Below are 66,700 nucleotides of genomic sequence, written 5' to 3'. Positions count from 1 at the left end.
CCAATTTCATTAGAAAGAGGAATCTCATATATTTCCATTGATATATAGTATCTTACCCAGATCATCATGTATGAGGAGTTATGATCGTTTGAAGTTGACCCAAAAAAATTATTTTTGATAGGCTGAAGTAGATCGACCATAACTTTTTGCTCCGATAGACAAATTGAATGAAACCAATTTCATTGGAAAGAGGACTTGCAGATCTTTTCGTTGATATACAGTAGATCACCTAGATCATTATGTACAAGGATTTAAGATCGTTTAAAGTTGGAGGAAAAATACGCCAGGCCTCAGTACTTTTTCCTGGACGTTTTACTGTTCACTACTATTCACGGTTCGATCGGAATGTTAATAACTCGTCGCTCGAGTGTCCGTTTTGGATGATCCACATATCGTTGGAAATATTATTCCATACTCTACGCAATGGTGGGTCATAATCTAAGACATTCCGCACGAAAAATTTATAATTCATTCTAGAATATAGAACCCAACATGTTTACGCACAAAATTTCAACGAAAAATTTCTCGGGGTATTACAAATAACGCCAACAATGTAGTATCTTCTTGCTCAATTTTGTTTGGCTTCAAAAGCCTTGACTTTCATCGACAAATCCCAGATTACACAATTTTCTTGTGGAGGGTGTCGTTCTTCATACCAATAAAAGTAATCACATCCACCCAACTTCTATAAAAACAAGACCACAATTACAAAACAGTTACAAATCAAAAATTAATCAACTAATTAAATAAAAAAATATTATCTTTGAAATTTTACAATTAAAAAACCTACGACCTGGATTTTTTTGAGTCCAAGAAGACTTCAATCGAGCTTCTTGACAACACTTACAATATTGAAAATCTTTATCATAAAAAACAGTAGAAGATGAGCTCGACATTTTCAAGCTCAATTAAAACAAATGAAAAAAATATGCAGAAAAACCAAATACAAATAATTTGAAGAATTGGGATAGAGAAAAAAAGATGATGAAGAAGAAGATTTGAGAATTTAAGGTTAAATTTTAGGAAGAAGATCAATATATAAGACAGTGGGGGGAAATAACCGTTGGGGGCCAAATCAGAAGCCAAGTCAACAAAAATGGGGGTTCAACGAACCTTGGCTGCATGAATTACACGGAGCTACCAACAAGGCAAAAAGTGACAAACTGACACATTTGATGCCTATTTTAGGTGTTTAAAATGAACATTGTCTACTTGAGGTGCCAAAGTAAAAGATCGCTGCAACTTTAGGTGCCTGTCGATTGGTTTTGCCTTCTTTATTTCAAGTTACTTAACTATACATGTAGTGACAATTTTTTATGTCTAATGAAAGTTGATTTTTTTATAATGCAATAGATTGTCCATTTGTTGTAACAGATATTCTACCTATTCTGACAAATAGTTAATCTATTGCAATAGGTTGGTCATATGTTGTATTATGTCGATGTTTCTATCTAAGTCTATCTGTTACAATAGTGGAAAGACCTGTTTGATAATTTATAATAGATTATCTACATGTTGCAACATATGTCTAAATCTGTTTGATATTTTTCAACAGATATATTGTTTGTTGCAATAGATACCTTATATGTTGTAATATTTGAATCTAGTATTCCATTTCAATTAATAAGTTCAAATCTAAGGATAAAATAAAATTCATAGACAAAATAAAATAAATCGAAGCCTTCGAAAATTATATGAAATAAATCAACAAATAAATAAAATGTAAAAAAAATTGTTATGGGTACAGATCTCAACAAATAAATCAACAATTTAAGTTTTGATGCCAACAATTCCTAAGAAGGGGTGAGGTTATTGCTTTGACACACTCAAGCTATAAAGATATACTCAATATGGATAAGTTGTTCTTCACCTAGTGCTATGAAATTTGGCTTTGATCATCGTGGATCTTTAATGTTACTTGCGTACGATTTCTGCGCTTTTGCTTCTTCGTAATTCCATAAAAAGAGTAGCATATTGTCAATGTTGTTCAGTAGTAGCTTCTACAGTGACATCCACTTGGAAAGACAGAATTGGTCAATGCTAATCACAAGATACGAAAAAATAAAAAAGAATAACTCATCTGTTTTAGAAAATCAAATAGGTCTTTCTCCTGTTTTAAATTATCCCAAACAGATTATATTTCTATTGTAACAGATGGATCAACTATTGGGATAAATTATAACATGAGGAAGACCTGTATGATAATTTTCAACGGATGAACTATCTTTTGCAAAATATGAATCATCTATTCGGAAAAACTAAAACGGTAGGAAGTCTTTATTTAATTTGTCCCAACAGATGACCCATTTGTTGCAGCAGATAGGTCATCTGTTGATACAAATAAAAATGATGCGTAGAGCTGTTTGATTTGCTAAAACAAATGAGACATATGTTGCAACAGATACAGTATCTGATGCAATAGGTTAGTCAACTGTTGCAACAGATGTATAAATTTATTTGATAATTTTTAGCAAATGTGTCATCTGTACACATCTGTTGAAACAGATATGTGTCTGTTTGTTAGTTGGAACAGATGATATATATTCACCTTCTTCATCTCGTGATGCTCTCTTGTGGCCCTTGTACATTGCTCAATAATGCAACACACGGACAGAGGAGTTACAATTTTGCTTTTTTTGAATGCTTGATAATGCCTTAGAAATTACTTTTCTTCTCCTCTTAGCCTTAATCTTTAATGGAGTGTAAAATCCTCTTTGATGGAATGACACCCCTCTTAGATGCCAGTTCCTTTATAGAAGTAGTTAATGCATTAATAGCATTAATCACTATATCATGTTTTGCCTTGCAGTCTTGACATTTGCATGCAGAACATTCACTAGGAGAGGCAAAATCTATATAACCAGTATGATCATACTCATAATGGTTAAAACTATAAGAGGAGCATCATTAGGACCAACAGCAGCACCACTACCACCACCAACCGCTCCATCACCACTAAGACCATCAACAACAACAAGCCCACCCTCCAAAATTATTTTTCTTGTGATGGTTGTTGCTCCAAACAATTTCATTTTATTCTGTCAATGACCGTAGGGTCCGATAAAGTTTACACAGACTGTAAAGTAAGAAAAAATGACATCTTCAACTCTCGATTGGTCAGAACAAGCGACAGATGTACAATCTAACATAAATCATTACATATATTAGAATGATGATTAGATCATTAAAAGAATCATTAATTAAAATAAAAAACTAATTATAATTATACTTACTGCATCCTCCAGAGGGTTGAAGAGATCAAGAAATTTTGCATTTTTATCAGTTTTGGACGACAACCATCTCAATATTCTTGGATACGAAACTTCTTCGTGGTAGTTCACTTGTCAAATAAGGAATGACTTCAAACGCCCAAGCCTATAAAATAATGCCAATAAATCAAAACCATTATTGAAAAAAAAAAATAAATCGTATCATAATAAAAAAATATTAACCATGAAAGCCCATAGAAAGTCATATAAGTTGACTGTCTTTGGCATCAACAGAGTCAACAAATATTTGACAGTCATTTTGAAGCTTTCATAACCCCAAGGATAGTTGTTAAATGCCTCAAGATCCTCGGAGAGCTTTATTAAACCAACGCGTATGTTGTTGTTAACGTCTCTCGTTCAAAGAATATTATGTACAAACCAAATCAAGCACAATGATTGTTTGTGCTTCTTTGAAATTCTTTTACCATTCAACGCTTTTATCAAATTTTTATTTTTGAAGCTTGGACCAACAATGGACACCAGGTCATCACGATCACTCGACTTGCCTTTGCCTTTTTTGGGTGTGCGGGGTATTTTTTTGGGTTAGAATAGGTATAACTTGAGAAAGAGAAGGAGGATAACATTTTAGTCCAATAACTATGGCAAACTCCTTCCAACCAAAACAAACAGGCATGCCACAGTAATTTATCCATACCTCATCCATCTTATCTTTGTTTTCATACATAAACCTACGCTTGAGAAGATCATATACCATTTGAATTTGGAAACGAGCACTGTTCTCCTCCGATAAATCAAGATATTGCCCAAAGTAGCTTTCCATGAAATAAGCATTCAATTTTTATTCTCAAAGTATTTTTCTAAAGGCGTCAAAATATTTTCCCATTGCTGACTTAACCAAGAAATCACCCGTTAAATCTATGGCACCATCGTACTGCATTCTCACAGGATAATGATCAATGTTAAAGGTTTTGACCAACTCTTCGGTGGAAGGGCTATTAGCATTTGGATCATCTCTTTTGAAACATTTCTCCTCCCCGGTTCATCACATTTTTCTCCAGATTGAGATAACCCTTGTAAAGCAAACTCATAGAGTAGAGGATGTAGCCTAGCTACTTCACTTGTTTCTTTACTTGGACTTTTGGGAGCCATAAAATCTAAAAATAACAGAACCATAAAATAGATTATAATTGAATGATGCATCATTAAAAAGGGATAACGGTATATCTAACATGTGAAAGAGTAAAATAATAGTTCCATTAGATCACATATTGTAACGTCCTGAGAGTACACCCTAGGCGCCACACGGTGCTTACGGTCACAAGTGACCATAAGCTAACCCATGTTGGTACCTTCTGTGAGCACTGAATATAATAATAGAGAACATGTGCGGAACTTAACTGATAATGCCATAAGGTTTTAAATATGAAAATCAATACTAAATCGAAATACTGAAAATGTTTTTCTAAAAATAATACTGTAAGACTGTCAATAACAATTGATAACTGACTAAAAATTATCTGAAAGCCTCTACTAACGGACTGTGGAGTTGATGGGACAAGTCCCCAACCAACTCCGACTGACAATTGAACTGAACATACTAAAATAAACATAATGGTCCTCGAAACATGAGGACTCACCACTGCTGCTATCACAGGTACACTAGGATATCTAGGTGCGACCAAGAGTCTGAACCTATGATATGAAACATCATAGAGAAAGAAATGTGTATGCGGTCAGTACTTTCAATGTACTGGTATGCTAAATGAGGTTAGGCTGTTATGCATGGGTTCATGTGCATGAACAATAATTAACTATATGACAACATGTGATGCTGAATAAAGATGCATGGATGTTGTAAGGACTGGGAATGCGTGATCAAACATAATACATAATGCTGATAAAGCTGTAAACTGAGATACTAAGATTCTGATAACTGGATACTGTAATCAAGCAAACCTAAAAATTGAAATCTGAACTGACCACTGAAAACTGAACTTTGAACTAAAGACTGGACTGAGACTATGGGAGCTATCATCTAACCAATATGCCCCAATATAAGAGATTGGGGTCCAACCTATAACCCTAGTTAAAAGGGTGTCAGTACCGAGCCACTTACTAACAATGGTTGTGTGAATCCACTAAAGTGTTGTCCCGAAGGACTAAGCATCACCCTCAACTGGCAGGGCCCTAATCAGATACGTGTCAACCCTCAACTGGCAGGTTAACATTCTAACCTACGTTGGCTACGTAGTTCCGGAATGAAGGACTACTGCTAAAGGTCACACCCTCAACTGGCGGGTGAGCCCCCATCCCTGGGTTCGCTCGGTGCTAAGTCCTACTCCCAACTAAACTGAACTGAACTCTCTGACATAATATACTGACTGAACTGAACGTACTCTAATGTGTGTGTGTATATATATATACACATATATAACCATTCTGACAACATTGAAACCAAGTAATCAGCTAAGTTTTTCGGGTATTCATAACCCCCAGGACTCGATAGTAAAACTAACAGAATCATATCAATACTTTGGGAACATAACATGTTAGCAATATTCAAAACTCATTCTTTGAGGCATTTTATCAAACACTTGCAATGCATGGCTTAAACATGAGAATAGTCGTTAAAGCATGTATTAGCAATATGATTTTGATATTAACTCATCAAACTAAGGCTTAAATCAGTGAACAACACCATTCAAACGTATAAGGTTTAATAACAACAAAAATTTCGTGTAATCGTGATATAGAATTCAAGATTCATAAAAGTTCATGGGCATAATTCACAAAATCTATAAAGATCATGCTTTTCAACTTGAAAACTGGATTCTTGAACTCCATGTAAGGGTGTCAAACGGGCCGGGTCCTACCCAGCCCGACCCAACCTACTTACAAAAACCATCCCGATTTGACTCGGCCCGATCATCCCACGGGCTGTAGGGTACCAGGTCCCGGGCTAAATTAATTTTTTTGGGCCCGGTTAACCCAGTCCGGACCAAAACCGATCCAGGATCGTCTGTTAACCGTCCCGGCCCAGTTTTAATTTTTTTTTTAATTTTAGAGATTGGGCCAAACTAGCCGTTGGCCTGTCACGACCCAAATGGCCATAAATGGCACCCACACTAACCTTTTTATGGGAGAACCATTTAAACCGAGCCATTACCCAAACACTTAGCCAATATTAAGATAATATTTTCATAAACTATCTTAATAATAATAATCTGGAGTTAATCTTGAGTAACTCAGAAACCAAACAATCTACTTACTGAAACTTCCAAGACCCGAAAGTCATCGTACAAGAACTACTAACAATGATCATGTCTAAAGAGATATCCAAAAATAAACTAATTAAAGATTGTTTCATTGCCCGAAAGATGGACAAGAACAAATAAGATGATCCACGGTAGCCTGGAGATAGAATGCTCACCCTTGGATCACGATCTGCTATCAAGCTCTAAAGGTGAGATCATGTATGAGCCTATAGAACAATATTTGCACTCAACAAAAGAAGAGTACAGGGTAGTATCAGTACAAACCGCTACGTACTGGTAGGCATCATAGGCCAACTCAACTTAATAACATGTACACAACATAAATCAAACAACAAGTAGACAGGCACATCACATAACAAATTCTCAATGAATCAACAATACAACAATAACAAGTCAAATAGTGCTCACAGACAAGCCACATAACCATCAAGAGTATCAACCATACTGTAAAACATCCACAAAATCAACACAAATATGTATACACATGCTATGGGACTTATTTTTGCCCAACTAGTCATGACCTACAGGGAACAATCTATGTTCATGTACTGTACCGGCGTGGTACCCGATCCAACATAAATATAAACGTACCGGCGTGGTACCCGATCCAACATACATATAAACGTACCGGCATGGTACCCGATCCAACATAAATATAAACGTACCGGCGTGGTACCCGATCCAACATACATATAAGCATACCGGCGTGGTACCCGATCCAACATAAATATAAACGTACCGACGTGGTACTCGATCCAACATAAATATAAATGTACCAGCGTGGTACCCGATCCAACATAAATATAAACAGTTATTATCAATATCAATTTACACAACCTCACAACATACAACACAATGTACCAAGTTTACAAGTACACTTAAAGTCATAAGACAGTTCCATCAAGTCAATTTTTAATAAACATTTATGCACGAATCAACAATCCAAACATCAACAATTTCAAACATATTCGAATACCAATCCACAAGCATCCAATTTAGGAACATACGCACAATTAAGTCGAGTCTAAACTCCAATTAAACCGTAACCTAACTCAGTTGAAGAACTCGAGTGCAAGCTACTTTGTACGGGCCTTACCCTTCCGTAAAGCTTCTGAATGTTTCAAATCTGTTCAAATATATAGTTCCTATAAGAGTACGAATTTATTGACACCCATTTTGTAATTCTTACTCTACAGATCCTAGACCTAAACGTCAATTCTATAAATTGCAAAATCTAAAATAATACACAAACAAAAGTAAACTGTAAAATCTTCAATAACATGAAAATTAATAGCCATAATATAATCCCATCGTTAATTCTCAATTTGCGTCACTGTGTAAGTGAAATAATTAGAATGATAGCATCACTTAATTTGTCCATGATTATTACCTCCAGTGGTATGATTCACTAACTTCTAGTAGCCAAACTACTAACAATTATATTCTTATTGTAATATAACATTACATAAACAACTTAATTCACAATTTATCCTTAAGATCACAGCATTATCATTCTCATCCTAGGAAATATTAAATCAAAGCCACTGCCTAACTACACAACCTCACGTCAATGTCGTAATATCATAAATAAAGTATTAATAATTCTTTCACTTGAAGTGGCTTACCTTAAAGCAGGCGAGATCTCCTTAGGAGGCTGCGTTATGAAAGAAGAGGAATACAACTGCTCTTTCGTGCCCCTCTCTTCTTTAGCCCCTCTCTTCTTTAAAACTTGTAATCTTATTCTTAATAAATATTGTAAGCCCCAGCCACTTAAATTCTTTCTTATATTTAACCACATAAGTACATAAATTATAACTTTGACCCAGTACCAAATCACTAATTAAATTAATTATTTAAAATACTCAACTTTTAATATATTCTCAAAATTTATTCGGGGCCTCATAGAATTAAATTAAATATGAACACGGACTAAAAATTACATTCCAAAACTATTGAAAATATTACGAACTAACCCGAGGTCGTCTACATCAAAGGATGACCATGGTCGGGCTTAACTTGGTAAAAACTCAATAATCTCACTAATGACTTAAATTACTTCCGAACACCTCAAGAATTTGTACTATCCATCTCGTGAGTCATAATTCATGTACACTAACTATGCGGAGAGATGAAAATGCAAAAGACCCGTAAAATTCAAGAAATGACTAGGAGGGTCGTTACATGGCCTAACGGCTATATAGTCATTTTTGGATTCAAATGGCTAGTTTGGCCCTTTTAATTAAAAAAAAAAATACATTTAAAATTATTTTTTAACCCCAAAAAAACTCCTATAAATACCCTACACTTTCAAATCATTTTTCACACAATTTTCATTCTCTCAAATATCAATTCTCAAATATTCTATATATTTCCTAAAGTGCTCACTTTAATTTTTTAATTTTGTAATTACAAAGTACGAGTGAAAGTTTCTAAAGTCGCAACCTTCGGATACTTCCAAAATTTGATATTGTCATTCCATCTCTTACGTTTAATTTTTATTTAGTGTATTAATTGTTGAATATTTAATTTTATTATATTTGTTTATTTTAAATTTTTTTAGTTTAATTTATACTATGGATAAATTAAGAAATCTCGCTACTAAAGGTGTTAAAAAATTTTGTCCCGGAAGTGGTAGTGGTAGTAAAAAAATAAATTACTAGCGGTAGAGGTAGTTCAAGTAGTAGATATACCTGTCTACCTCCGGCACCACTTAGTTAACCTTTTGAGGAAGAAGTAGGTGTACCTTTAGATGTAGGTGCCCATGATATGGATTATGTAGAAGCTCAAAAAAATTATGGTATAGAAGAAGAAAATGAATTAGATGCGGTTAATTTAGACAAAGATGATGAAAATATTAGTGAGACACCCGCAGTAGAAAATGCTAACATTAGATCTGAATCGGTTAATCTCCCTCCCCGTCCTCTCCATGCTCCAAGAGCTCGTAAACCAATTAGTATTGCATGATAATTTTTGAGCATATATCAGATATTGAGGTGCAATACAATATTTGTCAACCAATACATAAGCACAAAAGAAGAGGAAAGTAAGGGGGTACGGGTACGTTAATGAGACATATAAGTTATAATCACAAAAGAGAGTTAAAGATTACACGAGGTGGTGCGGATGTTGGTGAGCCAACGCAAACTAGAATGGACTCAGCAACCGATCAGGTAATGAAGAAGTAGAATAAATTGAGGGACCAGGAAGAAATAGGTAAAATAGTAGTTGTGGGTTGTTTTTCTTTTAGTTTTCCTTCTTCTGATGTCTTTATTCATTATATTCAAGCAATTTATAATCCTATGTTTAATGATATTCCTAGAACTACTTGTAGGGCCGATATTTTTAGACTTTATTCACAATATTATTTTTATTTATCAACATTGTTAAAAAATATTCAATGTAGAATGTCCCTAACTTCTGATCTTAGTCGTGCTGTAAATAAAAATGATTATTTAACCATTACTTGTCACTGGATAGATAGTAATTTTGTTAAGAAAAAATGTATTCTTGCTTTTTTATATGATGAAAATCGTAAACATACTAGAGATTTTATTGCTGATTCGATTGCTAAAGTTGCAGAATTTTACGGTATTGAAAATAAAATTTTATGTATTGCTTTTGATAATGCTTCTAATAACAAGACTGCTATAACAAAGTTAAAATCTAAGCTATCTCTGCCGTTACCTGAAATTTTTATGTTAAATGTGCTTGTCATATATATAATTTAATTGTAAGAGATGGTCTGAATTTTTTGAACTTTATATTAAAAAAATTCGGCTTGCCGTTGGTTTTATTCAAGGAAATAATCGTAGAAGAAGAATTAAAGACTTTAAACTTAAATGTGAACAAAATTAACTTGCACCGATATTGATGCCTGAAGAATGTGATACTAGATGGAATGCTACATGTGATTTTTTTAAAACTTGTTATAAATATAGAGTTCCTATTACACTATCTTTTAACCAACATTGTGGTTCGTTTGCTGATTATGTCCATTGCATGCTACATGATTCTGACTGGACTGTAATTACTGATCTTGTTAAGTTTTTGGAAAAAATTTATATAGCTACGGTTGAATTTTTCAGTGCTTATTATCCTACTGTTTGTAATATTTTGGCATATATAGCTGATATTTCTATTTTGCCCAAAGAATATAAAATAAAGAAGGTTACAAAGAAGCTATTGGTGTCATGTTTGCTAAATTTAAGAAATATTTTTTTTTTATTCCCCCTATTTGCTTGGTTGGTGCTATACTAAATCCGTGCATGAAATATAATACTATGTGTCACTTTAGTACTCTTATTTATGCTAACTTAGAGATATATACTAACAATGATTCTGGTGATGAAGAACAAAAACAACCTGATTTGTGGATGGCTCTGAGTGATGCGAACGCTTACATAGATAAATTATATAACCACTATGCTGATTTAGTTGATTTAGCTGTGCTGACAAATATCACTCCAATAGTCGTTCCTCGTCCTCTCGGGGAGCCATCATCTTCTAAAAGGCCGGCACATAGTGGTTTTCCTGATCACTTTTATGATTTACCTTGTTGGAACAGTGTTGATGAGGGAGCTTACACATCAACTTATCGGGAAGAGCTGAAGTATTATCTCCGATCACCGCTAGAGGATCGCAGACGACGGATCAACACGTTGGATTGGTGGAGGAATAATGAAGCACAATATCCTGTGCTTTCAAGATTAGCTAGAGATGTCCTGAATGTTTCAATGTCAATCGTTACATCAGAAAGCTCTTTTAGTTAGGGACGACAGCATCTTGGAGACAACCGACATTCATTGGGAATCAATGCAATAAATGTTCTAGTTTACCTTAGAGATTGGATTAGAGAAGAACGAATAAATCAAGGAATGGAAGTGGAGCCGAACGACGAGCAGAGACTTGAAGAAATTATGACTTCACGGGAGAACTCAGCAAAATCAAGTCCAATACATGGTTTTGCCCCGGTTTACTTTGACTATCCTATGCAAGTTTCCGTTAATATAACATGAATGAGTTCGAAAAAATGACGCAAAATTTGTAGATTTTTCATCTATGTAAATTATAAGTTTTGGATCATTTTGCAATCAATAAAATTCAACATTCATTCACTCCTTAGTCCTTACTTTGTAATTTTTTCCATTTAATGATTTAAATTGAATTTTTAGTTTAAATTAAATACTTAGTTTAATATATTACTAATTTACTATAAAGTATTATTAATTTATTATATTAAGTAGCATATGTTTTATTTAAAGAAGTAAATATATTTTATATGTGTACGTATTTATTAAATGGTACGTATGCATGTGTATATGTTTTATAAATTAGTGTATAACTATATATAGTGTGTGTGTGTGTATATTTTAGTATATACACACACACACACATATATTTAACAGTACTATATATGTGTATATATATTTTATAGACGTATATATTTAACGTATACATGTGTATATGTTTTATAAATTAGTGTATAACTATATATATAGTGTGTGTATATATTGTAGTATATTTTATTTAAAGTAGTACGTATATATTGAATGGTACGTATATATGTGTATATATCTTCTATAGACGTATATATTTAACTTATACATGTGTATATGTTTTATAAATTAGTATATAACTATATATATAGTGTGTGTATATATTGTAGTATATATATTGTAGTATATTTTATTTAAAGTAGTACGTATATATTGAATGGTACGTATATATGTGTATATATCTTCTACACACGTATATATTTAACGTATACATGTGTATATATTTTATAAATTAGTGTATAACTATATATAGTGTGTGTGTATATATTGTAGTATATATATATTGTAGTATATTTTATTGAAAGTAGTATGTATATATTGAATGGTACGTATATGTATATATATCTTCTATAGACATATATATTTAACGTATACATGTGTATATGTTTTATAAATTAGTGTATAACTATATATATATATAGTGTGTGTGTGTGTGTATTGTAGTATATTTTATTTAAAGTAGTATGTATATATTGAATTGTACGTATATATTTGTATATATCTTCTATAGACGTGTATATTTGTATATATCTTCTCTAGACGTATATATTTAACGTATACATGTGTATGTGTTTTATAAATTAGTGTATAACATATATATAGTGTGTGTATATATATATTGTAGTATATTTTATTTAAAGTGGTACATATATATTGAATAGTACGTATATATGTGTATATATCTTCTATAGACGTATATATTTAACTTATACATGTGTATATGTTTTATAAATTAGTATATAACTATATATATATAGTGTGTGTATATATTGTAGTATATTTTATTTAAAGTAGTACGTATATATTGAATGGTACGTATATATGTGTATATATCTTCTACACACGTATATATTTAACATATACATGTGTATATGTTTTATAAATTATTATACATATCATTATATTATAGTATATATCTTGTAGAATATGTTTTATTTAGAGTAATATATATATTTAACAAACGTATATTCGTATACACAATTACATATGTAATTGTGTATATATTTTTTTAAATTCTAATGTAGTATATACTATATATATAGTGTCTATATATTATTTATTGTATTTAAAATGTATATAGTGGGTATATATAGTGTATATTAGAGAAAAAAAGATTGTTTTTTGATCGATTTTGACCAGGCTTAGGTGGGTTGAACCGGGTTAGATTTAGTGGGTCGGTTTAGGGTTGTTTTGAAATTTTTTACTATTGGGCCCGAAACCTGATCGGCCTATTTGACCAGGCCAGGATCCACACCGGCCCACAACCCGACTAACTTTCACGGGCCAGTTTCGGGTTGACCCGGCCTGGCCCACTTGACAGGTATAACTCCATGGGTGGAAAAGACCCACGGATGAACATTTAACATACCTCAATTGACGAATTATTGGGAGTTCTTGGTGAATTTCTTGAGAATTGAACTTGAATGTTGAAGGGCTAGGGTTTGTTTTTGAGATAGAATGATTTTAATTTTGAGAGGATCATGAAAAATAAGGAAATAATGTTGTTTTGTGACCTAAATCTCATGTTAAAATGAGGGAAAAAGACTGAAATCCCCTCTTGACTCGGGATTTAATAAGCTGAAAAACAGCCCAGTGACGCGATTGGCGACGCGCCGCGTCACTTAACCCAACGTGATAGGCGACGCGTCGTAATGACGGCCAATGTGTTACTCGACGCGATGCGACCTTATCGTGTTGACTTGTTGTTTTGAACATCTAAACGAGCCTCAAACCTCATTCAAAAAATCTGAAACTCACCCTAGACATGCTACTTACTCCCCTAATCATGAATCAACTCAAAAACTTACATCTCGAGGTCGAAAAGGTCACCTTTAAAACTATCTAAGTTTAGAGGCCAAAAATGAGACTAAGTCTCTGACACTTAACTAAAATTTCAGGTCTTGGGCCTCTCATGCATACATTATGTGCTGAATTGGACTAAGAAGCATACGGGGTATTACACATATTTGTTGCACCAGGTAGGTAATCTGTTGGAATATATAACTAACCTGTTAAATCGGATGAGTAATCTGTTGCAACAATAACAATAGATTACTCATCTATTGAAACAGATGACCGTTCTGTGCAACAGATCACACATCTGTTGCAACATATGAGAGATATGTTGGAAATGTTATCAACGGTCAATATTGTTTAGATTTTTTCCAACAGAAGGATCGTCTATCGTAACAGATGAATGATTAGTTGGAAAAATCAAGTCTTGGACATGTCCTATTGGAATAGTTGATAGGATTTTAACCATCAGAAAGTTCATCTGTTGCATCAGATGATTGATCTGTTGCATTAGATTTTTAATCCGATGGTCCCTCCGTTGTATCGGATGGTTGATCTGTTGCATCAGAAGGTTAAGCTGTTGCATCAGATTGTAAATTGGTTGGTTCCTCTGTTGCATCCGATGGTAAATCTGTTACAATAAATGTTTAATCTGTTGCATCAGATTGTAAAACTGTTGCATCAGATGTTTAATCTGTTGCGTCAGATGATTGATCTGTTGCATCAGATAGTTAATCTGTTGCATTAGAAGGTTAATCTACTGCATCAGATGGTTAATTTATTACATCAGATGGTTAATCTATTGCGTCAGATGGTTAATCTGTTGCACCAAGAGGTTAATCTGTTGCATTAAATGGTTAATTTATTGTATCAGATGGTTAATTTATTGCAGAAAAAAATAGTAGCATGATTTTGTTCAATAGAACAATAGCAATATCACCATTTTTACCAAAAACAAGAACAAATCAACCCAACACCGGGCACAACACCAAAAACACCACCATCATTATTTTGTTTGTACAAACACAAACAACGAAAATCAAACTTCAGAAAATGCAAATAACAACAAAAAATCATATTTCACTCCGAAAAGAGAAGAGAAGAAATATTAGAAATAAGGATTTTATTCAGACCGCATTTCAAATTAAAGCAACAATATTAAAATTATTGACCAACACTAGAAGAGAAGTTGACTCAAGTTACTCTTTTTCTTCAAAACTAAAAAGGCCATATTTTTTTATCTGTGAAAGAAGAAAAGGGACGATGAAGAACTCGAAGTTGTTGTGGCTGGAGAGTAAGGCTGTCACGTCGACTGATGATTGAAAGTTGAAAAGAAACTCGAAGCCCAACTATTTGTCACTGGAGGTTGAAGTCACAGGGGATTGAAAGGAGAAATTTGCAGAACTGTTAGTTGGGAGAAACTGTCGAGAGAGAGGAGAGAGACAGTTGATGATTTGGAGAGGAAAGGGGTGTGAGTTGATTTGTATTTTTGAAAAATTTTTAAAAAATTAAAAATATTAATCAAGTCCACAATTAACTTAATTAAGTTTCTTTATTATGTTTGACCCTTTAAATTGGTCAATGTCTTCAGTCCTTCATTCAAGACTTAAAAGACACATTTCCTTAAAAAAGTCAATCCTCTCGATGGAAGCTTCTACCAAGTTGAATTTTAACTTAATACAGAACTAATTGATCTTGTTAAATTATTATTATTATTATTTATTATTATTATTATTTTAGTAATCTCCTCTGCTCACTTTTCATTTTTTCCTTATGTAGCAGCATCAATTAGTATTCGCATATGATCTTATTCTTCGATTTTTGCTATTATTTTGTTTTTGTTTTTACTTTGTTCATCTTGCTATTTTATTATTATTATAATTCTCTTTTTAATCTTACTTTGATTTCACTTTTTTTAAGCTTTTGATTTATTTATCGAAAACAATATCTCTATTTATTTGTGTATGAACAAAATCTACGTACATATTCTTCGTATTGATATTAGGGAGCAAAGTGTAATTTGGCGTGTCCATAATATAATGGTCAATGGAAATTATTAAAAGCTTACATATATTGTATATTTCATGTTGGGTAGTAGGGGGAATTTTGTAGCGTAGACTAGAGAATCCTATACTTTCTTCTTTTCATAGGAGAACTAAAAAATTTTATTACGTTTAATATGATTAAAATATTGTTATGCATGGAGTACTGTGTAAGAACTTTTGAGTCTACTGTACTTTTGCCATACTATCTTTTCGGTTTTGTCTACTTTGCGAATCTTTCATGAAATAACTTCTCTTTTCTCGTCCGTCCACAATGTCTTTTTAAGAAAATAAAGAAAAAAAGACGGTTATATAGCTAGCGAGAATCATTTCAAATTTTCAATTATATGTTACGATATTATATTATAGAAAGGGACATGTGAATCATCGTTTTTGTATGGAATGCAATGGTCAACTCAAAAGTTAATACAACTAAAAGTTGCATGCACTAATTGTTCTTTAAGGTGCTTGGTTGTGTCAAAATTTTACACTATTTAGTTATATTCATTTTTCATTACATATAACTTATCTAATTTTTAATATATTATATGTTCTACATATTAAGGAGGTTTGCCCGTAGTATTCTTTGGAACATTTAATAGTGCAAAAAAAACCTACATTTTTGTACATAACATAAATCAAGGATGGATTTAGATTACTGACTAATTACGAATTCACGCGAATAAAGGTCCCACTATGTGCATGGTCCTGAGAAGGGCCCACCTCAAGGGTGCGTACGCAGTCTTACCTTTCATTTTTGTCAGAGGTTGTTTCCAAGGCTTAAATTCGTGACCTCTTGATCACATGGCAGCAACTTTACCAGTTACTCCAGGTCGTTAAAAATAGAAAGACCTACTGTATCGGGTAAAAATACAGCTAGTCCAACTCGTATAAAATTTAATCTAAAGATAGATGATGTATGTATTTGTCTCGCAAAAAAATGTGTTTTCGTATACTTTTACTTATTTTTATCCTAAGAAGAGTTTTTCATTAAGAAAAAAGAAAAATTAAAAAAAAAAAAAAAAAAAACATAGAAAAAATAGTAGTTGACTCAATAAAAAAAGTTGTTAACAGAACACTGGTCTAAGGAAATATCAATTTAATACCTTTATTTCCCATTAAACTTACTTACATCATCTATCTTTAGATTAAATTTTATACTACTATTAGTGGCAAGTTTTCCTATAAATCCTACACATATTAGTAAATTATTACCATTATTCATTTAGTAATAGGCTCAATAAAAAAGTTGTTAGCAAAACAACTGCCTAAGGAAATAGCAATGAATCCAGAACCACCAGAGCAAAAGCCTAGAATTTCTTTAATTCCAACAGAAGAGACAAGATCACCTAGAACGTCCGGAACAAGACTGGGACATATTACAAAATCAACTTAATATCTACAATTATTTAAACGTGAACCAATTTATTGTTATAACATTAACTTAAAATCGTTGTCATAATTTATAAACTCCAAATCTTGAATCCAGAGCTCAGGCTTAAACCCTTAAAGAATACTTATAAATAGAAGCTACTCCGCATTTGAGCTAAACCAGAAATCAGAATAGTGAATGACCTCTATCTCATCTCTCCATTCTCCTTCTTCATAAGAAACAATAATATCTCACTCCTTACAATAATCTTCCACAAATCATATCATACCTTATATGTAGGACTATATACTACATCTATCAAAACTTTATTCTATTTAAATTTTCTTATTTTTTAAAGAAAAATGGTGAAGTTTGTGGAATGTACCAATTGCCACACTACCTTACAACTCCCGCATGGTGCTCAGTCGATACGCTGCGCGGTCTGCTGCGCAGTGACTAGTGGCACCACAGGTCCTCGGAGGACCCGGTTATTATCGTACATGAACAACTACTTCCCTATGTCTGTCGGACGCACCCCTCTCGCAGCCGGTCAGACAATTCAAGCTCCTTCAGCCTTTGGCCGAAAGAGGGCTTTGATAATTGGTATTACATATAAGAAAACTAAAAATGAGCTCAAGGGATGCATCAATGATGCTAATTGTATGAAGTACTTGCTTGTCAATCGGTTCAAGTTTCCTCAGGACTCTGTTCTCATGCTCACTGGTAACTATTCTCTCTTTTATTACCACTTTTTTGCCAAATATTCACTTGGATAAGTGTTGAACTCCATGATATATACGGGCAGCAGCGGAGATTCAATAAAATTAAAATGTTAATAACTTACAAACTTAATAGTTGTAAAATACTGAATGAATTGAACAAAAGTTGGTTCATAGAACATAAAACTCTAGTTCTTGACGAATATTACTACTTGTGCCACTAGTAATGACCAAATCTTGGTTGTCGCCGTCAGCAGGAATCAGCATAATTGTCGATGTATATAACTTAAATTCTAACTGTGAAATATATAGTATTTTTTTTTTTTTTGGCGTTTCAAGTTTTTATCGAACTAGCTTAATGGATTCTTTGGTGCACCTTTCCTCTATTTGGTCAGAACTAGGCATCTGATGCATATAGTACATGATCGATAAGTTTAAAATTCGTTTTAGAATTTAATTTAGTTGTTCAATGCACACATTTTTAAAATATACTTTCCCCTTAAAAAAAAACAATTTAAGATGCCTATAGCTTTCTTCAATCACACAAGCTTTAAAGAAAGTGAACTACTTTAAAATGTATAAGCTAACTTGAGTTTAGAATGTCACAATACTTTATTCTTCTCCAATGCTTTATATGACAGTAGTTAATTTCTCGTAAAGTTAGATCTTTCTATACTAGTCATTATATATAATAACATTTCACTATATCAATCGATAATTATTTGGAATTGATTTTTTATAAAAAAAAAGGACAGTCCGGTGCACTAAGGGCCCCACCACAAGGATATATTGTGTATTGTACGCAGTCTTACCTTGCAAATCTACCAGAGACTGTTTTCAAGGTTTGAATTCCATAACCTCCTGGTCATATGACAGCAACTTCTTCAGCTACTCAAAGGCTCCCCTCCTGGTCATATGACAACAACTTTACCAGTTACTCAAAGGCTCTCCAACTGTATTTTGCTATAACAACCAAACAATATCCAAACAAACGATGTTATATAGAGACTTGATTGAATAACCTATGGAAATGAGATAAGTAGGTAACTATGTTGGACAAGCAACATCTGATATTTCGTGAGCTTTTACTGATGTATACCTTTTAACACCAATAGCTATATATGTTAGAAAGATTTAAGTTATATACACCGACCGATAGCATAAAGAACTTTTTTTACCATTAGTATAATGAGCTTAAATGGAGTGACGTTATGGCCTATCGGTAAGATTCACATAGCTGACCTCAACCTATTTGTGAGCACCAGGTGATTTGTTTCTATCTATCCAAATCTTGATGGACAGAGTCACTCGTACTTGTGTTGGTGAGATATAGCAGGTACCCGACACTACTATCATCACAAAAGAGGGGGGAGGGAGGGGGGCGGAGGAGAACCTAGTTGTGGTTATTGCTACTGGCAAAACCAATTTCTTTTTCATCTTCTTGTTGGTATTATGTATAGTGCTCTATCTAGTCCATTAAACTCATATTAAACAAACTTAACTTGAAATCTTCCATTTTCTCGCTTACAGAAGAAGAAAGAGATCCATACAGGATTCCAACTAAACATAACATAAGAATGGCAATGCACTGGCTTATGCAAGGTGTTCAATCAGGAGATTCTTTGGTGTTTCATTATTCTGGCCATGGGTTACAACAAAGAAACTACACTTTCGATGAAATTGATGGTTATGATGAAACACTTTGCCCCTTAGACTTCAAAACACAAGGAATGATTGTTGATGATGAACTAAATGCAACAATTGTTAGGCCTCTTCCTCGCGGTGCGAAGCTTCACGCCATCATAGATGCTTGTCACAGTGGTACTATGCTGGATTTACCATTTTTTTGTAGGATGGACAGGTCTGTATCACAACTTTTTATTCTACTTAATACTCAAATTTCTAGTAGGATAAACCCCTGCTATCTAAATATGAGTAGTTCTTATTTGACTTCATAAAAACAAGGAGCCCTTGGGTGTATTTGGTATGGAGAAAAATGTTTTTCAGGAAAATAAGTGGGTATCTTAACTATTTTGTGGTGTTTAGGTTAGCAAGGATAACTATTGTCCCAAGAGCATTTAGGTATAATTTGGCTAAAATCAATGATACTAAAGCCAACACTCTACCCTTTAACACTGACCCAAGACCTGATCCTAGCATTGACCCCGACTCAGAACTTGATCCTTGATCCTTGATCCAACCCTAGCCTAAGCCTAACCTTAACCCAAGATCCAACTCCCAAACTTAAGTCAAAAGCTGACCTTGACGTCAAGTTGGGGTGGGGACGAGGTGGAGGTCGAGAGTTAGGTCTCGAATCAGGGTGGGAGTTGGTTCTCAAGTCAAGGTCAAGAGTCATTTCCCGGGACGGGTCAAGTGGTAAGGTTGAAAGCTAGAGAGGTTTGAAAAATATTCTTAATTTCTTACTTTTGTAGTAAAGTCATTTTCCTTAAATTGGAAAGAAAATAAGTTATTTAGAAAATATTTTTCATAGCATTTACGCCAATCAAACATGAGAAAATTGAAAATATTTTCTTTCATCCCAAACACACCCTATTGCTTCTATTTTTGTCAAATTCGCCTTACTGCTCCACTTAGTGGAATAGCTATCAAACGCCTTTGTTAAAGAGTGTGCAAAAGACTTATGCAGAACTGGACGATATGCATGGGAAGACCATCATCCTCTAACGGGAGCATGGAAAGGAACAAGTGGAGGAGAAGTCATATCCTTTAGTGGTTGTGATGATCATCAAAAATCTGCAGATACAGATGTAAAATTTGCTTTGCTTTTCCATTTTCATATTTTAGTTCTTGAAATGGAACTAAATAGAGTAAATCAACCTAAGTAAAGCCAATTGAATGACTTACTTCTTGATGACAGAGTTTATCCAAGGTCACTTCAACTGGTGCAATGACCTTCTCTTTCATTCAAGCAATTGAACGCGGACATGGAATTACTTATGGGAGTATTCTGAACGCAATCAGATCTTTCATCCGCAGTTCTGATAGTGATTTAGGTAGTAACATCGTCACTTCTCTTCTCACAATGCTGATTACCAGAGGAAGCGATGGCTTTGGGATGAGACAGGTAAATAAGAATACATTTATTGTTATCGAACTGTTCTTCAGGTGTAAAGGGGCCTTGTCTAAGTTAATTGATCGCTAGAAAATAAATATTTCCAGGAACAATATTACTCAAATGATGTTTGAAGTATATATATTTCAGTGTTTACCTTTTGGTTGCAGGAGCCCCAGTTGACTGCTAATGAGCCATTTGATGTGTACACCAGAAAGTTTTCACTATAACATCGTAACTTTCATACAGTTTGGGCGCGGCGCACATATTCTTATTTGAGTTATCGGAGAGAGAGAGAGGTATTCCTACTAATTCCTTTTGAATAAGGCTACACTCCTTCAAGGCATTGAAACTATTGAGAAGAGAATCTTTGTTAGCATCTCCATAGATTTCTAGTTCTTTAACCTCTGTATTGCTAAATTTACTTAAGCTTCTTGTCTTCTTTTCTGTCTTGATTCCCAATCAAAGAACAAATGTAACATTATTGGCTTACCTCCAAGAGAATATTTGTGTTTCCGTTTAGTGGGGAGTTTTGATACAAGAAATATTTGTATGAACACACTTTAGAATGGGCAGCTCGTTTATTCAATACCGGACCATCCATAACAGTAATATCATCTTCACAAGGAAATGTATGAATTTCTGGATCAAATGAGCGGTATCAACTGCAGGATTGGAAGTATGTTGAAAGTACATATTTCTGAGGAAGAAAAGAATAGATTTCTTTTTGTCACAGAGACGATACCATATCCTTTCTTTTCTTAAATTTGATAGTTTGGCACTTTGGCTTGTCATAATAAATCCCTTTTATAGGGAGGAAAATGATACTAAATCTAGAGGACAACAGCTGGCAGGGATAATGTAAACTGCTAATTCAATAAAATTTGGTGCTTTACTCCTCAATGATAGGAGACCTAATTAAAATTTGGCACTAGCATTAACAGAAATATATATATATATATATATATATATATGAACAGTGACAAAGGCCTCTTTGACCTTCAAGTTCACACTGGACATAGGCTAGCATGAATCTTTTTTGTCATAAGGTGATGTAGGCAATAGCATCATGTATCCTATTTTTCAAGGCAAAATCTGCTTCACACATCATCAAGTCGAGCTAAAATGTTTGTTTCCTTTCTCAAGCCCACCAAAGGTATAACTACATACTGTAAAAGGAATATGCTACCAAGATACGGATAAAGTCTGCGTACACTCTACCCCTGCCCAGATCCCACTCGTGGGATTAAGCTGGGTACGTTGTTGTACTGTAAAAGAGACCGTTCAAGGCAACAATCCAAGTAATGCTGACTTCTGCAACAGATATTAAATGTATGAAACCAAGGGTTACATGTGAGAACTTGAAACTGACACAAACAAGTGCACCCCAAACTAAAAATTAGGTAGCACGAGACTACTGCATAATTCTTTTTGAACAATCTATTCTCATTACTGTAGTTTAACATACAGCTTAGATAGCAGCAAAACAGACATGTAAAGAAACCTTGTTTGAAGCATTTATTCAAGTAATGTAGGACTTGGAAATAGAAATCATCATCATCATCAGCTTATGCAAAAAGGGTGAAGTAGTCTATCAGATACAAAGGAAAAAAGAAAGTTCGCCAACGACAACGATCATATTGCTATTTGCTTAACCAGTGAGAGCAGCATTAAGGGCACTGTGTACATCAACTCCAATCTGGGCTTCAGCTTTTTCTACATCGGTTGATGCAGTGCTTAGCTTCTGAGTGAATTCAGTGAGGCCCTTTTGAACCAAATTGGGGTCGATGCGGTCAAGAGGTACAGCCTCAATAGCAATTATATCCGCATAAGAATTTGAATGAACAAATGCAAATCCACCACTCACAAAGTACTTGTTCACATCGCTGCCCTCGTGAACTGACAAGACACCAGGTTTCAGCTCAGCAATTGTTGCCACATGCCCAGGTAAAACACCCATCTGTCCCGTCGTAGCAGGGATTATAACCATGTCAACCTGGATATAATTGCATAAGGAAGGAGTGATAAAAGCTTGAATCAGATTTTTCAAAGCTACTGATGCACATTCTCTCATAAGCATACTATTAAACCTCACACAAGTACTACACCACATAATTTGGCAACTGTTGAAACATTGAGCTAGAAAATGTTTCTCTGATTTATTAATATTCGGGCATATAATGCTAAACTTAATGAGACAGTGCCAGAAGCTGGATTATATAAACAATTTGCGGAGCACCTTGGAAATTAGCCCAAAATTTAACACGACCAAGTTTTTCACAAGGCATAAAGACTCCCCATTGATCAGATTCACTAAATTTTTAATACCAATTGAACTGCTACATGAAGGTTGTTGCGCTATTGCCTTGTAGCATAAACTGATCAATTAAACCAAGTGAAACCAAATTTATTTAAATTACACAAGTGGAAGAGCATATTATTAGTTGTTTTTCCCATAAAAATGACTGCTAACTAATTTACTCTGGGAAAAGAAGATTTCATAAGGATTTCTGCAGGAAATTACTACTATTTAGCAAGTATGAGATACAAAATACTTCAGTTTAGAAAACCCTCATGAAACAAAGTTTGATTCACTATCACTACCACATAAACTTTAATCCAATTGATCCCTTAGAAAACAATATCGAGAGTGGGTAGTTCAATTTGTTTGATCTAAGTTTGGTTCATGTTCCAAATGACAACAAACCTATGCATTTTGGTTATGTATATCCAGCAAGTTAAACTATTTTCCTATAAATTCTTTTGAAATATGTCGGGAATTGTAAGCTCAATAATTTATTTCGAAGGAATTATTTTGTAAATGTATGTGAGAGGCCAGCAAAAATGTATTCGAAAAGCTAAATAATTTTACTCGGAGAAGATGCAAAGTGAAAGCATTTGGCAGCATGCATGCCATACCTTTAGACACTAGTCATGTGTGGTGACATTTGCATGAATTGTTGAAGACAAGTGTCAAGCACGCTCGGCTTGATTTGAACTATTCATCTTCCAAATATACTTGCAGAAAATACATCCAATAGAAATATTAGATAAACTCCCAACATTGTTCCAACTCTCCCTCTCTTCCTCACAATTTCAATTTAACTTTTTTGCATTCACTTTATAATTTTTAATTGTTTTGACTTTGGCTTCTTTATTAAATAATCCCTAGTATAACTTGCTAATGTTGATTAAATTTTGTTGATTCATGTATCCTCTATTTTATTAGAGAGGGCTTGTTTAATCTTGGGAAAACATTTCACGCTGCTAAAATAGTTTTAGGACAGTGCTCAGCTAATGTTTCTATTGTATGTGTTTTCTAGCAAGTATACTTGAGGGGCTATTTATAAGGAAGATGAATTAATCAAATCAGGTCAACTGTTCCTGACACTTCAACAATTCATGCAAATGTCACAACACATGACAAAGTATAAAAATAAGCGTCTAAAGTCATGGCATGCATACCGCCAAGTGTTTTCACTTTGTCATCTTCTTTAAGTAAAATTATTTAACTTGCTAAATACATTTTTGTTGGCTCTTCAAATACATTTGCAAAATAATTCTTTTGAAATAAATTATTTAGCTTACAATTCACCACATATTTCAAAAGATTTATAAGAAAAGAGTTTAACTTGTTGGATATACATGACCAAAATGCAACATATTAGGTGTCTTTTAGACTATAAACCAAACATAGATCAATAAGATTTAACTTACAGAACTGTTGGTGAAATATAATATTTTTATGAGCCAATAATTCTTATTGTAAGCTAGAGATTATATCAATCACATTTTGATTGTAATTTTGTTGTTCAACATGGTTTTGCGCCAATAGGCCATGCGCCTACTTGGTTATTCATGAGAGATCTAAAGATTAGGCCAAAAATCTCATAAGAGTTGCCCCACTCCACTTCTCATACAGATGAATTCTTCAAGTATATATTGCTTTAAATACAACATCCTTAAGGATTATGAATTCATTAAGAGTTAATAACGCATCCCTCATAACAAGTGGCAGTTCAAGCACTCCCAATTAGTGCATGGTTGCGTTATTGTCTTGTAGCATAAACTGCTCAATTAACCAAGCAAACACAAATTTAAAATACACAAATGGAAGAGCATATTATTAGTTGTTTTTCCCACAAAAATGACTGCTAACTAATTCACTCCTAGAAAAGAAGATTTCACAAGGATTTCTGCATTAAATACTATTTAGCAAGAATAAGAAACAAAATGCTTCAGTTTAGAAAACCTTTATGAAACTAAGCTAGCGTTTGGCCATAGATTCCCAAATATTTTTGCAAGCCATTTTTGGGTAAAAATTTGGGGTGAAATTTCACCATGTATTTGGACATAGTTTTTGAAAAAAATATTTGACTTTTTAAGAAATATGATTTATACTCATACGTTCTAAAAACTATTAAAATTATTTATAACTTTGTATTATCATTTTATAATGAACTTGTTTCATGATAAAAATTGAACTCATAAACTATAAGCTCCAACCTGTTTATAAACAACTTCACACGTCAGTATAGGAGCTACTGAAGTTTTCTTAACTAACAAAGGAGCATCCAATTTTAAATTTTTTTTTTTTTTTTGATAATCATGGTGTCCCGGCCAGCATCCAATTTTTCTATTTACATTACTTTTAGCAAGTGTAATGCAACAATACTATTACATCTTGAGTCAAATAACAAGGTTTATAAATGGGGTTGGTTGGCAAATAGATATTAGTTGGAATTAATAAGCGGCGGGGTATTTTATAAAATCTAAAAATTTGGGGTAAATTTTAAATTTTTAAAAGTTCTCAAATAATAAAACTTGGCCAAAACTAGTTTTTTCTAGTTTCTAGGAATTTGGATCATTTGCCAAATAATGATAAATTGTATGACCAAACACTTTATTCAAATTTTTCTCCAAAAACTACTTGAGATATCTATGGCCAAAAAGATCACCTCTGAGTTCAATGCCCATTAGCCAAAAACTTCTCATTAGCTTTTTACTCCTATTCTATGTTTTAATCTATAATTAGAGGTTGCAAAGTCTAGTTTACCCTTGAATCCTTATCATCCTTGACAAAGGAGATGAGGATGAGAAATGGTAGTGAACAACTTGATTTATATCATTTAATAGTATCTCTTTGACATAAAGATAGTAACTAAGGTTTTAGATTGTTCAAATAGCTACACTTGTGAGGTGTTCGAAAGAACCCATTTATAAGATTTTGATGTTTGATTGACAAATTAACACTAAATACCTATAATCTAGCTTATCCATGACTCATAGCTAAATCTAGACAAATGTTCAATTAGTCATGCATGAACCCACACTTCCAATAGCATAATCCCAAGTCTCATTCCCCACTTAATTTCAACTCTAAGTTATATAAACTTCGAATTGTGCATTTCTACCGCGATTAAACTGTTAACTACAAATCGTTTGAAGCAAAACACCCCCACCCCCCACCCCCCCTTTTATTTTCTCATTTGATTTAAATTGCATTAGGAGTCAATATCTAGAAACTCCCAACACCCCCCAATTTTATTTTCTCGTTTGCTTTACATTGCATTACGAGTCAACTTCTAGTAAATCCTAACACTCAAGATTGAATTCCGCGTTCTAATTCCCTAAGGATTCGACCTCGATTCTAGTTGGATAAATTATATTGACGACGACCGCTTATACCTTCAAGGTGTAATTTGAGTGTCATCATGAAGCAAAAAAGCAAAAGTGTATTCCATTTCTAATCTTGAAGGCATTCGATGAGTTCTAATACAGATTATGTCTCATTTAGAAGTATTATTTTACACAACTCAACAAAAGAGGCCGTTGAATTTATCTTTCAAGTGTAGTTGGATTTGGCTTTAAAACATCTTAAGCTAAGATTGTGTTCCACCCTATAAACTTTCTATTGCCTGTCACCTTTCTTTTCCAAGATCTTAAAATATGTACAACAGTATCACCCATTGCCCAACAAGGGCATAGAAATATCAAAAAAGGGTATCATAGCTGATATGTTATATTGGACAATGTAGAAACACTTGATTTTCTAGTTGTTCTTCACATAAGCAATATCGGTGGCATGGCAAGAAACGTCTTCTTTGGAGGTTGTTTTATGTTAAGCAAGCTTCCTCAGCAAAAATCCATGGAACAAGCCACCTTGTAAGGTGCTTTTGTCTTGTGCATTTCCTTTCAATAACATGATCTAATTTATTAATCCAAGTCTGTCAGCATCCTGTAGCAAGAATTAACTGTGCAACAGCTTTTGTTGCGTATCATCCAATCTCTTTAGTAACTTTCCTTCGTTACTAAAGAAACCCTTTGAGAGAAAACCAGTGAACTACAGAATTCAGCTACCAGGTTCATCACCCAGTCATTCAAAATGTCTTCTAGACATTATGTTGCAAGCCTCAATCATTCTACAATCCTCCCAAAAAAACTTCAGTTAACCATGCATCCATCTGTAAAGATCTTGAAATTTTTCCTTCAAAACTCATGCCCAATAAGTTCTTCCTATAATCCCCAACTTTGCAATCAATTTTCTCCAAAAATACAGGCTGCACAGATATTATTTTTGATCAGTACATAAGGTACCTTATACTCTTTTAGATTGCTACCCCATGAGTGGTTCTAGCTTTCTAGGTACACCAGGAACCATCTACCTCATTGTAAGCACTTGAAATTATTTGGATTAGTTTTTCAGGTCTGATTACAAATTAAACTTAACCCAGCGTCGTTTGGGTTGAACAGTTGACTTGGACTACACAAACTAAATAAGTCAATAATAATTTCAGGTTCAAGGCCCGCTTCATCTGGACATCCACACTCATGCCACGTATTCAACAACATCACTTCCCAATCAAATCATAGGCCAATGATATAATATCACATGCCCAAATGATGTGGCATGTCAAGTCAACATAAAGACCAATCAATGGCCAAGAAGTTTCAAAACATGTTTCAACCAATAAAATACAATACTATCACATAACGTGTGATAGATTTGATGACTCAAGCGAACCAATCAAATTGAAGAACTCATGACGAACTAACTTCTCGTGTAACTATAAATAGGAGTCCTCATTTGAGAATATATCAAGCAAGCTAAAAGAATGCTAGAGAATATCTAAAGAAAAAACATTCAAAATCTTCCTCTACATCGGTGAGCTTAGAAAGTGATATATCCAAAGTTCAGGTCAAGATTTCAAGCACGTGTTTCCAAATGAAGTGGTACATGGCATTTTCTGCCCTATCTATTCTTTCATGAAAATGTACATTCTGTGTTCTCATGTTTCAACTAGTGATAGAGAAGCACATGGGACATCCTTTTCTTGCACTAGCGAAGGAGTGTATGAAACATGCTCTTCTCCCGACTCAAAAGAGTACACGAGAGATCTCATCCTTCAAGATTTGGTGAAGACTTATGTGAGCTTCACATTAATCAAGAGTTGGCAGAGAAGTACATCGAATGTCCCACCCTTTAAGTGGAACGACCTCTTCTTGCCACTTGGCGATAAAGTGCATGCGCATGAAGCACCTTTTTTACACGGCTGAACGAAGGACAACATGGAGCCCATCCTCCAAACATTCACCAAGATGTCGTGAAGTGTTCCATATTTCATATTATGGTGTGAGAAAACGAAGAAATGCATAGTATGTCCCTTATTCAAGCATTAACGAAGAAGTACATGAAGCACTCTCTTCTCGAAGCTTCGCGTCGAAGTGTAAACTGTCTCCTCCTCACGATTGGCAAGAGATCTTAGAGTACCTTTCTTTCCTAAAATGTTGCAAATGACGTACTTTGATTCTTCTACTCAAGAACAAAGATTCAAGGGCTCTGGGCTTTTTCTTGACAGGATACGGTCTTGACAATAACTTTGTTGTTGGATTTGATCACAAACAAAAAGGTTTTGAATGTTTTTATTTTGAAACTTATTCATTCAGCTTGCTTGATGTATCTTTGGTTTCTTTTACCTTACAGAAACCCCTATCTATAGTTGTGGGAGAAGGGAGTTTGTAACGAGTACAATCCTTTTTTCTTCAATTTGACTGGTTCACATAAGTCATCAAACCTATCACAAAAGCTATGTGATAAGATTGTATTTGATTGGATGAATCATGCTATACAAACACTTGACGACATTTAATTGGTTTTTACATTGACTTATCATACCACATCACTTGAACGCATGATATCATTTGATTGGCATGTGACTTGACTAGAATGGCATGTCACTGAATACGTGGCATGGGTTTGGTCCTCCAGATGATGTAGACATTGAGCTCAAAACTAATAAAATGAACTTATTTAATTAGTAAAGCCCAAATTAAGTGTTCAATTCAAACATGAAGTTAGGCCTTTGTTTGAATCACATATTTGGACATCAATAATTAACATACACTTGTGCCAATATTTCACAAACTTAATAACTTAGCACAAATTTTGTAAGGCCCAGCATCATGTCCGGCCAAGCTTCTTGGGAGCCCAAAGTGCTTATTTTTTGGCCAACTAGATAGACAGACACTCAAACTTGGCCCCAACTACTTGTTTTATACTTAAACTTTCCCAATGACAAACAAGATACAAGACAATTCAACTCGACATAAGTAGGTCTTGTGGACACCCAGTGCTAACATGGCATAATGTGCCATAATGCTTGTACACCAAATTTGAGTGTGTGAACCTTTAAACTTTGTGTTTTAATTTTCTTCTTCTCGATAACATTACTCTAGAAACCTCTTTTTCATAATTGAATCATCATATCCACTTCATTAATAAATCCTTAGATCTTTGATATCTGATCCTCTATTTTTCTTACTCTTGATGAGTGTGCTCCATTTAAGCAGGTTGAAGGGTTTCCTTTATCTATTATCTTGCTATAACAAATCTCTTCTCACTTTATTAATTTTCTTTCTCAATCTTGATTGGCGGAAAAACAAGAAAATCACATAAGTTAACAAAGAATCTAGCACACTATTAACTACTCATCTTCACCAAGTAAAAACAATGGCTTCTTCCCGCTTCCAAGCCACTTTCATAGCTTTCCAACCCTCTCTGTTATATCTGCTCTATCTGCTCTGTGTCTAGCACCAATAGGAGACCTAATGCATAGTAGGTGAAGTATCAAACAAGCGAGAAATCCAACCAAACTACCTATCACTAACATGAATACGGATCTCCTTGTTTCAAGCCTCTTTAAGCAAAAAAAAAAAAGATTGCTTCAAGTATTCTATTTATGATTAAAGAGCACTTAAGTGCTCACATAAATATTTACCCAGCTAATCTATATACTACCGAATCATATTTCCTTAAGCATATTGGTAAGAAGACTCCAATTAAGATGATCATAGCCTTCTCAATCTCTAACTTACATAAAACTCCCAATGTATTCCCATTGTGTCTTGCATCTAGGCATTCATTGACTATACCTATTCATGCGACATCCATGTTCCGCCTTACCCTAACAAATTCATATGTGCAATGTGCATTATCAACCAACTTGTACATCACTCTTTTTGAGTCTCGCTGTTGATATCTTTGAGTAATCTTCCAGAGGCTCGCAATTAGACTTATAGGCCAAAAATCCCTAAGACTCCACAACTTCAATCTTATTGGGAGTTGAGGGCCTTAAGGCTATGAAAGTGGCATTGAACCTCCTTACAAACCTCTCATGCTTTAACATCAACAATGGAGTTAGCACCCTTGAAAATTTGGGTAACTATGGTCAAACACTAGCTAAGAATTGTAGGCATCCCCGAACAGTGCCCTTTCAAAAAGTCTCAACAGCCAAGGCAGAACCTAGGCCGAAGAGGGGGTTTGGAAATAGTTTTCAGCCGGCCGTAGACGCACCTCAATTAGAAGCTCACTAGTTGCGTAAATTTAAGCATGCAAATGACATTTTGGTATGTAACTCTATGAACTTCAAATCAGTTGAATCTAAATGGAGTCTAGTACTCGCTTTCTTCTATTTTATAGTACACATCACCATTTGGTCTATTAGAAACCCCTCTCTATCTCTAGTTCTCTACAACGTAGGAGTAGAAGCCATATATGGAATTACCTATGTTGCTCGGACTCGGCGGTTATGCCGTTGAACCCGTCCCGACACGACACCGGTACGGACGCCAGAGCGGGATTCGTCTCGGATTTGGTCAAACGAATCCGGAGACGTTGACCAAGAAGAAAGTTGGCATCGTTATCGAAAGGGAGAAACCGTCAAAAGGAGAAGATCGACGACTGTGATTGTTGTCGCCGGCGAAATCGTCGCCGGAATTTCGATGGGGAAGAAAGAGAAAATGGTATTATGCTCAGATTTGTGATTGTCGGTTGTCGCCGGCGAAAGGGTTATTGCCGGCGGAAGGGTTATCGTCATCGGAATTTTGATGGGGAAGAAAGAGTAGAATGCTCAGATTGTGCTTGTCGGCGTCACTGTTGATGGTCCTATTTTTTGATAATTGTATTTTTAAAAAAAATAAATTATATTAAAAAAGGTAAACCTAATTTATTTAGATCTGGTGAGTGTTTGACACATTTTAAATACTACTCCTCATTAAAAATAATTATTTTCTTTCCATATAAAAAATACTATTCCTAATTTAAAAAGTAACTAAAAAAAATTACCTTAAAAGTAAAAAAAAGTAAAGAATATTTTTTAAAAAATGAAATTTCCTTGACATACAGGAAAAAGTAAATTGAAATGACTGTTAAATATGGAACTATATTTATAATATTTAATTTTTTAGCCGAATCCCCGCACCCATATCCATAATTGGATTCGCATCCCCGAATCTTAAAAATTAAATTTTGACGAATCCGACTCTCAGAATCGCACCCGTCTCGGATACCTGCACCCGAGTCCATGCAGCTTAGGGAATTACACTAGGTATCAGTGGCGAATTTATAGCCTAAATTATGGGGCACGTCACACACGTGAACCCATAGTATCTCCATAAAATTAGATTGGTATGATACTAGCTGTTGGCACCCATGCTATAACGAGGCTAAATGGTGTATTTGGTTGAAGGTTGAGTATTTTACCTAGAGGACTAGAGATCAATTCTCACTTAATACAACTTTTTCCTTTTTCCAAGTGGTGCATCTATGTTTTAGAAATTCTAGATTCACCTCTCCTGTGTATGTTGTTGTTGTTGTATCACCATTTGGAAAGTCAAAACAATTCTTTTTAACTACAGCTTTTCAAACATTTTCTACATATTTGTAATCAAAAAAATAAAGATATACTACGGTACACCATCACCATTTGATCTATCAGAAACAGCCTCTATCTTTATGAGGTAGGGTAATGTCTGTGTAACTTAACCTTGCCAAGACATCACTTGTGGAACTAAGTGGGTATGTTTTCGTTGTTATATCACCATTTGGTCTAACAGACTATCTCTACGAGATAAGGGTAAGGTATGCATACACTCCACCCTCCCAGACCCACTTGTGGGATTTCATCAGTATGTCATTGTTGTTGTAGTATCACCATTTGGAAAGCCAAACAGTTCTTTTTTACTACAATCATTTCAAACATTTTCTACATATACATATATATCTATTTAAAAGAACCAAATCAACAAAGGAAAACCATATATATATATATATATATATGCAAATTCAAAAAATCAGCAAGTAATCTTCTTTTTAAAACATTTACAAGAAGTAACAGAGTAAAACATTGCCAGTAGTTCCACAGGAAAAGTAGGAGTAATCCTCACTCAACAACGACGACGACACCACCACCAAACCCAGTGTATTCCCACAAAATGGGTGTAATCCTCACTCATTTTTAATAAATCAGAATCCCAATTCAAATCGGAAAACTTACCTTTATTCCTACAGCTCCAACAATCAACAACGCATATCACACAAGTAAAATCTCACAAGTGAGGTCTGGGGAGGGTAAAGTGTGCACAGACCTTATCACTACCTCGAGGAGGTAGAGAGGCTCTTTCCGAATGACCCTAGGCTCAAGTGTAGCAACACATTAAAGATAATATGGTAACACCGGATAGTGCAAATCTACCATAAAAAACCCACACACTACCCCTTTCCCCGACAGCTCAGAAGAGTACGGAAGGGCAAAATTGACAATGAGCTTCGACGGAATTTCTATCAACATTTGGAAAGCCAAACAGGTCTTTTTTACTACAATATTTTCAAACGTTTTCTACATATATTAAAAGTTTAGGATATAATTTTCAAATCAGTCAATCCAAATTCAAATCGGAAAATTAGATACTTACAGCTCCAACATCGAAAACACCAATCACATATCACAAATAACAAAATCCAAAAGACTAACATCTTATTCATCAACATTACCTCTTTACCAGAGAGTTCAGACTTCAGAAGAGTACGGAAGGACAAAATTGACAGTGAGCTTGGATGGAATTCGTATCAGCATTTGGAAAGCCAAACAGTTCTTATTTACTACAATATTTTCAAACATTTTCTACATATTTGTAATCATAAAACTTTAGGATATAATTTTCAAATCAGTAAATCCAAAAACAAATCGGAAAATTAGATACTTATAGCTCCAACATCGAGAACACCAAATCACATATCACAAATAACAAAATCCAAAAGACTAACATCTTATTCATCAACATTACCTCTTTACCCGACAGTTCAGAAGAGTAGGGAAGGACAAAATTGACAGTGAGCTTTGACGGAATCGATGACGGAGTAGGCGGTCGAGGAGTCATGAAAGCAGATGGAGTTTTCGGTGGGTCAACATTGGGAATTGCTTTGGTCCATGCTTCGGCGAATTTGGAATCGGCGACGGACTCCGCCGGGAGATCGGTGGATGAGAATGGGCGGCGCCACCGCATTGTGCTGGTGGCGGCTCTAGTGAGGAATCGGGAACTGTGACGGAACATTGTTGGGCGGAGAATATGCTACGGAGATTGGTGGTGATTGGGGAAAGTGATCGGAGTTTGGTGAAAGTATATGAGGGTTTGATGGAATGAGTTAATTTTTGGATCCTAAAATTTCTAGCTATTCAAGGCCCAAATGTAAAAATTGATAATTTATTTGGTTCATTTTACGAGGGCAAGCAACATAAATCATAAATCAGCTTGGACTTAATTATAGAAAATTTTGATACATTATATAATTATTAAAATATCAATTTTAAGTTTGTCAAGATATAATTTTTTGATATATTCAATAAAGATTTTCTCTATAAATTATGGGAAAAATACTCAGAAAAATATGTGAACTTTGATTAGATCTACAGTTGAGCATATTAAATTTTGCGGGGTCCTATTACCCACCTAAACTTTTCTAAAACGGATTTAATTCCCTCAAAACGCTATATTCAGTTTTGGCAGTTGATGGTGTAATACACGCGCCAATCTCATTTTTACACGTATTTTTTAAAAATAATTTTTATTTACTTTCTTCTCCATTCTTATTCTTTTCATCAATTTTCATTATTTTTTCACTAAAATATTGATTTCTAATTCTTGAAATTTGACTTTTATTTAGTTCATACTAAATTTTTCCCCAAATTTCAAATTCAAATTGAAAATTTTCTTCAATAATTTTATTCAAATCAAATGGAACACTTTTCCAAAGTTTCTTAATTATGCCCAAATGCCGGCGGCAATGGTGGCTGCCGGCACTAATGGTGGAATTAATTTCCTCCCAAATTTGATAAAGATTTGATTTATTTTCGATCAAACGTAAAAGATGATTAGTTTTTCAATTTTGCGATGAATTTTTATTTTTCAATTTGAAATTGGATCAAATTGATGGAAATGAATTGGGTGTGTTGAAGATGAAAGAAAGAAGCACCATTGGAGCACCATTGAAGAGAAGAAAGAAAGAAGAGAGAAGAAAAAGATTTTTTTTTTTCGATCAAACGTAAAGGATGTTTAGTTTTTCAATTTTCCGATGAATTTTTCTTTTTCAATTTTAAATTGGGTCAAATTGATGAAAATGAATTAGGTGTGTTGAAGATGAAAGAAAGAAACACCACTGGAGCACCATTGAAGAGAAGAAAGAAAGAAAAGAGCAGAGAAAGAAAGAAGGGAGAAGAGAGAAGAGAAAGAATGAAAAAAAATAATTAAAAAACAGAAAATTGAGGGGCTATTTGACAAAAAAAAGGTTTTAACATTTTTTTAATGCTCTCACGCGCTCAATGCGTGTGAATTACACACACTTATTCAAGTGGGCAGATATATGACATTAAAATACAAAAAAAAAAGAAGCCTAGGGGGTAATAGGGACCCCGTTCAGTATGCTCAACTACAAATACGATCAAAGTTCAGCTATTTTTTTTGAGTATTTTCCTATAAGTTATCGATATATTTTTTCAATTGTGAATTTACGAGGGCAAACAACATAAATCAGTTTGGAACTTAATTATAGAAAATTTTGATATATTATAGAATTATTAAAATATCAATTTTGAGTTTGTTGAGATACAATTTTCTGATACATTCAATAAAGATTTCCTTTATAAATTATTGATATATTTTTTCGCTTTTTAATCTGTCAAAATCTATAATACATCCAATGAAGACATATTTTTCTTTGTAAAAAATACATAATTAATTTTTGATACATTTTTTTATTTTGAATGTGTCGAGATACATAATTAGCTCTCAAATATATATTCAACAAAGATAAATAACTAAATAAGTTTTCTACAACTATTTTATAAAAGTGGAGATTTTATAAGAGTGGAGATTTGTGTAAATATAGTAAGTTAAAATGTATGTTTTGTTATGAAATATAAAAACAAGAACAAGAAAATATAAACAAGAATGGGAATAAATAGAGAGAGGAGAGAGAGATTCTTTATTGCTCTTGGGATCTTGATTATAAGATTGAGAATACAATGAACAAAAATCCTCATTTATAAGGGAAAATATTTCTAGTTTCTGACTAAAAGACAGATACTTCAAATCTTGATAGATATCAACTAGATCTCTTATTAGATCTTGATAGATATTCACTATAATGTAAATACATTTATAACACTCCTCCTTGAATGTCTAGATAGATAACGTGCCTCGTTAAAACCTTACTAGAAAAAACTCAATAGGAAAAAAATCTAGTGAATGAAAAAGAGTACACATCTTTAACAATACACATATCGGTTGTCTTATTAAAAACCTTATAAGGAAAATCCAGTGGGGCAAAACCTTGAAAGGAAAAAAGAGTACAACGCGTATTTGCTGCCCCTGAGAACATCAATGAACCTTTGCATCCCGATCTTGTACAACATCTTCTTGAAAGTTACAATTGGAGAAGATTTGGTGAATAAATCAGCCACATTGTCACTTAAATGAATTTGTTGCACGTTAATATCATCATTCTTTTGTATCTCACTTATGTAGAAAAGCTTTGGCAAAATGTCTTTCATTCTATATCCTTTCATGAATCCTTCCTTAAGATGTGCTATGTATGTTGCATTATCTCTGTATAAAATTATGGGTAGATTGTCACATTTGACACCATATTTTTCTCGAATGGGATGTATCATTGACCTCAACTATACACATTCTCGGCTTGCTTCATGATAGCTATTATCTCAGCATGATTCGATGAAGTGGCTACAATAGACTGCTTTGTATATCTTCAAGATATGATAGTATCCCCATATATGAACACATTACATGTTTGAGATCGAGATTTATACGAGTCAAATAAGTACCCCACATCAGCATGACCAATAAGATGGGGACTGTAATCTTGCTAACAGATTAACTAAAAAGGCTATATCAAGCCTTGAAGTATTTGCAAGATACATAAGTGCACCATTTGTACTAAGATATGGTACTTCATACGAAATCCAATTTGATATATTTCTCATTTCAGTAAATAATCTATTGCTTTAGAAAACTCTCGAAGAGTTTCAACAATATTCAGACCATCAATTTATCCCTTATAAGGACAATAAACAAGTTTCCCAGAAACTTTATATGCTTCAGGCATTTTGAATCCTTTAGGGATTTTCACATAGATTTTTGTCGAGTGACAATATTCAGCATATCATGTGTGACATCTTCAAGTGTTTGGACTGCAAATCAAATAAGTTTTACGCTTACGAAAATGCATTCTTTCATGTCACTTGATAAATGTTTCTACGTCAGCATGCTTAAATAAACGTAGAATTCAGATCCTCGTAATCTCTCACAATATTGCGTCAATATTGTATCAAAGATATTGATGATATATCATTTTGTATCGGTTCACAGTATGACATAACATTTTGAGATCTCATCACTTTATTATTTTCAGGTACCTGAACCTCTCATAAAGTTTCATGAAGTGTTATGTTGTAGGCCATTCAAGAGCACATTGCCTTCTTATTATGACTATTTGCTCTTTATCCTTTTCAAGAATTATTTCATTTGGAACCTATTGGTATACCACGTTTCATGCATGCGCAGATTTTGTCCTTTAGGGACACAAAATAAGAGCACTTGCAGCTTAATATGAGATACTTTCGGCATTTAACTTGAATTATCTTTTGAATAAGGATCTGGTGATAATTCCTAACATATTTTATAACCGCTTATAATCTCCCCCTTATGTTAGAAAAACTAACATACATCCTCCATCTTCTTTGAGGAATCCATCTTTGTGCATCATTATATATTCATTAATCGTATACCGTATATCAAAACTATTAAAGGAATAGTTGGTTCCTGACCTTGAACCAATTGAGTGGGAAGAAATAATCATAATTCATTGGTCTAATGCATACAAGTGTTATTGTATGCAACATATCATATATTTCAAACCAAAACATGAAGCTTTGTTCTCATTAGTAATGGTTTAGCTATTTATCGAAGGCATTCAATGTCAAACCATCATCATCAAGATGAATTTTCTTTATTTACACAATCTGAAAGTTATGCTCTTAACTTAATTTTATTGAGCAAGTAACTTTATGAATGTCAAACTACGGGTTAACAATAAACGTACAAGTGATCATCTTATATCGATGCATCTTAATAGATCACATGACAAGTGAACAAACCCATATTTGTCTTTTATATTTTTTAGATTTAAGAAATTCAATCCCAACATAAGTTGGTCCAACCAACTTATCATGAGAACAAGTGACATAAACAATTCTCGAAGAATCTTCTAATTCTTTAATACATATCTAATATTCAATAAGCACATCTTCGAGATGTCACAACTCGTTCATATCAATTTATGAACTTTTATTATAGTAAACTCCAAGTTTACCATGACATGTACTTTTCTCTTTAGTAAATTTCAGATTTACTATTATATGAATAAATTTTAGATTTACTATTTTAGAATTAGATTTTGAAATAACTCTTCTCAGTTATTCTGCCTCATTCGGAGGTGAGTTGTGATACCGTCACAATCAAGTGCACGTTTGCATTAATAAGCTTCTCATTCCCTAGAAATGGAATATAATCATGCCTTAAGCGTACCAAATTATGATAACTATTATAAAAGCAAATTGAGGCATACATATGATTTATTGCTACCACATTTAATTCAAGGAGTGAAGCATATTTAATGGGACATGTTTCACCAAATACTCATTATTTTGCTTTAGCCATCATAATATCATCAATACGCTGCATTGAGATTCAAACTCAACGTCTTATCCATATAAAGGTGTCTTAGGCATAAGCAAATGGGAGTTGAACCCAATATATTATCATCCTTTCTTATAATATTGTTCTTGAGGAATAAATTTAAAACATAAATAGTTTCAAACCAATTATTTTTTCTCAAATCCAACAATAATTGTATCATTAGTAACAAAAGACAATAACATAAGTAATTACTAATTTTGAAATTATCTTTAGATTTATAATCTCACCTTGTTTGATTATGTAAAGACATGAGCCTATTTTATTCTAAAGCTTATAGTATGACTGTTGATCCGTTTCCTTTTGTTCCAACAATATGAACAGTCAAAGCCTTCCTGTTGTTATATCTTTGTCTTTCCCACTTTCCAACAAAACCTACACCAAGCAATTTATTAAAAGCGTGACATTCTTAGAAATATATCAAATCAGAAAATACTAGAAAAATATTGGATATATAAGAAAATAAGCCTAAGTAAAATACTTATCTTGTACACGTTTAACATATGATTATCAAGCTCATGGCAGAGTCGTGCTGATAACGTGTTAACTTTTTCATAAATAAACATACACAATATATGGTAAAGTAGGTTCACTATATATAGTAAAATAAACATTCACTATAATGTAAATACATTTATAACATGTTTATGTTATTTTGTTCATTTTCTATGACCAGATTCAAGTGGAACTGTGGGAGGGTGTTTAAATGTCAATTTTGACTAATTCACTACTCCCCATCTAAAAAACTCATTAGATTTGGAATAAGATCAAACTAACTACTATTTTATCTCAATTTATATATAGAATGTTCAACTTTTTAATATAAAATTTACATAAGTTATATAAAAGAATATTATAAATTATAATAAATAATAATTTAAAATATTTAAAAATATTTTAAAAAATTATGATTGAAAAAAATAATTTTTAACTTTTCAAATAGTAACTAAGACAATCTTTTTGGGACTTAGGTAATAATAATAATGAGAAAGAACTCCGTAAAAATTTATTTTAATAGCAAATAGATTAAATGTTGAATTATTTCATGAATTTAACTTAAAATAATAAAGTGGTGAGAAAATAATTCTAGACAAATATCATTCGACATTCCTAAAATGAAAAATTGTTATACTTGCTTTTCTATATGGACTAAACATCAACGATCACCAGCCAATATATATTATTTTTGGGGAAAGAACAAAAATAATACCTAAAACTAAAATAATTTTATAAAACTAGCACCTAAATTTAAAAACCCGGTAAATAGCCACTAAGGGATGAGCCCTTTCCGTTTTGGGTATATCCACGTAACCACTAACTTTTGGTACAACACAATTCGACCCTTTCTGTTTTCATCTTTAATGACCCATGCTTTTTTTAGCTTTTTTTTTTTCCTTTCTTTTTTAAAGATTCTACTCTTTTTTATATCTCACAGTTACTTTTACCTTAGAAATTGTCTTTTAGCTGAGCTTTTAAAAGCAGTTACAATTATAAATGTCTTTTCATTATATTAATCTAATTATATTAATTACAAATGTGACAAATTAATATTAGATTGAACAAAGCAATGTAATATAGGCCAAGGATACTGAAACAAATCTTTGTCCAACTTAAATTACACACATGTTTTAGACAATAGACGATGTGTTTCACCTTCATAGTTTGATACAATAAACCAAAAGAGTAACTATATAATACGATTATTAAATATATATATATATATATATATATATATATATATATACATATATATATATATATATATATAATACAATTTTTATATATATACATTTTCTATATAATAATTATATACTTTTAATATAAAATAATTGTTAAAAATATATATTTATATATAATAACAATACAGTTTCTCTATATATATACATATTCTATATAATAATTATAGAATTTTTATACATATTCTATACAACTTTTAACTACAATTATTATTTAGATACATATTTTATATGACTTTATATAGTTTTACATGCATTCTAAAAATGTATCAATCTAGTATAAGAGAGTATCAATTATGGACACTGCAAGTGTATCAATGTAGTATAAAAGTATGCTAATATGGTATAAAAGAGTATCAATTGGGTATAGACACTGTATGTGCTTGCATAGAATTTCCTTTCTCTTTTTTTTTTTTTTTTTTAAAAAGTGTATCAATATAGTATTAAAGTGTATCAATGTGGTATAAAAGTGTATCAATTGAGTATAGAAACTGCATGTATCCAATTGGACCAAATGGCTAAAAAAGTGAATTACTTTAGCCGTCTGGCTACAGCATGTCCACCTTTTCAATTATGGATCATTTTTTTTAAAATGGTCATCCCATGTCCTTTTCCCATTATTTTTTGGGTAACTTATATAAATCTTTGAATGTCTAAGTGTTATAATACTTTATCTCAACAATTTGTTAAATTACATCATATTTTGGATTTTTAAATTTGTGATGAATATGTTATCACGTGATACATATAATTAGTGATACATTTAATATATATATATTTTAATTCAATTATTACGAGGAGTAAAATTAGGCACAAATCGTGAAAATGATAAATTTGGTTCCAGATGTATCACAATGATACATTTCGTAAAATTACTCACTAATCATTAAAAATTCAATCTCACACCAAAATAAATAATTTACATATGTCAAACATATGTTAAATGTATCAAATATTTATAAATAATTTAAAGTTAAATATTTGTTAAATTACATCGTATCTTGGATTTTTAAATTTGTGATACATATGTTATAACGTGATACATGTAATTAGTGATACATTTAAAACAGAAAAGTTTTTTATTTTATAAAGTAACAGATTCAATTATTACGGGGGGTAAAATTAGGCACAAATTGTGAAACTGATAAATCTGGTTCCAAATGTATCAGAATGATGCATTTCGTAAAAAATACTTACTAATCATTAAAAATTCAATATTACACCAAAATAAATAATTTACATATGTCAAACATATGTTAAATGTTTCAAATATTTATAAATGAACATATGTTAAAGTTGTATCAATTGATGAACATTTGGAAGAGATTTTATGGGATGAAATATTTGGAGAAAAAAATTCTTCAAAGATAAATACATTGCATGATTAATGTGGAGTAAAAGTAGGGCGAAAATCTTATTCATATGTATCAAGAGTAAAATACAAAATCCGAGATTTTAAGTAATTGTTTAAGGTCTATTAGGTTTGTGGTTTTGTGTAATTTATCCTTATTTTTTTGTCTCAATTTATGTGACACAAAATTAGATAATCAGTTATTAAAATTCTTTAAGTTTTTAATTATTGTAATTTATATATTTTTTCTTCTATTCCAATTTAAATGACACTAATATAATTTCGAGAGTCAGCCAAATATTTTACATCTTTTAAATTTCTTAAGTTGTTAATTATGTAATTTGTAATGTTTTTTTACATGACTTTTCAATAAGACTCTCCCCGTCCCAATTTATATGGCACAAATAAAATTTCGACAATCAATCAATTTATATACATACATACATACATACATATATATGTTCAATATATATATATAATTTAAAATTCGAGCTTTTTTCAATTCAATTTTTTATAAATCCTACTCAGTACTCCCTCTCTCTAATAGCTTCATCATATTTTTAAGTCCTTCTAGTTTCTATTTTCCCCATTTTATAATAATTTTTTTTTTAACTTACCCTGTTCATCTCTTTCACTTAACCCTAATTCTTGATAACTTCTTCTTTAACTACACCCCGGAATAGATTATCTGGCCACCAACTTCGTCCTATGTCTTTTTGCGGACTACTTTTTAAGGCCAAAATCTTGACTACTAAAAATCCAAATTCCTAGGAATTTATAAGTTAATCCATCGTTGTTATCAAGAAGTTAGGAGATTAACCATATACTAAGGGTAAATGAAATTAAGATATAAAAAAATATAGACATATTTGAGACATGAACAAATTTAAAACATAAACATATTTTTGGTGGAAAAAATATAAAACTTTGAATGAGAACTTACATGAAGTAACTGAGAGAGAGGTTTTCCTTTCGGGAACCCCCTAAGAACTTCTGAAAACTGAAAACTTTATTAAATCACACTTAATATTACAGACTTGGTTTATACAAAAAAGATGATTTGGTTGAGGAGTAGTTTAAACATAAAAGAAGGGAATCTATTGTAGGAAGATAGGTTTTCTTACTGAGAGGTTTTTCGATCTCGTCTTTCTACTAAATAACACAAGTCTTATATAGACACAAATGAGAAAAAATGAATGGCTTAAAACAAACTATGTGGCCTAATGGCCGACAAACAGAGATAAGATTCTTCAATAATGCAGGTCGGGTACACATTGGGCCCCATCATCACAAGCATTATTGTTCCTCTTTTACAGACGCGTGCTTCAACAGTTTTTCTTTCTTTTGAAAAGTAGTGATAAAGGAAGCACTCTAATACTGACTTGACATATTAAAGGACTTAAAGTGGGCATCCCCACAATACTTATCTTATCTCTAAAGTCTTGATCTTTAATCTTCCACGTTTCGGTCTTGTTTACCATTTGTCTTCTGTCTGATTATGTGTCCAAGTTGTGCAGGGTAATAGAATCAAAACTCATTCCTGAGTCATCATCTTTATTAGGATCCTGTGCATCTTAGAGATAGGCAAGACTATTCTCGAACAAACTGTTATCGAATTCTTCGTCTTCTTCTGATCTTAGAGTATTATTGTCTGTATTATCCATGTCTGAAACTAATCTATCTGAGCTTGTACTGGGCTTGTATTTGCTATCAATATACTTATCTTACTCTTGGCTATTAAATTTTTTTTCTAAAGTCTTTTTTATTATAGTCTCAATATTTTCATTCCTTCTTTTAGAAATTAAAGTTTTTCTACAAGTTTTAACTAATTTCTGTTTTGATGAAGAACAACCTTCATCTTCATTTTTTGGTAAAATGATAACCATTAACGGATTTGATTTGTCTTTACCGGTCATCATTTAAATCGGACTAGCTATACCAACATTCGATACAGTGGATTTCTGAGCATTCAGAGGGGAATGCACACCCTTCTCATCCATTTTTTATGGAGATAGAGAACTTTGAGTCTGAGTACTTGCATTTTTCTTATTCTGAGAAATATTGAGCCTGTCTCTTAGAGTCTGTACTTGTTCTAGTAGTCTGGCATTTTCAACAAGAAGAGCTTCTTTCTGAGCATTGAGTCTCTTAAAGGCTTCTGTCATTGATGAGCAATGATCGCAGAAAATTATCTTGCCATTGTCTTTCTGAATATTATATTGGGGTATTTGGTTTAGGTTTTGTCTAAGAGATGCTGATATATAATAATTAGGTCCTAGATATCCCCTTGCATAATCTGATGCTTGAAAAATCATTAAAATCTTTAAAAACTGTGGTTTTAATCCCATTTATAGAGTCTATTACTTCAACCAAGTTTGGAAAATACCTTTAGTTTTTCCATGTATGACTACATAGTATTTAAATTTGGTTTTACTTTTTTTCTGACATATAATGACATAAAGAGTTAAGTGCAGCTAAAAAATGTGGACGATCTCCTTTGTTAAAAGATATCCAGAGATTATCTACTAAATATTTTTGGGGTTTGTCTAAAACATGGTCTGGTCTTACACTAAATGATAAATTGCTTGATGGGTAAGAACTTAAATTAAATTGTCCGAAATATATTTTTTCTAATGAGTCTAAAGTATTTTGAGGCCTGAAATTTATATTGCCTAACAAAGCTTGGTAATATGGGTCCTGTGAAGAAGATGCTATTCCTTTGCCTTTATCTGTCATGGTTGGTCTCATGCTGAAATAAATATCATATAGTTGTTTAGTATTATTTAATCATCTTATCTGCTAAGTTCTTAAATGTAATCTACTTAACTTATCTGCTAGATCATTTTCTTTTCCTTTTATATGCTCGAAAATAATATTTTTATATATAGAGATAGTATACATAAGGTTAAGCCATCTTCTTTTGCAACTATCAATGTTTTGATGGAATTTTACTATTGCTTCACAGGTTGTTCCTACTAAAACTTCCTCTTTATTTAAAATATATAGTTTAAAACTATTTAGACCGTATATTATTGCTAACACTTCTAGATCTATACTGCTCATTTGTCCTTTTTCTTTGTACAAACCGCTTAGGTATGCACAAATTTGTTCTTCATCTTTATTACTATATTTATTTGTCCTTGCTTTCAGGATTGCTCCCCATCCTAATTTACTTTCATCAATCTGTATTATTAAGTAATCAGATTCTAATGAAATTTTTAAATCTGGTATATTTTTAACTTTTTTCTTTAGTTGTTGTACTAATTTAACGCCTTCTATATTACAATGCTTTTGGCCTTTACTACCAGTTTTAGCATATAGAAGTCCTGCTATTTTTCCTAAGTCTTTGATAAATTTCTAGCATAATTTACTAATACTAAAATTTTTTGTAAATCTTTAGTATTTTCTAATTTGTCTGGCATATCTAATACTTTTTTGGCTATGTGTGGTTGGAGTTTTATTTTTCCGTCCCCCAGAGTAACTCCTAAGAAATTAATATAAGTTTTACACAATTCCATTTTCTTTTTACTAGTTATTATTCCATGTGTGACAAATAATCTAAAAACAGTTTGTAAATGTCCTAGGTGTTCTTGCATATTTAGACTAAATACTAAAATATCGTCTACATAGACTAATACAAAATTTTTATACTCTCCAAAGATATTGGTCATTTTTCTTTGACAAAATAGGTGGAGCTGTCTTAAGTCCAAATGACATAACTAGCCATTCAAAATGTCCTCCTGGGTATGTAAATGTTGTCCATTCAATGCTGTCTGGATGCATTTTTACTTGCCAGTATCCTGACTTACAATCAAATTTACTAAAAATCTTCTTTCCTTGTATTCTATTAATTAATTCATTTTTATCTGGTAATTTATATGCATCTGTCCTGGTATTATCATTTAATCTCTTATAATTAATTACCATACGAACTTTTCCTCTTACTTGTTCACTATGATTCCTTACTAAGAATGCTGCTGATCTATGTCTAGAAATAGATCTTCTTATTACTTCTAATTTAATAATTCTTTTATTTGTATATCAAATTCTCCTGTCGAAGAGGATTTAGCTCGCCCCATGGGTTAATAATATCTAAGTTACACATTAATTCATTAGCATTCCAATGTGCTCAGAATTTTTCTCCTATAGTTTCCATTTTATCTAGAATGGCCATTACATCTTCTACGTCTTTAGGACTATTTATTATTCCTATTCTATTTATTTCATTATGAAAATTATAAAATTGTGTTTCTATCTTGATTAAAGTGTAATCTTTTTCTATATTTTCTAGATACTCTATCTCTTCTACATTTTTTAAAGTGTATTCTTTAATTTCTTCTAGGTTTTCTTCTACCAATAAATTATTCTCTGTATGTTGTTTATTATTTGTACAATTTTCACAACATGGGTGTAAATTTTTATCTTTTTTTATTTATTCTAAGTTTTCTTTCTATCATTGGATAACTTGTAGTTTGTACGGGAGTATATGTAACGTTTTTAAACACTATTACTCTGTCTTCTGTTATAAGGCATCCTCCTTTATTTTGTATACAGAATTTTAACCCGATTATGAAGTCTGATCCTATGTTTAAATCCCTTGCTAATATTTTATTTACATTATAAGTAGGTTTATAAAACTCATTACAAGTGTTTAAAAAACTTATTTGTGCTTTTTCAATATAATATTTATAAGTATTATATGATCCATCCATTTGTCTTGCCGCTACTGGTTGGTTTAAAGTTTTTATTACATGTTGTGGTGCTATTGATTTATTAATTAAACAACTTGTACATCCTGGATCAAGTAATGCCAAGGTTTCTATTTTTATATCTTGAATTTTAATTTTTACTTGTACTTTTATTGTTGAAAATTCTTTTTCTTCATTACATATTAAACTACTATTTCTTTCTACATTCATAAGCTCTGTTTCTAATTGGTTCGGATGTCTTATTTTTTGTGTACTTGTCTCTTCTTCAATTATTATTGTTTTTCCTCTTTCTATTTTAATTAATCTTTGTTCTAATTCATTTATTCTTGCTTCTAGAGTTGTCATTCTTAACTTTATAAGTTGATTAGCTGTTTGTCTTTCTTTACTTACTTCTGGTTCTATTTTTATTTCTAATATATTTTCTATACAACTAATGCATGCTTCCATATAAAATTTGTTACATTTTGCCCTAATTTCTTTACTAGGGTACCATTTACAGATACTACATCTATTGCTATCTAATCCTTTATTTCTTTGAAAGATATGTGTACATTCTTGTGTAGTATTCATTAGGTTATTAATTATTAAGTTATTTATATTTAAATCATCTATCTCTTGTCCTATTTCATTTACTAAGTTATCTTCTTCTGAATCTGAAGAATCTGTTTTATTATTATTTTTTAATTCAAAATTTACTATCGAATATATATTTTTTGTTTCTGACATGTATTCATCTACATTTAATAAAGTTTCTTGAAAATCTTCTATTAGTTGAGAATTTCTAGTTCTACTATTATTTCTTTTAGGACATACATTTGCTAAATGGTCAATGCTACCACATGTGTAACATTGTAATTTATTTTTATAATTTCTATCATTTCTATATTTTCTAACATGTCTTTCTTTATTTAGGTATGATTTTTTAGCTTTAGATTTACGCAAAAAGTAACCTTTGCGAAAATGAGGTTTTTTATTATAATTCCTTTTATATTTTCTAGGTTTTCTTTGGTTATTATCATAGCTTTGTGTTGTGTATATAATTGATTTACAAAAATTTATTTTATTTTTCTTTAATTTTTTTGTATTTGTATATTTGTGCATTTTCTGTTAGAATATTCATTATATGTTGGACTCTATGTCCTATGGTCCATTTGGCATTTGGGTTTTGAGCTACACCATCTCTGTTATACCATCCACCTTCTATTTCTCTTCCTAAAGCTCCTGGTAATTTATTAAATAGTTTCTTTCCTAATTCTTCGCTAAATGTATTTCCACTAATTGTAGTATAAAAAAAATAATCTTTTAAAAAATTCTTGATATATAGCCAATGGGATATACTTAATTGTTCTAGTTTTACTAATGCCTCTTTTTGTAATGTTATTAAACTACTATTTGGGTCTTTTCCTGTTAGTAGAATATGCATTTTATTTGTAAAATTATAAGGGTTTGGTCCCATTGCTAATAAAACTTGGAATTCTTGTGGAGAATTGGCCTTAAAGGCTTTCCATGTAGCCTTTGCAGATTCCTCTAAGAAAGTTTCCATGTATTTATACATTGTCTCTGTATGTATTTCTGTATAATGTCTTAAATAGTCTGCTACTACTATTTCTTTCCATAAATCTATTACTGAATCCCATATTTGTGGGTCATGAGCTGCTATATTTAATATTTTACCTTTACTTCCTCCTTCTTGTAACTTAATATGTTCTTCTATTGGCATTCTTTTTCCTGTCGGTCTTATGTTTTCTCTAATTTTTGTATCTGAGTTTAATCTAACAGTTGGTCTTCTAGGTACATTACCTGTACTATAATCTATAGGTTGCAGATGTGACTTAGTCTGCTGGAATGGGCTAGCACTTGTTGATGAGACTGTTTCTAATTCTACTAATTCTTTATAACTGATTATTGATGTTGTATCTTCATTTTCTTTTTCAGATATTGTATAATCACTTTGAATTCTATATCCTAAATTATCGTCTCTTTCTAAGCAAGTTTTAAAATGTTCTATAGATTTTGTTATATTCATATTTGTTTTCTTACATCCTTTACATTTAAATATTATATATCTATGTTCTTCAGATAATCTTATAGCATTTTCTATTTCTTTATCTACTTTGTAACCTTCTTGTAATTTATCTATATTCATTAATTCTTGTTCTGTTGCTATAGTACTTTCTGTTTCATCTAAATCTTTTTGACTAGTATAGTTGTAATTTGTAAACCTAATTGATGTTTCTCCTTTACTAGACGTATATAGTAAGTGAGATTCTGGTGTGAATGTTTTAGGTTCATTAAACTTTTCTAGATTCCATTCTAAACCTGCATATTCTTCTGGATTTATTTTTATTGGTTTTATTAATTTTATTCCTTTGCTACCCATTACTTCAACAACATCATTTACTAGTAATTTGAATTTTTTATTACTACTCAAGGTCATTTTTCCTATGAATTCTACACAAATTAATAAATTATTTTCATTATTCATTTCTTCATATTCTTTAGTCTGAATTCCTATTTTAATATTTCTTTCAAATTCTTTTAGGTTCATTAAGAAATCTGGACTAATATAGAATATTCCTCCATTATTTGTCATGTCTACCTCTGTTAATCCTATTATTGACTTTTTGATATCTGACCATCTATCATCATATATTACTATCAATACTTTAGTTCCTAAGTTTTTTCTGGTTAATCCTTTTATACCTATGACTACTAATCCCAAGTGCATTTATAAGATTTTATTATTTTTATTTGTCTTAATGATTCTGAATTTACTAAATTTAAGGTTGTAAAGTTTTCTCCTATAGCTGATATTTGTTCTTCTCTGTAGTGTCTATATAATTGATTGTCGATAGAAAAATACTTAGCATTGTATAGCTTTCTAGGATTTAATAATTGTAATTGATTTTGTTGAAAAATTTGTAAGTCTTTATCTATATCTATTATTTCATTTAATTCTTGGGATTCTGTTTCTGGGTGTCTTCTAGATATTATTCTAGTAATAAGGCTATTACCCATTCTGTTTTAAGAAAAAGTTACTCTTTGTCTTTCTCCTTGTCTTTCTTCTTCGATGGTTCTTCTTGGTCTAGTTTAATTATATTTTGTCTCACTTGTCTAGGAGTTAATTTAGTTTTCTTTAGTTGAGTAATTAATTCGTCTATTTCAGTATTTTTAGGTTCTTGAACTTCTTTACTCTTGATTAAGTTATCTATCTTTTTATGCAATTCTATCAATAACGTTATTATAGTATTGTTTTGTTTTAATATGACTTTATCTGTCTGACTTGAAGGAATACGCCTAGATAGTCCTTCTGGTTCACTGTGATAGCTTTTCGATTTTTCTAATGCCTACTGTAATTTATATCTTCTTCTTCACTCATGAAAGTGAGATTTCTTCTAATCTTTGTATTACTATTTTTAGTTCACTTATTTCTTTATTGATGAATTCTACTTGTTCTATAATTTTTGTTACTAATTGAGTGGTTTTAATTTCTAATTCTTTTGGTTTTTCTTCTATAGTCTTTATTAATCTTTCTATTTCTGTTTTTGTAGGTATTTTTTTTCAAATTAAATTTAGTATTTAAGTATTGAAGTTTTCTATCTATCTCTAATTCTTGTGATTTTAAGTAGTCAAAATTTTGTTCTAACTTTTCTAGTATCTTTTTCTGTTTATTTTGAGTAACTTCTGTTTCTTCTGATAGTCTAATTATAATTTTATCTTTTTCTTGAATTTTTTCACTAAAATTTATTATTAGATCTATTATAATATTATATTGTTTGTCTTCAGAATGTAATATGTGTTCTCCTTGGCTAAAGCTATACTTTATAACAGTATTATCTTTTAATGCTCTATATTTCTTTTCAAGTTGAAATCGGAGATCTAAATATTCGAGATTTTTTAAAAAAGCTATTTGGTTATCCTAGAGTGCTTGTAATTTTACAAATTTTTATGTAATAAATTAATCTGCTAGTGTTGTATTTAATATCTAACTCTATATTATCAATTTGTCCTATTATTTTTTCTTGTTCCCTTATGAGTAATTCTTTAAATCTTTTGTTTGTGATTGTAATAAGTAAACTATTTCTTGTAGTCAAACTAGTGTCTACTTCTACTAGGCTAGCTTCTATATCTACTCCTATTAAAGCATTTTTTATCCAAATTATTTTTTCTCTTAGTTGTTTTATTTCTTTTCTGAGCTGATTTCTATGATTAATTTCGTCGTATAACCAACTTTGTCTTAGTTTGATTCGTCTAGTGTATTTTAAAGGCATATATTAACCTAAAGGAACCTTATCTGTTTGTTTCTTATAGTAATACGTCCTATAATAAGAATTTTTTATTCTTATATAATTATAATCTAATTCGTGTTTAATATCTTTTAATTGTTCTTCTAGATTTATTAATTCAATCTTAGTTAAAATGTCTAGATCTTTATTCAATTTGTTTTGTATACCTTTTATAATTTCTTTAAGTCGTGATTCGTTTTGTCTTAATTGAGATCTGTGATAAGATTCTTCTTCTATCCAACTATTTAGTTGTCTTATTCTTTGAAACACAGGTAAATCTTGCATTCAACTTTCCTAATTGATGTTCTTTTTTCTTAATACCTTCTTTGATCCAACTTATTCTACGATTGCTTTTATATATGTCTTCCTCGTAACTTTTTAACTCCCAATTTAATGCACTTACCAATTCTGGGTTTATAACTCTAGAACTATTGTATAATTTATATAACCTATTTACTTTTATTAGTCGTTCTCTACACTCTTTGAATTTCTTAAGTCTTTTAATAATATTATTTTTTATATTATATTCTCTATATAAATACCAGTATCTAGATCTTATATCGTGGAAAGTAGGGTGTCTTTTCATAAACTTGTCTACTTTTTAGCTGAGTAATTAATTTATATTCTAGTTGTCCTATTATAGTAATTAAAAAGTCTAGTCTATTATTATCTTCTTTAGTCTGGCTTAATCTGATATATTTTATATATAAATCTTGTAATTGTTCTTTAGTTTCTAAATGTATGTGAGTGTTTTGTAATGGTCTTCTCATTAACTATAGATCCCAAAAACTTCTTGCTTTGATACCAAAATATAGGCAATTTAAAATTTGAGCTTTTTTCAATTCAATATTTTGTAAATCCTACTCAGTACTCCCCCTCTCTAATAGCTTCATCATGTTTTTAAGTCCTTCTAGTTTCTAATTTTCCCCATTTTATATATATTTTTTTAACTTACCCTGTTTATCTCTTTCTCTTAACCCTAATTCTTGATAGTTTCTTCTTTAACTACACCCCGGAATAGATTATCTGGCCACCAACTTCGTCCTATGTCTTTTGGCGGACTACTTTTTAAGGCCAAAGTCTTGAGTATTAAAAGTCCAAATTCCTAGAAATTTACAAGTTAATCCATCATTGTTATCAAGAAGTTAAGAGATTAACCATATACTATGGGTAAATGAAATTAAGATATAAAAAACATAGACATATTTGAGATATGAACAAATTTAAAACATAAACATATTTTTGGTGGGGAAAATATAAAACTTTGAATGAGAACTTACATGAAGTAACTGAGAGAGAGGTTTCCCTTTCAGTAACCCCCTAAGAACTTCCAAAAACTGAAAACTTTATTAATGATATACCCATTATTAATGACATAAAATATGCCCATTATTAAGAACCTCCTCATTAAATGATATATGGGTATAAAATATATCATTAATATATCCATTAGTACCCATTATTAAGAACTTCCTAAAAATATATATATATGTTCAATATATATTATCTAAATATATATATATATATATATATATATATATATATATAAAATCTAAAAATATATTATATATAGAGAGAGAGAGATAGATAGATAGATATATGTTATATTAAGTCCTTAACATTGTTATTTACAATACATTTTATCTCATTTTCAAATAATATGTTACTTTATATCTTCCTTTATCTCATCCCAATTTACGTGGAACTAATATAATTTCGATAGTCAATCAAGGTTTTATGTTGACATATCATTTTATGTCTATTTTAGATTTTTTAAAAAAATTTATTAATTTTGTAATTTTTAGATGACCATAATAATTAATTAGGAGTGATATAGTAAAATATGATTGAAGCAGCGAAGCGGACATCTCTTAAATGACTCATAATAACTTATTAGAAGTGATATAGTAAAAATACTATAAAAAATAGATATGAAAAAAATTAAGTGGCCTCATATAAGATGTCAAGATAATTTAAAACATCAATAGTTAATTATTAGTTTTGTTTATTTTACTTTTTTTATTAAATATTATTAATTTTTTAATACGTAAATGACATATAATAATTAATTAGGGTCCTTCACTCTTCTATATATTAGAAATGTGAAATAATAAAAGCATAAGATAATAAGGGGTCGTTTGATAGAGGTACAAGAATAATGCTGAATAAGGTGTATTAGTAATGTTTGCATTACAAATACAAGTATTAATAATACTGTTATTAATTATGCAGATATTATTTCTTACACAGTATTTGATTTGATGGGTTAAAAATAATATATATTTGAATAACTTTTTTAAGAAAATGTTTGTTTATCATAACACGCTTCTTTATAGTCTATTTTCAAGCCAGAGGGAAGCAACTAATCAATCTATCTATCTCTATATATATATTAAATAGCAAGAAAGTTTTGCCTATAAAATTGCCAAGTGTCATCTTATGATTGAGCCATTTATTAGGTTTTGGACAAAATAGTTAAAGTTTGGTAAAGTTAGTTAATGATTTTCAAATTAAAATTGAATATATATATATATATATATATATTGTTACATGTATTCTATTTTTGAGCAACTAGGTGTGTTTGGTACGACGGAGAATGTTTTCCTAGAAAATATTTTCCTGGAAAACAAGTAAGACATCAACTTGTTTTTCTATGTTTGGTTGGTGGATGAAAAATATTTTCTGGAAAATGTTTTATAGTATTTGGTTGGTGAATGAAAAATATTTTTGAAAAAATACATTCTAGTGTTTGCTAAAACGTAAAAATACATTTTAGAAAAATAATTTTTGATCTCAAAAAATACCTTTTTTAGGGTGTGTTCGATATGAAGAAGGAAAAATATTTTCTAGAAAAATAAGGTATTTCTTAATTATATTTGTGCGTTCGTTATGCAAATTGGATAAGTATATATTTTTTAAAAGTATTTGTATATATTTAACAAAAACAATGAAAATGAATAAGATAAAAATGATGGAATATGAAAAAAGTTTAAAAATCTTTTTACAAAACAAATTAAAAACATTAATTTCTTTTGGAGAGGAGGTTGGTAGGTGGGGGTTGGGGTTGTCAAAATCGGTAATAAGGGTGGGGTAAGAAAATAATTTTGATTTTTTAAAAATAAATTTATTTTTTTGAGGGGTTGGGAGGCAAGTAAAGGGTGGGGGTAGGGAAGAAAGAGTGGGGTAAGAAAAAAATTTAAAATATTTTTTTTGAATAATGAGTATTAAGGGGTGGGGGTCGGGGTAGGGGAGTGAGGGTGGGGTAAGGAAAAAATTTAAAATTTTCAAAAAATTAATTTTAAAAAAATTATTTATTTTGAGAAGGGGGGAGGAGGTTGGTAGGGGGGTTGGGTAGAGGAGATAAGAAAAAAGTTTGAATTAAAATTTTTTTTTTTTTCAAGGGAGTAGGGGTTTGGGTTTTGGGTAAGGGGATCAGGTAAGAAAAAAATTTAAAACATTAGGAGGCGGGGTGGGGGTGGGGGATTGAGGGTCGGAGTAGGGATGGGTGATTTTGAGAGTTGTATGAATATTTCAACTTAAGAGTGAGGTTGAAAGAGAGTTTTGAAAAATATTTTTCTTACTTTTTGAAGGGAAATCATTTTCCTTAAAATTGAGCAAACTAAGTTGATTTGAAAAACATTTTCCAAAATCTTTAAGCCACAACCAAACATGAGAAAATTGGAAAATATTTTCTGGAAAATGTTTTCCTTCATACCAAACACACCCTTTATGAATTTTTTTTTCCTTTAAACATGAAAGATGCATTTGAATTATCCAATATGTATTGAACAGATCAATTCATTGAAAGGGAAAAGACATCATTTTCACTCCAAACTATACAAGAAAAGTCGAAGCCACACCTAAACTATACTAGTGACCTATTACACACCTAAAATATAAAAAAGTGAAACTATTTGCCCCTTGAAATGTCATAACCAGATTTTATCTTGAATGTGTATACACGCGCTGACACGTGTTAAACACATATTTTTTTTTCACCTTTTTTTACTTTTTCCCTTAATTAATCACTAGCACCCCCCCCCTTTCCATCTCCACCACCTCTATCCATATATATATATATATCATCTCCTTCATTCCTTCTTCTTTTAGTTAAAATCTAGGCAAAGCTCATTTACTGATAAACAAACGAATTCGATCGGATCAAAGCAATCCAAATCCGACAAACAAAATCACTTCAATCCTTTCACTGTTTCACAATCTTCCACCATTATTTTGTGAAATTCTAGAAACCCACAACCCAATTCGATAAAATTCAAGCAAATAATAACCCAAACCGTAAATTGCTAACACAGAACTCAATTTTTGAAAATTCAAGAAACCCACAACTCAGTTCAATAAAATTCAACTAATTTACAATTCAATTCGTAAATGCAAGAAACCCATAACTCAACTTCATAAAATCCGATAAATTTAGAATTCAATTTGCAAAATTTGAGAAATTCACAACACAATTCAGTAAAATGCAAGAAACATAGAATCCAACTTGTGAAATTCAAGATACCCACATTTCAATTTTGTAAAATTCGAACAACCCACAATCCAACTCGTGAAATTCAAGATACCCATAATCCAATTTTGTAAAATCCGAAAACCCACAATCTAATTTAAATTAAAATTGAGTAAATTTCATCTAAATAATACCCAAATTCACAGAGAAATATCAATTATAAATTGGACAGAACATATCAATATCAAATCATATTCGTACTTTTTTTTTCTAACAAAACCAAAAGGACATAGAAATAATAACAAACTTCTTCCTACTTGTAATAATAAAGAAAAAAAATAAAAAGGTAAGTGTATTTGTGAATTTATTATGAATTGATGGAGGTTGAGTGGAGGTAAGGCATAAGAAATGGAGTTAAGGAATAAAGGAGAAAACATGAAAGAAAACAGAGATGAAGAGAAAAAAGGAAAAGGAAAAACAAATTAAAAGGCAAAGAAAGAAAATAAAAATTATATAAATATAAATCAAAAGCTAATTAAATATAATTGAATGATAAAATGCAATTGAATAATGACACGTGTACATTTTAATAAGCTTTTAATTTCCTTTTTTGCTCTTCACGCGCGTGTAGGAATGTGATATCACATTCTTTGCCAGATCAGTTTGGAGGGGTAAATAGTTTCATTTTTTTTATAGTTTAGGTGTGTAATAGGTCACTAGTATAGTTTAAGTGTGGTTTCGACTTTTCTTGTATAGTTTGGGGTGGAAACGATGCCTTTACAATGTTAACATAACTTTGAATTACACAATAAAGTATTTAACAAAATAAATTTGAAATATAATTTTAACATTTATTTTGAGTTATTTTAAAATATCAATAAAATTTATGATAAATAAAAAAAACTTTTTCATCTTAAACTATTTTATTTAAATTGGTAACTTTGAAATTTTATCATGTTAAATAGTTAATTTAATATATTTTGATTTTTATTATATCAATGGTACATTATAAAGACTAATTTGTTTTAGTTTTCCTATCTCATCTTAATGTACAAATAACTAGCTAATATCTTTATATATTTATTTTTCTCCTCAAAAGAAAACCAAAATGAAAAGAATAAAGTAAAAGAAAAAAGAAAAGACCTTACAAAAAGAGACAATAACACACCCCACGTCCCACGTCTCCCTATTCTATTCCCTATTTTACTCATACACGTTTAACCCTCTCACATACCGTTTCAACTTACACTATTGCAAAACCTGTACACATAGAAATTACTATGCACACAGAATATATGGGGCATAATCACAGAAAACAGGAGGTAAAAACTATCAGAGAGAAAATTTTATATTCTGGATACGTTTTCATAAAAATATTTATGTTTTTCAGTAAAAAAAATTGCATGATAGGCAATGTTTGAATGTGTTTATCAAATTTGAAGATTTTTACATGGCTTAAGACCTTCCCATTAACATAGTCATGTATGTTGTTCTCTACTTTTCAGATATTAGTTTGAAATAATTTGTTTGCCAATATATTTCTGGATATGCATGGCAAAGGTAGTAGTAATTGTATGCTTCATCCACAATCACATCATTGAAATATTTCATAATCTTTTTCTATATCATATTTTTTAGCACAAAAATTATATACTTCTTTATTTATCCTATTTTTTGTTCGCAAAACATAGACATAAATGCAGTAATGTGTCGATGCATGAAAATTAAAATTTTCATAATTATAATAATTTTTTTTTTCAGTTTTTGTAATTTAAAATTAGATAGCATCTTTTGCATTGATTTTTTTTACAGTTACTTAGACTCAAACATAACGAATCTTATAATCATATGTGATTGAGTTTACGTATTAAGTATTAATGTTGTTGGTACAATGTTGAAATTCTACTTTATCTATGAATGCTCCTAACAATCATTTAAAATTATAAAATTTACTAACATTCTAAATTCTTAAATGTAATCAAATATTAATATCAAGACATAATACATACTATTCTCTTCATTACATTTTGCTCAACTTCTGCCAAAACTTACCAAAAAATCGAGCTTTAAACAAATTACTTAACATATTTTTTGTAATTATCGATTCACCTCCAAACATCTTAATGTCTAGCGGGAGAATGGAATTCGCATGGCTTCCAACAACGATATTACATTCATCTATTCTTGATGCTTTTGTACATTTGGTAGTATAATAAAAATACCTCTGTTATAATGGTAGCAAATAAGGATAAATCTCCATCGTCTAATCCTGAGAGCTTATTTTTGTTATGATTTTCTTCTTAATCATAGCCACAGTTCATTCCCGACTTACATGTTTCAATCTAATGAACTACCAACAACTTATTCTCTCTTCAAATTGACATTTTTTATTTTAATTATTTGATTTTTTTTTTTTAATTATTGTTGTAGATATGGGAGTAGAAGTTGGTGCAATGTTACCCATTTATGCTACGAAAACAAATTCTCATCTTCAACAAATTGATGAACGATGTCTGATTCGCTCCAAATCTGTGAACTACAACCATGTATATAAAAGCTACATATTAGTTCACCAATTAATTTAAATAATGTTTGCCTGAAAAATACAGAGAAATAATTTTATCCTGTTCAATTAGTATTTTCATCATAAAACATTGCAGAAATAAATATTTAACGTTCAACCATAAAATATTTAATGTTATGTAAATTTTAGATTATATATGTAATATAAATTTATCATTTAGTTATAATGTTAAACTATTATCAAAGCTCGATTGTACGTTTACATTATTTCAATTAAAAGTTTGTTTGTGCTCATGCCTTTTAATACTCTCCCATTAAGTATGAGAAGAAAATGTTTACCGATCCACTTTAATAATCAAAATAAAATTTCAGCAATTACTTATATCATACATAATTGTAACTTAAGGCTATCAAATACATACACCAACACAAAACAACATCAAATATTTAGGAGCATTGAATTTAAAAAATAACTTAATATATTTAAATATTTTTTCATCTCCTTTTATAATTTTATGCCAATATTTTTCATTAATCTCCCACATAATCATGAAAAGCAACACATTTACTTTATAGTTTATAAAATTTTTTAGATACAATTCCTATTTTAAAGGAGAATCACGAAGAGTTAATTCCACGAAATATTTGTAGGGATTTTAACTTTTTATTTCTTAATATTTACATTTCTATTTTTTAATTTTTCTATATTTAAAACAAACATAACTTTTTGCTATCTGCAAAATCTTATCACTAAATTATATGTTTCAATTATTTTCAACTCTTTTTTAAGTAATTAATATTTTTCTTATATAAAAAAATTAATAAGAACATAAATGTGATTGAAAAGTCACATTTTTTCATATTAGATACCCACAATTCCAACAATCATCTCACAAATATGACTTTTTTAAAAATAAAATCCACATAAATACATCTATCAATACAAAGTACCGGGAGTAATTTGTAAAAATAAAAATACCTATTTAACATTTATAATTATTTATTTTTTAAAAATTACATTAAGAAATTTAAAACACATGATATATAGCACATCATACCCACATTTTCCACTAATCTCCCACACAATCACTATCACAATAAATATACTTGGCATTTTATAATTTTTAATTTTACAAATAAATCACATTTCCTATTCTCAAATAAATTTCTATGCACTTTTCCATATATACATTTTACATTTTAGAAATTTTTTCAAATATTAGATTAAGAATATAACTGTGTTTTGAAAATTAAAATATTTTCTTAAAAATATTAAAAATGCATAGCAATTGTAACATGAATTTTGATTTTTGAAAGGAGACAAAGTGGAGTAAATATTAAGAACCATTAACTAATTTGAAAATGACAGTTTACAATATTTTAAAATATTTTTCGTCTCTTATATAAATTTATACCCACGTTTTTCACTTTCTCCCACATAATCAGAAAAAGCAACACATTTTCGACAAACTGAAGCAAATATTAAGAAGCATTAATTAATCAAGAAGAGATAAAATTATTTTTCCATGTTTTACCCTTTGCATTAATTACTTTTTCTTCGAATTAAAATGTAAACATCATTTAATAGGGGCATTATGGTAAACTAGCCATGTTATTAATAATTTTTCTTAATCAATGTGTCATCTTAATTTGGGACGAATAATTTAGACGGAGAGAGTATTTTAAAATATTTTTTCGTTTCTTATATAAATTTATGGAAACCCACGTTTTTCACTTTCTCCCAAAAAAACAACATATTTTTGACAAAGTGGAGCAAATATCAAGAAGCATTAACTAATTTGAAAATGACAGTTTACAATATCTTAATATATTTTTTCATCTCTTATATAAATTTATACCCACGTTTTCTACTTTCTCCCACACAATCCAAAAAAGCGTCACATTTTCTTTACCATTTATAATTTTTAGATTCAATTTCTATTTTAAAGCAAAATTACATTCCTATTTTCAGGTAAATTCCACGAAAATGTCTACTAGAGAGTTTATATTTTTATTTTTTAATATTTACATCCCTATTTTCTTACCTTTTTATATTTAAAACAAACAAAGTCTTTGTTATCTGCATAATGTTAATAGTAAATTACATGTTTTAATTATTTATTAACTAATTAATACTCTTTTAATATAAATAAAATAATTTATAAGAACATAATTGTGACTGAAAAAAATGCTTTAATAGTCACTTTAGATATCCAAATTTTCAGCAATCATCTCACAAAATTTACCTTCTGTTTAAAAAAAGATCCATATAAATACACAAACTAATACAAGCACTAAGAGTTAGTTGTGAAAATAAAAACACATATTTAAAATATTACACTAAGAAATTAAAAAGATAACAGAATTCTACATGTAATTATGTAATATTCATACCCACGTCTCCCACTAACCTATCATACAATCACTTCCACAACAAATATACTTATTAGTTTGTAACTTTTTTTAATACAATTTTAATTTTATAAATAAATCACATTTCCTATTTTCAAGTAAATTGCAAGATAATTATCTATGCAGTTTTTCAAATAAATAGATTTAAAAAAATCTAAAGTTCTATTTTTCTATATTTAAAGAAAGCAAAATCTTTTTTGTCTGCAAAACAATAATAGTAAATTACATGTTTCAATTATTGTTTAATTCTTTATTAAGTAATTAATAATCTTCTATTATAAATAAAAAATTTATAAGAATATAACTGTAACTAAAAAGTCATTATATTTACTTTACATATCCAAATTCCCAACTATCATCTCACAAAATTAAATAGAAAAAGATCTACATAGATACATAAATTATTAATACAAAATATCAATAGTTAGTTGTGAAAATAAAAACACCTATTTAACATTTACAATAATTTACTTTGAAAAAGATTACATTCAGAAATTTAAAAGATACTTTACATTTTACACGTAAGTATGTGATACTTATCCCCGCGTTTTTCATTGACCTACCCCACATTCACTTCCATAACAAATATGCTGTTAATAACCTTTTTTAAATAAATCACATTCCTATTTTCAAGCAAACCGCAAGATAATTTTCTAAGCAATTTTTTATATAGATAGATTTTAAAATATCTAAATTCCTATTATTCTTAATTAATGTTTGGAATTTTTTCTTATAAATACATATCCAATGCTATAGACTTTTCTCAAAGCATATAATTTTCTACAAATACAGATTCAAAAATATGATAAGAGTTGATTTTATCAGTGAAATATCAAATAAGAAAATGGATTGAAACTTGAAGGTAAGAATTGTACGTATGTGGCATGCTATACCAAGGGACAAATCAAATTTTCTTCTATCCATTGAATTAGTTCTTCAAGATGCAAAGATATTTAATATTATTTAATATTCTATTGTTTTCTGCATCAATACTGACTTATTAATCATGAATTTAAGTTCCCACTTATTTATTTGCAGGGAGAAAAAATTCATGCAACAATTTCACGATCCGTTGTTCATCGTTTAGAGAGAAAAAATTGTAATAAAAGAAATGGGATGTATCTTATGAATACATTCGTTGTTGAGCCTAACAACATGCATTACAAAACAACTTCACATAACTTCAAGTTGGAGTTTACACCCAAGACTATTCCTGTTGAGACAACTGATTCAGATTTTGGGTTAAATATTTTTAATTTTTGATTGTTTAAGGATTTGAAAAATCACATTGACATTGATGAAACTCAACTATTCGGTAATATTTTTTTCCTTTACTCTAATTGAATTTTTTTGTTAACAAGATATCACTATTTTAATTTTTTTCTGACTATTCTGCAGATGTCATTGGACAAATTGTTTGTCATGCTGAAAAACAAACTCATTAGCTTAGAAATGGCACAACAAGTTAATTTTTGAATGTTGTTATCGAAGATCATGAGTAAGATTGTAATTCAATTATTAACTTTTAATATTTTCCTACAACTTTAATTTCTAATATTTGTTTACTAATGTAGAAGGAACATAATTGCAGCAACTTTTTGGGGCGAGTTTGTTTATAAAATCATGCCTCACTTGCACAATTTGATTGATGAACCTGTCATCGTAGTTATGCAGCTTATAAGAGCGCATAAATTTCAAGGTTTATCAATTGTCTAGCTTACACTTCAGATATGGTATTCGGTTAAAAAAATTATTACTCTAACACTATCTTATCATTTACAGGAGTATATTCTGTACAGAATACATGAAACTTCTCCAAGCTTTGGATTAATCCAGATCTCCCCCAAGCAACTGATTTTCAATCCAGGTTTCTTTATAGTATAATATATTTATGTTGATACTAAAATAAAAATCATGTGCATCACTAATAAAAAAAAGTGCAGGTTAGGAAGTGTGTCTGAAGCTACTTTTGAAATGCTAAGTCGAGCAAATTCTCAACATAGTCTTTCAGTTTTTGAAGAATTGGCTACAAAAACTGTACAACTTAAAACAGTTAAAGAATTGCTTGATTCTGTTCAGGTGAAATATTCTCTATGTTAATTTCAAACTATATGCCGACTATATCAAATTATTGAAAAATTTATACAATTTTTATACATGACTTTATTTCATTTTTACAGGTTGGACCTTTGTGGATTGTTGCAAAAATAGTGAATTTAAAACTTAAAAATAATTGGTCATACCTGGGGTACACAAAATGCCAGAAAAGTGTTGATAAAGTTGCCAAGAAGGTGTTTCACTGTAAAAAATATTTTCATGATTATCAAACAGCTACTTATAGGTTTGACATTAATATTGTTTGCTTAACATTAGAAATTTTATCAAGATTTTATATTTTAAAAGTATGATACTAGGTATAGGGTTCAAATTAAGGTGATGGATGATACTGGAGTTGTCTCTTTATTGCTTTGGGACTACGAAGCAATCATACTCATTGGGAAATCCGCTTTTGAATTAAAAGAATGCCCTTTGGAGGTATGTTATTTTTTTACATTGTTTTATGAATCATAACACTAATAAAACTTATATGATATTAGATTTTTGATTCTCCTTACGAGTGTTCCTATCCAATCGAGCTGGATGTTCTTCTTGATAGAATCATCATGTTTAGAGTGAATATTAAACAAGAAAATATTGAATCACGTGATCGAGTTTATGGAGTTGCGAAGATCAATCAACACAAAACTGATAAAGCAGTACAACAAATCAATAAAAGCAGATGTAGTCACTGTATGTATGATTTTATTGGCAAAAAGAGTAATTTTTATTAGCATGTTAATTTTACCACTAAAGGTATTTTAATCCTGTTTATTTTTTAAAAATAGGAACCTCATTTCAATGTAAAAGAAGCCACAGATGCTAACAAGGTATTCATCTTTTAATGATCTAAAAATAAAAATTGATAACAAATATTTTAATATTTTTGTTATTTTTTAAACTAAACCTTCACTAATCGTATTTTTTCTTAGGATTCTACATATGATAATGAGAAGATGTCTCCTAAAAAGATTTATACTGCAAAGAGAGGCAAACCAAAAAATGAAGGATCTGTAACAGAAGTTAATGATGATTTTGACCAACTATGTAGTAATAAGGCCAAGAAGGTGATTAAGAAGGAGAAGAATCCCTAAAGGAGTGGATGTGTGATAATTTTTCTTTCAAAACTTAGCTATATTTTTTTAACTTTCTAGCAATTTTAGACTCAGGTATGATCCTAAATTAGTTTTAGTTTTGTGTTTTGTTTTATTTCTTTTAAGAATCATGACTCTATCATATGTAGTTTTTTCGTTCCTTATGTTAAGGATGTTTTTTAATATTAATTAATTAACTATATGAATCTGATGTTTTATGCCTTTCTATAAATAATATGTAAACATACAAAATAAGATATGTAACTAATCATGAATAACAATTGATACTTTAAAAGATCATAAGCTCTGAGCGAGTGAAATATTTCATAGTCAACAAAAAAAACATTACAATTTTTTAGCAGGAGAGCTTCGCGTCACCCTCATTGTAACGCCCCACATTTTTGAGCTAGAAGTTGAATCATCGTTCTAAGTGTGTAAGCTCTAATTCCATGGTTTATGTTTAGATTCATGTTTCATGATCTCTCACCTAGTATAGGAAGTGATTATGAGGTGAAAAACATCAATAGAAATGGCCTAAAGCAAAGTTGAGCTAAGAACCTTTCATTCAATCAAAATTGGATATTCGATTCTACAAGGGTCTACTTTGAATGTGTATAACTCTTGATATACATAGAATTTTTCAGCTCAAGACCCACCAAATTGTATATAATTGAATTAGCTTTCCAACGATACCAATTTCGCCAAAATCCGATAATCGAGCGAAAACTTATAACTTTTTTCGTGTGAGGCATTAAGCCGATGCGATCATGACGCATCGAGATCGCGTCGACACGAAACCAGACGCGTATCTAAGGCCATTTTATGCATTATTTCAGTTTCTAATGGGTCTAGGGGCACTGTGGTCATTTCCCCTCACCCAAAATACGTCTATAACATTGAATTTCAACCCCAAGAAGCCAAAATATCTTATTTTTCACTTTTCCTCTCAAAATTAAAACCCTAAATCCTCCCCCAAAGATTCAAGAATTCATTCATAAGGTCAAGAATTCCAAGAAACGGATCAAGATACGGGTTTCGCTCTTTCTCCTAAATAATCTAAGGTGCGTGGGGTTTTTCTAAAACTACTTGGGCATAAGAAAATTGGTCAAAAACATTTAAATATGGTGAACTCATGAATTTCAAAGGGGTTTTAGAATTTATATTACAATGTTGCTTTATGAATGTTTAGTTGGCACTATTGTTTTGGCCTTGAGGCCTTTTCCCCAAATTGAATTGTACTCGTATATATATGTATGTATGAAAATTGGGTTTGAATATTTAATTGAGAGCATGAATCATATAGAATCCCTCTCTTGTTATGATTTTTCCCATTTTTCATATGATATGGATTGTTTCGAATGCATCTTGAAAAGCATGATACGAATGTCTTGATTAATATTATGAATTGAATATAATTTTAAATTCAAAAGAGAGGGTTGTTCATGTTGATAAATGTTGAATATATGTACATAATGAAAGAGTTGCATGGTTTGTCAAAAAAAAAAAATACATGACCACCACATGTTTGATGAAAGAATGAGAATCTTTGCATAATTTTGACTTGTGTTTCGGAACATGAAATATCTTATACTATTTGCATGTTTGGGTGGTCTGAATTGTGTTTTAATGAAAGAATCATGTATGATACATTATGACTCAGAAATATGACTTGCAAGTCTTGGTGTAATGGCACCAACTCAGATAATGCCATGGTAATTCAGAACAGAATGCATGTTTGCAATTAGATTTTCAGATTTTGTAACTTAGAATGATGTATGTTTAGAAATGGTTAAAAATAGGCATAAATAAATGTTAGGTGGTTTCTCGAAGAAGGCACGAGTTCAGACTACTCATTGCCCGAAATCGTGTTTTGCCGATATAGATTATTTAATCCCCTAGAGGGATTTTACGCTGGCCTAGAGCCCTGTGGTGTATCAGACTCAGACACTCCAACCCTTGCGGAAAACTTAGGTTGGGGGCTTCCCCGCCGAGTCAATGGTGGATTTCATATAGCCCGTGGAATATCAGACTTGTAGGGGAGTGCCACCTAGCTCAGAAGTACTACAAAGATCAGAACTGCATTGATAAAACTTGTTTCAAGATTATTTGAAATTGCCCATGTGCTTTAAATTATGTCATGCATACTGTTTTACAAATTACTCTCACTTATGTTTTATAAAATTCATTATTTTGGATTGCACTGCGCACCAGTACTTTGTACTAACCCTTATATTTCAAGGTCTGAGGCTCAGTCCAGAGTTCCTACTAAGCCGTAGAATCTGTCAGACAGAAGTGAGCAGTTGGTAAGCCTTCTTTATTTCGGAAGGCCTTGTCTTTAGAACATTATTATGTTATTTTGGTATTGCGTTCGACTAGGGGCCTTGTTTGAGTTTTGGTCTAGACTTATGATTGATCTTGTAATGTTAGAGATTTCGTGGATGAGTGTTAGATATTTTTTAGATGTTTATAGGTTTCATTCTGTACTGTTCAGTTGAAGCTAGAAATGACCATGATTCCGTTTGTATTATTTTTTGCATTTTTCTTATTGTATATGAATATTGTGCATGATTATCAAGTATAGAAGGGCGCCCAGGCTTTTATGGTTTGAGATGCTCGTTACGGTTAAGGCATCGGTTCGGGTCGTGACACTCATGCCGAGTATAAAATAAAGAAATGAGAACACAGACGGATATAAAAGTGGACTTTGCTTTACGAGTATGATGTGTACTCAAAATAATCAGAATACTAACCTTCCCAGATCAATAAGGCTCCCAAGAAAAATACTAGACAAAATTATTGATGCAACAGGTTGGAGCGGATTGTATAAAACAACTAAAGCAGGGCTAAGAACCATTACTGGACCATGTCATAAGTCGATAGTTCTTGGCGGATGCAACAATTTCCTGAAAAACAGTAATCATTATGATGAAATCTATTTTTATTTCAACCTAACTAAAATCATTGTCCTCTACATACTACCCATATGGGATGAAATGTTATAGAGAGATGAATGAGGATCCACAATGAAAATTTTCACAAACGAACTTTAATAGCAACTAGGTGTAGAAAGTATCAAGATCAATGACACTGTAATATATTTTGTAACTATATCACTTCCTTCTTTTAAATATAAAAATTTCAATCTATTATTTCACCATTCACTCTTTTTATACAAACAACTAACAATATCAGTTCTCAAAAACATCTTTTGTAAATCTGGCTCCCATAATAGAATTATGTGCTTTTGAATATATTCTTATCGTCAATCAAATATATAATTATAAAAAGCAAGGTCAACTTTTGTGTTATGTGAAATTATTTTTGAAGAATCCCATTTTTTAACCATGGAGAAATATATGT

At 31.1% G+C, this 66,700-nt stretch overlaps 2 protein-coding genes across 2 annotated transcripts; one reads left to right on the top strand and one right to left on the bottom strand.

The window, feature by feature from the left end:
- The first annotated feature begins 17,395 nt into the window (after positions 1-17,395).
- LOC107871154 (metacaspase-1) lies at positions 17,396-21,649 on the top strand. The gene is made up of 5 exons (XM_016717971.2): positions 17,396-17,991; positions 19,518-19,848; positions 20,635-20,755; positions 20,866-21,072; positions 21,231-21,649. The coding sequence occupies exons 1-5, from the start codon at positions 17,631-17,633 to the stop codon at positions 21,288-21,290; spliced, it is 1,080 nt and encodes a 359-aa protein (XP_016573457.2). The 5' UTR covers positions 17,396-17,630; the 3' UTR covers positions 21,291-21,649.
- An 836-nt stretch (positions 21,650-22,485) lies between these two features.
- Positions 22,486-34,157, bottom strand: LOC107871153 (ATP synthase subunit delta', mitochondrial). Its single transcript, XM_016717970.2, has 2 exons — positions 33,685-34,157; positions 22,486-23,056 (listed from the first exon to the last, which is right to left on the bottom strand). The coding sequence occupies exons 1-2, from the start codon at positions 33,949-33,951 to the stop codon at positions 22,712-22,714; spliced, it is 612 nt and encodes a 203-aa protein (XP_016573456.1). The 5' UTR covers positions 33,952-34,157; the 3' UTR covers positions 22,486-22,711.
- Between the last annotated feature and the right edge of the window lie 32,543 nt (positions 34,158-66,700).

Source organism: Capsicum annuum, chromosome 5 (genome assembly GCF_002878395.1).
Source record: "Capsicum annuum cultivar UCD-10X-F1 chromosome 5, UCD10Xv1.1, whole genome shotgun sequence".
In the NCBI taxonomy this organism is placed as follows: Eukaryota; Viridiplantae; Streptophyta; class Magnoliopsida; order Solanales; family Solanaceae; genus Capsicum; species Capsicum annuum.
The sequence above is the reverse complement of the archived record's forward strand: the minus strand, read 5'-3'. Positions and strand labels throughout refer to the sequence as shown.

What these genes read in the sequence shown, in the direction of transcription:
- LOC107871153 (XM_016717970.2), bottom strand. Translation starts at nt 33,951, where the DNA reads ATGTTCCGTCACAGTTCCCGATTCCTCACTAGAGCCGCCACCAGCACA. An exon ending in CTGAACTGTCGGGTAAAGAG is followed by an intron (nt 23,057 to 33,684) that starts GTAATGTTGATG and finishes AATTATATCCAG; the next exon opens with GTTGACATGGTTATAATCCC.
- LOC107871154 (XM_016717971.2), top strand. Translation starts at nt 17,631, where the DNA reads ATGGTGAAGTTTGTGGAATGTACCAATTGCCACACTACCTTACAACTC. An exon ending in CTCTGTTCTCATGCTCACTG is followed by an intron (nt 17,992 to 19,517) that starts GTAACTATTCTC and finishes TCTCGCTTACAG; the next exon opens with AAGAAGAAAGAGATCCATAC. An exon ending in ATGGCTTTGGGATGAGACAG is followed by an intron (nt 21,073 to 21,230) that starts GTAAATAAGAAT and finishes TTTTGGTTGCAG; the next exon opens with GAGCCCCAGTTGACTGCTAA.